The sequence below is a fragment of the Malania oleifera genome, chromosome 3 (genome assembly GCF_029873635.1).
Source record: "Malania oleifera isolate guangnan ecotype guangnan chromosome 3, ASM2987363v1, whole genome shotgun sequence".
Taxonomy (NCBI): Eukaryota; Viridiplantae; Streptophyta; class Magnoliopsida; order Santalales; family Ximeniaceae; genus Malania; species Malania oleifera.
In genome coordinates this window covers 110,971,415-111,043,503 of record NC_080419.1, presented here as the reverse complement: position 1 = coordinate 111,043,503, position 72,089 = coordinate 110,971,415, and the positions used below count along the sequence as shown (strand labels likewise).

General features: G+C 36.1%; 2 protein-coding genes across 4 annotated transcripts; one reads left to right on the top strand and one right to left on the bottom strand.

Moving 5' to 3' along the window:
- The first annotated feature begins 28,722 nt into the window (after window positions 1-28,722).
- On the top strand, window positions 28,723-44,018 carry LOC131151439 (E3 ubiquitin-protein ligase MBR1-like). Of its 3 annotated transcripts, none has more exons than XR_009135718.1 (7): window positions 28,723-28,951; window positions 31,763-32,984; window positions 33,138-33,185; window positions 33,262-33,360; window positions 33,645-33,809; window positions 34,512-34,701; window positions 34,820-34,876. XR_009135718.1 is itself a non-coding variant. In XM_058102684.1 (6 exons), exons 2-6 carry the CDS (start codon window positions 31,788-31,790, stop codon window positions 34,644-34,646), a joined length of 1,644 nt encoding a protein of 547 aa, XP_057958667.1. In that variant the 5' UTR covers window positions 28,723-28,951; window positions 31,763-31,787; the 3' UTR covers window positions 34,647-34,876. The 3 variants fall into 3 exon arrangements, 1 of the variants encoding a protein (XP_057958667.1); XR_009135719.1 differs by lacking the exon at window positions 34,820-34,876 and adding an exon at window positions 43,795-44,018 and having other exon boundaries at window positions 28,726-28,951; XM_058102684.1 differs by having other exon boundaries at window positions 34,512-34,876.
- Window positions 36,774-45,272, bottom strand: LOC131151486 (uncharacterized mitochondrial protein AtMg00810-like). Its single transcript, XM_058102726.1, has 2 exons — window positions 45,126-45,272; window positions 36,774-37,190 (listed from the first exon to the last, which is right to left on the bottom strand). Exons 1-2 carry the CDS (start codon window positions 45,270-45,272, stop codon window positions 36,774-36,776), a joined length of 564 nt encoding a protein of 187 aa, XP_057958709.1.
- Window positions 45,273-72,089: the final 26,817 nt, after the last annotated feature.

The window sequence follows — 72,089 nt, the reverse complement described above, 5'->3', positions numbered from 1 at the left end:
AAATCTTATCTCTTTTCTGTTCTATTCTCAGGATGGATTCTGGATATGAGAATGTAGAGGCTAAAAGAAGAGAGGAGTCAGCGACCTCTAGCGAGGAAGAAATAGATATCTTTAAGGTGCTACGAGGTATCGTTCGTCAAGTTAAGGCAGAAATGAAGAAGAAACTTAAGGAACAGAACTGTCCATCTGCAGGATAGGGTTGCAGTATCAAGGAATTCATGAGGATGAACCCTCCAGCCTTTACAGGAGGACCCGATCTAAAGGTAGCAGAGAATTGGGTACAGGAGATAGAGGAAATTATAATTTTACTCTACTGTACGGACGAGTAAAAGGTCCGTTATGCCGCCTTCAAGATGACTCGCGAAGCGAAGCGTTGGTGGCTTTCTGCGCAGCTTCTAAAGGATCAAAGGGTCGTAAAGATAGCTCTTACCTGGGAGAGATTTAAGGAGCTGTTCTTTGACAGGCATTTTCCTTCGTTCGTTAGAGAGGAAAAGAATGAGGAGTTTACCAATCTGACCCAAAGGGATATGACAGTTGCAGAGTATGTGGCTAAATTTTTGGAATTGTCGCGTTTCGCTCCATTTCTGGTCCCAAATGAAGTAAGGAAGGTTAGGAAATTTGAGAAAGGCCTAAGGCGCAGGATCTACGAGCTAGTGGTCGGGTTTCAGGTTCAGAATTTTTCAGAATTGGTCGACAAGGCCTTGGTGTTGGAAAAGAGTATCCAAGGCAGCACTGAGCCTTCAGAGCAGAAGAAGAGACCTGCACCATCTAGTTATTAGTCTAAGGCCAGTTAGAGATCAACGAAGAAAAGGAAAGAAGCAATGGGCTTTGTATGCCCGAAATGTGATAAGAGGCAAAGGGGCAAATGCGGGTATGGCACTCCGAATTGCTACAGGTGCGGTAAGCTAGGGCACCACAGGAAAGATTGCCGAGAACCCTTGCCTATGGTAGCTACTCAAAATCAGGATAGGGGAAAGCAGCAGATACCACTTGGAAGAGGTGGTCTGCCTCGGCTGTATACACTTCGAGTTGAGGAGGATGCCATTAGAGAAGCAGGTATGATGATTTTATTTAATGAGAAATGATGGAATGATTTATATGATGATATGCATGTAGAGTTCTTATAGTGGTAGTTAGCAAATGAATTCATGTAATGTGAAAGCATGATTAGTTGGTAAAATTTCTAGGACAAAATTTCTTAAGGAGGGGAGAATGTAATGACCTGAAAATTAAATAATTAGGAAATATAATGAATAAAATGGATTAATGAATGATAAAGGAAAAAGGAAGAATTTTTAGAAGGAAAAGCAGGCCTCGTCGACAAATGTCTTGTATTCGTCGACGAGTGTCCTTCTAACCTCGTTACCGAAGCCAGTTCCTCATCGACGAAGAAATCCCAAGAGAGAATTTTGGAAACCCTGAATTTCATCGATGAATGTATCTTCTCATTAACGAAGTCTCTATAGTGCCTTGTCGACGAATCCATGTGTCTCATAGAAGAAGCCTTGCCTATAAATGGACTTTTTCTTCATTTTCTAGCGAAAACTCACGAATTCTCTTCTCTCTCTCTCTCTCTCTCTCTCTCTCTCTCTCTCTCTCTCTCTTTAAAATGGTTTTCCCACCTTCTCTCTTCGATTTCTAGTCGATTTTGACCCGATTTGACGATTCGGAACCACCACGAGGTTCGTAGGATTGTTCTCTGCAAGACTGTAGGAGATGATCGTTGGGTTTAGGGGTTTGGGAAACATCTCAAAATAAGGGTAAGTAAGTTATTTTGGAATTTTTTTAAGGAATCTTGTTATTTGGAGCCTAGGAAGTAGTAAATAAGCATTTTTCTTAAGATCTAAGTTAATTGGAATATATTTTAATTAAGTTATGATTTTTTATTCAAGGTCCAAGTGAATGTTGTGAGTATCGGTTTGGGGTTCCTGCCAGCGTAGTTTGAAAGTCAGGTAAGAGGGAAATTTATATATTAAATCAGGTTTTTCATGAATTAAAATGGATTATGTGTTATTTATATATATATATATATATATATATTAAATCAGGTTTTCCATGAATTAAAATGGATTATGTGTTATTTATATTTATATATATATATATATATATATGTTTTTATGTGGATTTAAAATGCCAATCATGTAAAACCACCATGTTTTCTGAGCCTAGGAATGTTTATATAGCTATGTATATGTGAAAGTAAACGAATGAAAGTGAAAGGTATTTTCTAAGGAAGTAAGTAAGGAATGAAATGTATTTTCAGCTATAAATGTTAAATGTGGGTTGACCTATTTTACAGGAATATGTATAAATTTTACTGTTAAATTGTATGGCATGAGATTCTGTGCAAGTATATGTTAAATGTATGAGATGCAAGTTAAGTAAGTAAAGTTTTATGAATAAAATATATGGACAATGTTGTTTTTGTATGTTAAATGCAACCATGTAAATGTAAGACAGCTGAAAGACAGTCATGTTAGCAGATTCTAGCGCATTTCTCTGTGGACTAACTGTAGCAGATTCTAGCGCAATTCTATGTGGACTAACAAATGATGACTAAAGACCAGATGTAGTATGAAGGAATGAAATGAATATGTTATGCAATGAAATGACAATGAAATGGCAATGAAATGAAATTACAAATGTGAATGATGTAAATGGGAAAGAGTCACTTAAAGTGAAATGAAATGCAATGTTTAAGCTTTGAACATGAACAGATGTGTATGAATGAATAATGATAGAAAGGAATAAAGTATTATGATATTAAAAGTATTTATGTATATAGAACATGTTACGATTGGGCGAGGTAAACTCTTCGCCTGAGGGCTTACTGAGAAAGGTGAGTGCATTAGTAGCTTCAGATGTGGCAATAGCTGCAAAACGTATTAGGGAAGAGGGAACTTATTTGTATGGGCGGGTAGATTTCCCTATTCTTAGGGCATTTTCGGGTAAACTATTGTTAAATGCGTGAGTACGAGATCAAGTTAACACTTGAGGGCTTACTGAGTAGGTGAGTGTCCTAGTATGCTTTAGTTGTGACCTTAGGTTACCTAAGTATCAGAGCAGAGGGGTGCTACTTGTATAGGCGGGTAATCACCCCTATCCTTGGGTAATCTTGTGGGTTAAATATTTGTATGTGATTGTTTAGGTTCAGAAAACGATTTCAATGTTATATGATGATTTGCAAATGTAATTAAAATGATATCTATTTACCTCATGTTAGCCACACGCTGTTTTAATATGTATACTTCTTCCCTTACTGAGATGTGTCTCACCCGAATATGATTATTTATTTTTCAGGACATCCTCGAGGTCGAGCTTAGGGAGCTCGAGGGTATTTAGCATTTTTTAGGAACATAAAGATAAAGGGTATATGTTTGTTAATACTTGGGGATGTATATATTTTATGTTTTATGTCGTTACGTTTTAATTTTGTTGAGAACAGAATGGTTGTGAACATACTAAAATGTTTTGGAGATCTGTGTATTTATGGAAATGCAGGTGTTTGATGGATATTGTGAAATTTAGATAGGGTTGGTAAACTCTAGTATTACGAAGTTATGGTATTATAGGATTATGTTATATGGAGATTTTGTTTATTTTTCCGCTGCGTATATGTTGACTTATGGATTATCAGGGATTTTATCAGGTATAACGCACCGGACCCGGGTTTAAGGGTTTGGGGCGTTACAGCCCCGTATGAGGCATTGTATGGATGGAGGTGTCAATCTTTGTTAAATTGGGATGAAATTGGAGAGAAGCATATATTAGGGCCAGAGATAGTATAACTAGCTTTTGAGAAAATCAAGCTTATTCAAGAGAGAATTAAGACAACTTAGAGTCGACAGAAAAGCTATGCAGATATCCGGTGACGAACACTGGAATTTGATGTGGGTGATAATGTGTTTTTAAAAATTGCGTCGATGAAAGAAGTAATGAGACTCGGGAAGAAATGAAAGCTTAGCCCTAGGTATATTGGGTCGTTTGAGATATTGGAAAGAGTCGGCCCAGTTGCCTACAGGTTAGTGTTACCCCTAGCGCTATCTAGAATTTATTATGTATTTCACGTGTCCATGTTGAAGAAATACATCCCAAACCCATCTCACATAATAAGTTATGAAGCACTAGAGATTGGTGAGACCTTATCTTATGAAGAGATACCAGTTTAGGTCTTTGATTATAAAGAGCAGGAATTACGCACCAAGAAAATCCCACTAGTGAAAGTATTCTGGAGGAATCATATAGTTAAAAAAATTTCATGGGAGTTGGAGGAGGAGATGCGTTAGAAGTAACTGCACCTTTTTAGTGGGGTCTAGCAGTAGTCAGAAAGGAAGCTAGTGGTTCAGGTAAGAAATCATGTAAATAGGTAGGTTTTTGTGCTGGTTAATCAATTGTATGTAATATTTTTCTGTTTTCGTTGGTTTTGGGAGAGTTTTGTTTGGTTATTGTAATCTCCTAGGATCATAAATGCAACCACGGTATTCCTCCACCATAAGTGAGGGTAATTAATAAAATTTCAGCGTTTTTCATTAAGGATTGGTGCAAGGGATAAATAGCATATTTCGAGGATGAAGTTTTTATAAGGAAGGGAAGATGTAGAGATCCGGAAAAATAATAACAATGAAAATGATAAATGAAAAGGAAAAAGAAAAGAATGAGAAAGAAAAAGAAGGAAAAAGGGGATGTAGGGACTTGTCGACGAGGAGATCCCGAGAGCAGAGAATTTCAGGCCATTAAGGGTTCTTCGACGAACCCATTGTCTTTGTTGACGAACGCCCTTCTAGGACTCGTCGACGAGTACACGTGTCTCATCGACGAGGACACATGGACAACTGTCTATATAAAAGCTCAAATAAGATTTTTAGTGGAATTTGCTCCCTCTTTACTCACTCTCTCTCTAACTTACGGTTCCTCCTTCTTCTCTCTTCATTTCTAGGTCGAATTTACTCCGCTTCAACAATCAGGATCCACCGCGATGATCTAAGGATGATTCTCTACAAGTTAATCAGAACGGATTGTTGATTTGGGGTCCATGGGCACCACTCCAAAATTAGGGTAAGTAAGTTATTTTAGGGTTTAAATGATTATTTGGAATATGTGGACTCTGGAAATGTGTTAAATGATAAATATAGTGGGGTTGAGTTGATTGAACTAGTGATAATGTGATTTCAAGGTTTGGAGTTCTAAATGTCGCGAGCGTGGTTAAGGGTTTTAGCAAACCTCTCAAGAAACAGGTAAGGGGATAGATTAAGTCAGGTATTTTCATAAAATTAATTATTGAATATACAATATTTGATTTAAAAATTTATATATGGTTTAGTATAGTTTTTGGGAATACCAATGTTGAACTGAGGAAACCTTGAAAACTGATTTAACATTATTTTGTCAGAAGAATATGTTTTCCCAGGCTAGATAATATATTACAGAGTAGTACTCACTTGTGTATGACATGAGTAAAAATTTTACTGTAAATAATGGTATGTCAAAATATTTTATATTTTCACAGAACAAGCATGATTTGACAATAGTTTTTGAAATACTATAAACAGTACAGAAATTATATTTTTAGTATATGGTGATATTCAGTCGACGCATATGTCATGATATTCAGCTGGCGTAGATGTCGTGATATTCATCTAGCACAAATGTCGTGATATTTAGCCGACCCAGATGCCATGATGTTCAGCCGGTGCAGATGTCGTAACTAGATATATTTATAACAGTTATATTCAGAAAATATTATCGTTATAGATTTTACATAGAATCATGAAACATTATTATTACAACCATTTGTGTAATATACTATATGATAGAAAAACCCTAATGGCTTAGTTTAGTTTCAGAGCACGGTACCGTAACTATTAGATCAGGTAGTGCTACTACACGTCTCAGATATAGTGTTGGAGATGGATAGTCGATTGATCCCAATGTAGTAGTGTGCCCCCTAGTAGTCTGGACCAGGTTGGGCAGGCCAATCGTACTTATAGACTAATCAGTTTTGGCTTAGCGTGGTAGGGCAATCATTGCTAGGTCTTGCCTATGAGCCGCACAACCCAGTCTGTGGGGGTAATACATGACATCAGCTAGCTATCCATGTAGTGTATGATTTTAGTAATATAAAAATATAACAGATGATTTGTATGTATATAGAAATTTAGTATGATACAGTAGGTTATATTGAATTATGATTTATTCAGATTTATACAAAACAGTTTTACCAGACTTGTCAAATGCAGTTAAACTATGTACATATTTTCTTTGCTTATTAGATACAGTTTATCATGTACAATATATGTACATAACACAATAATACTCATGTTGTCACACACTAATATTAGTCTGTCTCTCTTATTGAGAGGTGTCTCACCCCAACAATACAAAAATTTCAGGAAACCCAGACAGACAAGCGGAGCGAGCTCCGAGATAGAGGAGGTTGTTACTGCTATCCTGGTTGAAAGGTAAGTAGTTGGGTTAAGATCAGGATGGATTTTTAGGGTATGACCCTAGGAAATTTATGGTCCTTTTTGGGATGTATATGTGTATTTATGGACATAGTAGAACTCTGGTATTGTATATGAGGTTAAGTATATCATGGTTTCGGCTGCATAGTTGACATGTACATAAAAACAGGTTGATCCTCAGTACCCCTTTGGGTCCGAGTTGACTTTGATTATGTTTTATGGTATCAGAGCTTTACTATTATTATGTGAAAAATAAAAATATATAGCAGACTTTTTAGGGTGTTACAACATTATTGGAAAAGGCCCTTATTTTCACAACAATTGGTATCAGAGTGTGTTGTATGACCTCTGAATGGAAGGATCTCTTAGTGTAACATGGTTTGGTGAAAGATTTATATAGAAATCAACTGGATAGCATGGATGCAACGATTTGGAATGAATTGAGAGCAATCATTCATTTTTGTTTGGCTAAGGACGAGTTGTATTATGTCATAGATATGAATTCTCCGGCATTAGTTTGGTAAAAACAAGAATGTCAATATATGTCTAAGGGTTCGTCAAAATCTACAAGTGTAGTGGAGAAAGACTGAGAATGTAATGATAGATGTAGTAACCCGAAGAAAAAAAAAAGAATATTATTAATTATTTAAACTTTATTAAATTAAATTAATTAAATAAATAATATGATGGATATATAAGTATACATATACATATATATATATAATTAATATGATATAATATGTAACACCCCGACCCCCTACGTGGGCCCGGAGTGCTACTAATCCATTTATTTACTTGATAATCTACATACTAACATCATGTAAGCAGCAAAAAACATAAATATAATCTCGACAAATATAATACTAGATTTTACTATTCCTATCTATCAATCATAATAAATTAATCATCCACCTATATTCAACATATATACATATCCCCAAAAACATCTTGTATTCACAATTATTCACCTATCTAAAGACTTTAAAACGTAAAACATAAAATATACATCTCAACATTAACATAAAAATAGACCATTTTCTTTTTCTATTTCCCAAAAATGCTATAAAACCTCGAGCTCTCTAACCCGATTAACGTGGATGCGACTACAACTGATACCGATCAGGGCACTCACCTTTCACAGTAAGCCCTGGGGCGGAGAGATTTGCTTTGCCATAAATATTTATACATTTAAATTCATATACCAGTATATACACACACATTCACATCAATCATTCCACATAGTCTGCAAACATATAAACCACAGTTCATTCACACGGGATACAATACAATCCATTGAACTCAGTACATGGCCCACCTAGGACAACAGCATACCTCGCAGTATGTGGCCCACATTGGGCTACTGTGTACAACCCAGTACGAGCCCCACATAGGACAGCTGCGTACTACACTATACGTGGCCCACGTAAGGCAGCTACATATTTCACTGTACGTTTATGTACGTGACCCACATAGGACTACTACGTACCATCTCAGTATGTAGCCCACATAGGACTACTACGTACTACCCAATACGTGGCCCACATAAGACAGTTGCGTACTTCACTATACATGGCCCATGTAGGACAACTACGTATCTCACTGCACGTTTTTGTTCACAACAGACAGTATTCACAATCAACCTATATTCACTATCAAATAATGTTCACAACCAAGCAGTATTCACAACCAGACAGTATCCACAACCAATCAATATTCACAACCAAGCAATACTCACATCCATACAGCACTAATAAGTAGACGATATTCACAACCGTACAGTATTAACAACCAGTTAATTAAGAAGGATTATTTTCATGCCACATGGTTTTTTCCAATTATGATTTATAATCAAAATCATTATTTTCAGTTGCCTAAATTGTTTAGAAAATTATACTATAATTATACAGTTCCTATACTCGAAAATAACTGATTCAAATTTAATAAAAAAAACTTGGTATATTTTATTTCCCCTTACCCATTCCTCGAATTTCTACCTAAAAAGAACGAAAAACGAAACCCTGTATTCCAAAAATCTTTACTTAATCAGTTCAACCCCAGAATATTTATCATTTAACATCTACTAGACTCACACACTTCCAATAATTAATTTAATATTAAAAATATCCTACATACCCTTATTTTGGAGTGGTGCCAAATAACTCCAAATCAAGTTTCTGTTTTGGCTAACTTGGAGAGAATCATCCCAGGAACCTCATGGTGGTTTCCGATCGTCGAATCAGGATAAATCCGAGCCAGAATCAAAGAAAGTAAGCTATAGGGCCGAACCCTAGAGAGAGAGAGAGGAGAGAGAATTCGCAGAAGAAAATGATCCAGGGTCTCTTCATAATCTAGCCTTTGTCGGCGATTCAAAAAGGTTCGTCGATGAACCAAAGAAGAACATTCGTTGACAAGAACATCGGTTTCGGCGATGAATCATTTAAAAACTTGAATTTTCTCTGTTCTCGGTAATTACTCGTCGAAGAGATGCAAAAGGATGTTTGTCGACGAAGAAAACGAGTTCTTCGATTCCCTGCTCATACATATTTTTAAATTTATTTTCTCTTTATTCATTTCCCCTTTTACTTTCTTTATTTTTATTTTATTTTCTGGGTTCGGGTTATTACACTTTATGGATGGAACCGAAGGGAGAATTCATTTGCTGTATCAAGGGGGTTCTATGGAGAATCAATATGAAATTTCTACCTCTTGGTACCCAAGGACGGGTTGTGATGTCCGGGATATGTCAAAGGTCCTCCATGATTTTGTATTGGAGTGTTTAAATAGGCAATAGAGTGGATTGTCAGTTGTTAGTTTTGTCGAAGACTATGCAGAGGCTTTTGTGATATAAGGCTTGCAACAGTTTTTGTGTTTACTGTTGTGGGATGGTCTTATTGGAAGCTTAGGTTGAAGTCTTGGGGTATTAATGCATCTACAACTGTATTGGGGTTGATGGTTGAACCTGAAGCTGCCATCGACAAGTTCAAATGGTGTTGCTGGACTTGGTGCATGTCTCTAAGTGCTAGAAGGGAGACGGTCCCAACCAAGTGTTCTAAGTTCTAGGTGGAGCAGTCAGATATGTTTTTCGGATTTCTCTTAAAGGGCATATAATCGCCAAGGTAGAGATTGTTGTTTATAGTGTGGCTCTTATACTTCATGGGGGCTTATGAAAAAAAGGAGAAAAACATATGTTGGTGCAGCAGCAATGACTCGTCGATGTGTGCCCGTTGACGAGAAGATGTCGAGAGGTGAAAAATTGCAGAGTTTAAGACTCGTCGACAAGTGGGTTGACTAGTCGATGAGTGGCCTTCTCTGGCTCGTCAACGAGTGCCTTGTTCTCGTCGACGAGTGCGTCTGGACTGCGAGAAAATATTTGAATTTTGAATGTAAACGATGTGACAGTTGAGGATTTAGAGGGAATCCTTCGAGGGCTTGTTATATATGTTCTTCTAAGCATATTTTGATATGTAAGAGAGTAAGAAAGGGTGAGAGAAGGAGAGAAGATCATTGAGTGTGTATTTTTAATTTTCATAGTGAATCTCTTATTGAATGCTCTCGTAAATGTGGGCTTTACCGAACCGCATAATTTCTGGTGTCGTTACTCTTATCTTTACTCTCTTTATATTGCTAAGGTTGTGGAATAATTATGTATTTCACCATTTTGCCTACATCCACGTAATTCTTGGCTTCGTTGCTCTTATCTTTACTCTCTTTATATTGCTATGGTTATGGAATAATTCTGTATTTCACCATTTTGCCTACATCCACGTAATTCTTGGTTTCATTGCTCTTATCTTTACTCTCTTTATATTGCTATGGTTGTGGAATAATTCTGTATTTCACTATTTTAGATTGTTGCATATGGTATTGTTTGATCATTTACAATGTTTATTCTACTGTACATTATTGGAAGAGGCCCTTATTTTCACGACACCACTGATAACCAAAAAAACTTTTAAAAAAGATTTTATGTTGACCTTATAGGTCACGCCCAGTTTTGATTATGACAAATACTCATTATATCTAATGAGTGTTTGAGGTTATGTGCAGGAACTTAAATTGAAATATCTTAATGCACATGGAAAAAAGTGAAGAATGAAGACCCAATTTTTATGTTGTAATATATTTCATTCATGTAAAGGGTCTATAATAGTAATTAGGGCTTTTGGTTTATAATAATCACGCACACATCACATGCAGAGTCTAATAGGTAAGCTCATACTGAATCATAAATAAAATTGGACTTAGAAATGACCCTAGGACACTCACACACTCACATGTATGTGTTAGGCACTTGAATAGGGTGATTGTTGGATGAAACAGGAACGAAATGCACAAAATGTGCACCTTCGGTCGACCGACCTATGTAACTCATTTTGGCCCTGATCGATCGAACTCGGTCTGGGTCAACAAGTTGACCACAGCCCGATCGACCGAACCCGGTCTGGGTCAACAAGTTGACCACAGCCTGATCAACCGAACTTCATTAGTTCAATTGACCCTAGTCGACCGAACCTCAATGAAGTCAACTTTATTGACCTCTTGATCGACACTGTGATTTTTGTATTGCACCAACCTGGTTGACCGAGTTTCCACGTGGGGGAACCCAACGGTCTGGTTGACCAACCAGTCTAGTTCAAATTGACCCTGGTCGACCGAACCTCAGAAATATTGAAAAATCAACTTAGATATACATGTCTGGTCGACCGAACGAGCAATTCATTTTTGGCCCAGTCGACCGGTGCTCTCAGGTTGGACCTATTTTTTTACCATGGTTAACTCGAAAAAACAGATTTAAAATAATTAAATATCACTAAATCTTTTCTAATTATTCCAACCATGTCCTTAACGGTTATATTTCAGGGGAAGTCTATAAATACCCCCTCATTTGGAATAATTAGTATGGGATTAAAAATCTTGATTAAGAGAAATTCTTTGAAATTCACAAAACTCATAATACTCATTTCTAAGTTCCATTCACTCACACTTACCTTCTACTATTGCCAAAATCTTTCGTAAGTTTGTTTTGAGTGATTGATTGCTCTAAAGGTTTGCTCTCACTTGGTTTGTGATTGTTTGATATAATTTTTCTAGAGAGCCAAACCTAAGTATTCTTAGGAGACTTTGTTAATAAGTCTCTCCTAAGAAGACTTGTATTTGATCTTCTGATATTGCATATTCGTTGCAATATCTTAAGAAGCTCGTATATTACTTTGGTTGCAAAATATTTTTAAAATCATTTTCAAATATCTATTGTATTTTATCTTGAAAAATATTTGACGAGATATTTGTTTATGTGTTAAAAATCTTTGTGGCAATATTCATTGAGTTCTATCTTTTGCTGAATACAAAGATTAAATTTCTTTTTGCAAACCAAATATGTATACTACTTGAGCTCTATACGATTGAGAAAATCTGTTGAATAAATACATAAGGATTGATTGATATCTTTGCTTGAGCATTTATATTGAATACATTTTGTGATACAAAGCTCATATTGGTTTGCACTCTCACGCATTGATTACATCGATAGCAAATATTTATTTAAGAGTACATATTAAACCACACTGAGCGTACTTATTATATCTTATTGGTGGTACATGTGATTGCGTGTAACTGGGTACATATTTTCTTTACTTGAAAGTATAATCACTGTACCATTTCATTAATTGTGAACATACTATTGTATTTCCAGGTACGGGCCTGAAGAATGAGACTAGCCTTGTGAAATACTCCCGAATTGGCTTAGACCTAGTTAGGAAAGTTAGGTGCATCATCCTGTTAAGGTGTAGGATGAGGTTAGCCCCGCTAATTGAACTGATTCTAATCGGTGCCGCTCCACCCGTTAAGTGAGCCTTTAGTAGAATTCTCAGGCTTGCGAGTTAGAAGTAGGGACATAGGCACAGTTAGCCAAACCTCGATAACATATCGTGTGTCTTGTTTATATTTCTGCACTCTATATATACTGCACATGTATGTTATGGTGTGAATGATACGCTTCATTTAAATTTCCGTACATTATATTATTGGCACATTTGGAATTGCATAGAAATACCCTAGGTTGTATTATACGGGTATTTCATTTAACCTACAAGATAAATTTTAAAATTCCAATTCACCCCCCTTTTGGGAATATATCAATTCTAACATTTTAATTTAAATTTTAATTACTTTGAAAACTCCATAAAAAATAATCTATGATTTTTTTAGTTCTAAAAATAAGATTTTTTTTTTTTTTTTTTGTTAAAAGTGGACTTCAAAATATTTAGGATTATCTGTGACTCAACAACGAGGGAAATTTAAGGGCATGTTCACTTGTGTATGAAAAATCCAATTTTTCCAAAAATTACAAAAATATATTTTTTCCTTTTCTGAAAATTTTATTAAAAAAAAGTAAAAAATGACTTCTTATTCTTTTTCAGCTTTTTATACAAATAATAAGAAATGGAAAAGCAAGAAAAATTCTACAACTGAACATACTCAACAAAACTTTTTAATTGATACTTATTTTTAGTCCAAAATTATCTTAAGAAGGAAAAAAATTTAGGACAAAAGACACTCACCTCACTGAGATTTGACAAAAAAGATAAAGACCTCAAGTGAGGTTTAAAAAAAGTCACATAACTGCCCAAAGGTTTTGTAAAAAAAAAATAGATATCTCCTAAAAAAACCTTATCTTTTTATAAAATATAAAGGAAGATTCATATCTTTTGAGAAAAGACTTTGCGTTTTTGCGAAACTTCAAAGAATGTCGGTATCTTTTACTCAAAATTTTATAGTTTATTGAAATGGGTCAAAATTTGATTAAACTAAAAATTATGCGAATGAATATCTCTAAAGGGATATTTCAATGGTTAAAGCTTACAACTTTTTATGTTTGAATCTGTAAGGGGTGAAAAGATGTGTCATGAGTACAAATTCAGTATGGGCTTCCCATTAAAAGACCAATGTGAGTTTGAAAGCTAACATACCATAATGAATGTGTGTGCAATCAATATAACACAGGTCCATGATATATAGGACATAACAAAGTGTCTATACTACCTTAAATGTTTTTTTGGTGGAGAAATTATTATGTAGGCATACTAATCATGTCACAATATTTTATAAAACTAATTATATTCTCAAATTTTGCATGATTTTTAGGTTTTTTAGAAAAAAAATTTCTTGAATAGTTAATTATTAATTCAATTTTAAAACTATAATTAATTGTATAAAATGTGAGATAGTTGAATAGTTTACACTAATAATTTCTTTATTAAGTAAAGGGTACGGGTTTATTACGTTCAAGCACGTCAATGACACTTTGCTCGCGTTGAAGAAGCCAAGTAAGAAAATTGACGAATGAATAACCGGGACCCAGCTTGCGAAATTGGGAAATTCTGGATCTAATGCGAATTCGACTACAATTGATGTTTCTATGTGCAAGATTTATATAGCCAACGTGCCTATTCTCAAGGTATGATTTTTTCTCCATCATACAATAATAATTATTTAAAAAAAAAAGATGCCACAATTTCAACGCTTGAAGAGCTCCGCCTTAATGGCTAATAATAATTAAGAGGATGTTCAAGTTATTTAATTGATTAAACAATGACCTATGCACCAAATGCATAGTGAAGTCATGACAATTGCATTGTTAGTCAAATAAACAAAATCAAGTTTTGAAATTCCAATGGATTGGCCGAATGCACCATGGGATCAACAATAATGATCATTGCACATTCATGTGCGCTGAATAGTGCTCTGAATAAGAATTTGAAATTGCAATTGGAAATTTGAATTGAAATTGCAATACACAATGAAATTACACAATTGTAGCAACTGCAATCGGCAAAACCCCAGACAGCAAAACCGAGCTCCTTAGTGTCATTCTGTCGAGCACCTGAGCCCATTCAGCTGAATAATCCATACCATAATCAAAACAAACGATAACAAAATCACCGTCGTCAATTGTAGACATCTCGCTAATCTCAATCTCAAACTTCAATCTGCCACTGCACTCACAACCCCATGTCCAAAAAATCCAACATGCGACTCACGGATCAACTAGGATACAATCGAATAATCTGAGTTTATGGACCCCACAGATGACATAGACAACAATAAAATAGTCTGCGAAATTTATAACACTGCACGCTCACCTGCAGTTCCCTTTGCCGCAAATGATTGAACACTTGGCGCATATACGTCCAAACCCTTTGAAACAAATCCATCTCGAACCGATTTCAAATCCTAACTGATATTGAAAATACCAGAACTCACATTTTAACCCCCAATGAAATCAAAACTACAAGAACCTGTCGAATTGAACAACCATCTCGGCATCATAAATTGCAAAAATGTTATTGAAGATATAACCCAAAAAATGAGCACAGCTCATTAGGTAAGGAAGAATCGGCTCAACTGACAAGCAACACTCATGAGGCCAGAAGACTGCCCAAAAAATGAGCATAGCTCATTAGGCAAAGAAGAGGCAAAGAAGAATCGGCCCAACTAATGAGCAATGCTCGTGAGGCCAGAAGACTGCCCAAAAAATGAGTACAACTCATTAGGCAAAGAAGAATCGACCCAACTGATGAGTAATGCTCGTGAGGCCAGAAGACTGCCCAAAAAATGAGCATGACTCATTAGGCAAAGAAGAATCGGCCCATCTGATGAGCAACACTCATGAGGCCCAGAAACGACCCAAAATATAAGCACAACTTATTAGGTCAAAAACGAAAAAAGAGCTACTCGACATAATGTCTCAAGAAGAGCTACTCGACCCAAAGACTTATGAAGCCACAAGCAGCCCAAAATGTCTCAAGAAGAGCTACCCGACAAAAAAAAAAAAAAAAAGGACAACAACAATAGCAACAACTTTCAAAATTTGGAAGTCAGCTTCAAAAATTCGAAACTGAAGGGGGGGGGGGACAACTAATATACCCCAAATATATCACTTACCATAAGTCCAGAGGTCAGCATTGATGAAAGCAATTACCACCTAAGTCAACTGTTCAGGTAGAGCAATTGACGCCACCTCCATAATGGCCAGAGCAATCTACGCCAACGTTATAACAACCAGAGCGATTCACGCTTACACCATAATTCGCCAATAAATGACACATCACCCTTGGGTCAAACTCCATCACTATAAATGGGGATTCGGAGAAGAATTTATGGTATCTCATTCTAAACTCTACTTTATTGTTGCATAAAAAACCTCTCAAGTCAATCCCTGACTTAGGCATCGGAGAGATCTCCTGGAGTACCCTAGGTCCTCCAAGCCTTACTTATTTATCTCTTTTCAGGTGGTCGCGATCAGGGATCGTGAAGGTCGTTCAATTTTTGGATGCAACATGTTTGATTCGGCCTCTCTCCCTTTATTGTAAGTTATCCCTCTCATGGGAGCAAGTCCAACCGATTGCCCTCATTCATACACTTGATCATCTAACTATACCCAAACTTACGATCCATCACTCTGATACTGTAATGACCCGAATAATATTGGGATTTAAATATTAAAGAGGAAGGGGAATGGAAAACAGTAACAGAAGAAGGAGGTTGAGCATTCATCGACAACATTGCACTTTGGAAGGAATCATCAAGGGGAATCATCAGGGCTTCGTCGACGAATCCCCTGTATTTGTCAACGAGGGCTTAATAAAATTAGTCGATGAAGACTGGATTCGTCGATGAAGAAATACCGAGAGAGGATTTGAGCTGACTGAATTTCATCGACGAAGACTGAATTTCGTCGACGAGATTATTGAAGGATTCGTCGACAAATGACGTGGCTCGTCGACGAATTCCCCTATTTTATAAATATGAAAAATCTGATTTTTATCTTCCTTATTAAGCTAACTTCTCCCTCTCTCTCCTCCCTTCAGCTTTCTCTCTCTCTCTCTTCGATTTCGGGCTAAATTTAAGTCGGATCGACAGTTTGAAGCTGCCACGACGCTCCTAGGGAAGTTCTCTCCAAATCTGCCGAAGCGGATCGTTGGTGAAAACAAGTTGGAAATCATCCCTGAGTTGAGGTAAGGCTTTTTAAGCCAAATTTGGTCTCATGATAGTTATAAGAAATGATATACACGTGGAAATACTGAAATTTAATACTAGGGGTTTTCATTTTCAGGGTATTGGTCAAGAAATCCTACGGGAGTTAGACTAGATTGTTTTGGGGACTTTCTCAGTAGTCAGGTGAGGGGATAAACTAAGCTAGTATTTTATGGAAAATGTATGTATATTATTATAGAATTGATTTCAAGGAAATGAGTATATTCATATATGATTTAAATTTGGGAAATACAGTTAAAATGATGGTATGTTGAATATGTGAAAAATCTGTTAGTGTGGCATGAGTATAAAAATGTTATGAAATTTTGTTTTCTAGAATGGGATTATGATATGGATTTTTATGATGGGAAAATTGGCGTACGGGCTAAGATTTTTATATATGTTTGTTGGCGTACGGGCCATGCTACGATGTGATTTGCCAACGTATAGGCTGAGCTATGATATGTTTGCTGGCGTACGGGCCGTGCTATGATGTGATTTGCCAGCGTACGGGTTGTGCTATGATATGTTTGTCGGCGTACGAGTCGTGCTATGATGTGATTTGCCAGCGTACGGGTTGTGCTATGATTTGCCGGCGTACGGGCTGAACTATGATAAAATGTATAATATCGGCGTACGGGCCGATGATTTTCATGATATACGTCTATATGCAAATGATATGGTTGATGTGAAAATTTATGATATGAAATATCCAAGTATGACATTTTCAGTAAATGTTGTATGGTATCAGAACCTGGTTGGCTTGGTCTAGGCTAGCACTTGCACAGTATCGTTGCTATGTGTCCATGGTCTTCGTGATCATGATATCTGTGTTAACGTCGTTGTACGGAGTGGTGTGCGATTGGATGGTCGATGTGGTTTTTAAGAAGTGTGTGATCGCCCCTGGTGTACGGACCAGGTCAGGCAAACCCATCGAACTTACAGACTGTACTGTTGACTTGACAGTGGTTGGCCAACCATTGTCAGGTCTCGCCTTCGGGTCACACAACCCAATCATGTGGGGGTAATACATGAAAACAGTCAACTAAACTACCAGGAATGTTTTATGTTATTATTATTATGTAAGATGATATTTGTTCATGAAAATGCATTATTTTCTGCCATTATTTGATATATATATGTTTTCCCAGATTTGACGAAATAGTTACTGTATATATATTATGTATGGTATATGTAGAACACAGATTACTCATGTTGCCACACACTGGTATTAGTTTATTTCCCTTACTGAGAGGTGTCTCACCTTTAAATTTTATTAACTTTTCAAGAGCCCTTTATAGGAGAGCGGGTAAAGCCCTGCTGATCTAGTACGATAGATCTGCCCCTTGAGAGGGTAAGTTTTGTAAGGACAGTTAGATTTTGTGGGAAATGTTCCTAGATCTCATTTTTGGGTTGTATATATGGAAATACAGTGGTTATAGTGACACTGGTAGTTATGGTAATGTGATGGATGTTTTTGTATTTATTATATTGTGATTGTATGTTTCCTACTACTTAGGCTTCCGTTTGTGTTCTGATGTATCCATGGTACCAACGGGCTCAGGTGGATTATGATCTGTTGAGCTGGGATATGAGATATGTGATAATATATTTTATTAAAAATATATATATAGTGGAAAGAGGCAGGTCGTCACAGATACCACTTGTTAAAATCAAGAGGTGTTTATATAAGCAAGATATACATAGGTGAGAACCATCTTGACTCAAAAGCTTACATGGATGGGTCTCAGATCCAGCCACGCACTCAATATTTTTTAATTCAATCCCCCTCAAATGATCATTAGTTTACAAGTTAATTTCCGATTAAACTATTTAAAAAATGTACATACAAACAATATAATAATTTAATATATTATAAATTATTTTGAAAAGTGTACGATCCTTTAAATTCCAATACCAAATTTCCATCATTGGAAGACAACCTAACTCCACCATGGAAGTAGGTAGCTGCCCACGTGTAGTGTTAATAAAGAGAGGCTGAAAGGAGTTCTTGAAATTTTGTACAATCCAAACAAGGCCTAGGAATTACACTTGGGAATGAAAGGCATTTATGAAGGTGGTAAGGAGCAAAGGGGTGAGAAAATGTGAAACACGACGCATGCATGCATTAATCTTATTCTAGACATTTCAAAGACGTGCAAGTCTTATATGCCATCAAAACCCATTTGAAACTCCAAAATCAGTTGACTCCTGACATGCTTAATATATAATATACATACAATTGTTTAGGGATTCCCTCTCTTCCACATTCACTTTGTATTTCTAAAATACTTATCAAATTTTAATTTAATTAAGTTATCAAAATATAAAAATGCATACCTAGTTTCAGTTCAACTTTGTTGATATATTGTCGCTGTTTGATGTGAGTCTCACAATTTTATTTTATTTTTTCATAAAAGGCAATTCAAACGATTGAATCATTTTTCATCTTTGTCTAACAAATAATTTTCTAATGCAGATTGCGTGACGTTGTCACATATAATTTTTGTCTTTTTCATTATGCTATCCTATGCTTCTTTGGTTTGTGCAACGTACAATACTAGTACCAAATCTAATAATTTCAACCCAATTTTGACAAAGTATTGTTTGTTTTAACTTTTTGGGTTTCCATTTTTTGTTTATATAATTTTTGAGGGATTAAACCTAAAAGTAAAAAAGACACAAGCTAATAATAAATAGTACAAGAAAAAGGAACTTTAGAAATGTCGTAAACCAAAATCCCAAGAGCTTCGCTTGGAGGGGACTCAAAATTGATCTTTTCAACCATACCCAATCTCGTGCCATAATTCACCTTGAAATCTTCCAATCTATTGCTTCCCTAATATGTCGATCAAAAACATTGCATGAATAGGGTCTTCAACATGTTTGATACAGAATAGAGAAATTTCTAAATTAGCATCAACAATAATGTATTTGAAACCTACATTTTAGGCCTTTAGAAGTCCCTCAACAATTGTCCAAAACTCCGCTACATGTACTTATTTTTTTCATCTTAACTATAAAGCTTACACACTCTGTGAGATTGTGACACGTGTATGTATACCATTGACAAGCTATTTTCCAAACCCAAGCTTGGAATTGGAATAATGGAATAAGTAGTGAGCCTCATCTATCTTCTTTGGCACCTACAAACCGAATGTAGAGTTGTTTTATCTGGGAAATTATTAGATACACCGAGTGTATATATGGATCTTAGGTGCGTTCACTATGAATATGTATTTTAACTAAAAAAGGTAAATTTTTGTACATGTGACAATTATATTAGATCTGGCATAGAAACTCGTGGTACCTAATATTTTCTTGTCATTTCTTCTTTCTTTCGTTACTTTTCTTTTCCAATAATGAATAGTTTTTCACGAATTAAAAATACTTTTATGCCCTAAAATTAATTTGAACTATCAAAAGTCGTCTTCTTGGATTTTTAAAACAAACCCTAGCCCAAACAAACCCGAATTCTAATGTCATGTCTTACATCCATAATAAGGAACTAGATATATATAGTGGTTCTAACACACTTTCTACGTATTTATAAGTTATAAGTTTCATGTCTCCTTAAAAAGATCCAAACTTTTGTCACTAAAAGTAAGGTCTATAATTCTAACAAAGTGCCTTTGGGCCATTATTATAAGATAATTTCCACAACTATAGAGAGCTTGATTGAAGGGCTTTCTTGTTTTAAATATGTTTAAACCTAATTCTAGGTATATATGTTTAAATGGGCAGCAACATGCTATAGAATTAATATTAAAAATTATATTATAATCACACTTTAGTTATTGTATAGTGTTTGATTAAAATTGATAGGTGATCTTCCTTATAGAATTATAAATAGTTATAAGTTGGATCCCCATTCAAAATAGAGTGGGTAGGGAACTAAGATTAATATTGTTAAGTGCAATCCCACTATCTCTATTTTATATTTTTGTATCATGATAATTGTTTTGAGTAAATTGTTTACACCAAAATTAAAATTGGTTGAATGATGAAAAGTAATATTATTGTGATTTGTTATTTTAAGAAACTTGATTGCATGAAGAGTGAAATCATAAGTCAGTCCATATACGATTAAACAAAATTTATTTTAATTTCTGTTAATGTCAAATAAAGAACCATTACTCCAAAGACTCTATGAATGATTGATCGATTTTGTGATCACCTTTGGTGTCTGCAAAGTAAAAGAGAACTTTGAGAATTAAGAAAAAAAAATAGTTTTAAAGATCCTTCCATTTTCAAGGGCCTTCTTTAACACTCAATTAGTCAGTATAAGGATGTATGCAATAATAACTATAGTCCCTTTAAAGAAAGAGTATTATATATCTTATCCCGATTTCACAAACTTCCTTAAGATTAATGTCCTACTCCTTTAATCCTAGGGAAGTTACATTTTTTTGTGAGGGGATTACACACACCTTCACTTTTCCCCATTAGTATCCATCCCCTTAATGCAAGGAGAGCTTGGATGTACCTACTACCCCACTCTTTACACTTGACTGGGTCATTGGTACACCTTCTTTTTACTCCTTATCACCATTCATCAATTGTTTCTCCAAATTGGCTCTTGTTATTAATATCACTGGTTCTTCTTGCAAGCCAATTGACAGTGTTAGAGATGGAGCCAGAAGACAGTCAGGAGGGCTGAGTTGGAAAACGCGGTGAATTCAATTTCACGCGGTGCAATTTATAGTACAATTTATCTCTCTATTTATCTCTTTGTTGTAACTTCCAATTTGATTGGTTTTATCTTAAATATGATTTAAATTCCAAGTCTATAAAAGGAGGGCTATGGAAGATGTATAGTACTAAACACAACACAGAGAGAGTGCAGAAGTGTGAGAAGCTCAGAGAGAGCCGAGAGGAAGAAGGGAGGAAGAGAGAGAGAGAGAGAGAGAGAGAGAGAGAGAGAGAAAGAGAAAGAGAGAGAGAGAGAGAGAGAGAGAGAGAGAGAGAGAGAATTGTAATATTTTCAAGCGAGATAGTGAATACTTGGTGTGTGCTCTGTGGACGTAGGTCGTTATTGACCAAACCACGTTAAATCTTTGGTGTCACTTTGATCTGGATGCTCACAGGTTCCTAACAGACAGTTGTTCAAGAGTTCTAAAAATTTTTAAAATGGTTTGCTGGCGAAGAGCTTGATAATGGTGAGAGACTGCATCATGTTAACACTCTTAATTGTCCTACCAATGTTCATTGGAATTCTCACTTAAGTTTTATTCGCAAAATATGTTCACAGGAATCACAACCACTTATTTTGTTTAGAAAAATATTATTTTTGTAGGGATTATCTTTTCTCAAAGAGGTTATCTAGAAACATCTTATGATTCGTTAACTTCTTTTAAGTTTGTGTTTGACAAAGAATAAGTAGATGAGTATGATCTCTATTAAACATTTCAACACAAATAACAAAATATAATGAACGTGATGTGTTTATAGCAATAATATAAAACAATTTTACTCAGAAGTTTAGAAAGAATAGGGTTTATTGTTTGCAATGATTAAAACACACTACAAAAAGAAGATTTTTAGTGATGGTTTTAAATCATCACAAATAATAGAAAACTGTCACTATTAATTATTAGTGACAACTTAATGGCACCTATGAATTGGTAACTATAACGGCAGTCTCAACTGACTATTAGTGACGGTTGACAACCGTCACTAATAATAGAGTGGTGACGAAAAATTTCGTCACTAATATTCGATAAATCATTACTAATATTTTCGCATGATAGTTTGAGGGGGAAAACCTGCTTTTAGTAACAAAAGTATCAATGATAAAGAGAAAATCGTCACTAATAATGTATTATTAGTGACAGATACGAGTTTCGTCACTAATGCTTTAACAATTAGTGACGAATTTATTTTTCGTCACTAATAACGCATTATTAGTGACGATTTTTGCTTCGTCACTAATACTTTCATTACTAAATAGGCCATTTTTTGTAGTAGCATATTGAGAAAAGCATGAGATAGACATTCTGACATGAGTTGATCGTATATGATATGAGACATTCATTTTCAAGTTGTTGTGTTCCTTGTTGTCATCGACTCCTAATTACAAGAATAAAATACAAGATTTAGGAAGGATGTAGTGGTGTTGCTCATTCTTAGCTTAATATTAAATTTAAGAGATTGTTACAAATTCTAGGGGGTGAGCATTCGGCCGGTTTGATCAATTTGTTAGGAATTAGTTAGGAATTTGTCATAACCAAATTGACTAAATTAACCTTAATACCTAACCCTTACTCAGTTGAACAGAAATTTTTATTTATTAGATTAACCGAATTTAACTGAACAAAAACTGCATCATAATCGATCTCAAGTCAAAAACTCAAAAAATGGCATAAATCTCAAAACTACATCATAACCTCAAATGACTTAGTAACAACTTGAGAGGCGATGACCATGGCAAGAGCTAGGGCAATGGCACGGCGAGGGCTAAGGGCCTAGGGTGATAACACAGCAAGGGCGAATCGACTCAAGCAACTAGGTGAGGGCTTAGGTGACTCGAACTCTCGAAGTCTCAACTCTCGATCTCAAAGCTGATTAGTTGACTGGTGGGATGGAAGTTTGGATTTGGAGTAGGGGTGAGCTCAGTGGAGTGCACGCTGTGAAGTGCAAAACCTGGTTCTGGAAGTCCGGAGGCTGGCTGGTTGGCGTGGTCGCTGACTCAGTGGAAGGCGAAGGCTGGCTAATCGTCGTGGTCAGTAACTCGCTAAAGGGCGAAGGCTGGTTGGTCAGTGTGGTCACTAACTAGCTAGAGGGCACTAGCTAGAGGGCGGAGCCACGAACTAGTAAGTGGAAAGGAATGGAAATGGGAATTTGGAACCCTAAAATCCCAAAGATACTGGTTAACATAGGACAAGTTAGGACGAGAATAGAAATGGGTAGATCAGGACATTGTTAGGACTTTTGAGTTTTTGTTTTGTAAGTTTGGGGACAGAAATTCCTTGATGGTCTTCTGTGTTTTTCTGAAGTAGTTAGCTTTAAAAAACCACGACAAATCCATCGACGGTGATGTTTCTAAGCACTAACTCTAGTTTTCAACGTTTATTTATATTTTTTTTTTCAGTTTTAAATTTATATCCCGACTGGTGCAGACATTGCATGTGGTATAGGAGCAGGTAATAAATTTATATTATGAGATAAGCAATAGTTATTTTTTGTTTTAGATTAATGTAGTTATTTGTAGTTATAAAGTATATTGGAATATGTGCTATGGGGTGGTGTGTTAATAATAGAATCTAAATAGAATTATCGGTTCACAAATTTCGAGGATGAAATTTTTTTGAGGGAAGAATGTAGTAACCTGGAAAAAAAAAAGTTAAAATTAAAATTAAAATGAATGAATGAATTAATTGTTAATTATTAATTATTAAATAATATAATATAATATAATAATATATTAATATAATAATAATATAATATTATTTTATATATATTAAGTAATAGAAGGATCCTTCAGATTCAAGTGAATTGAAAAAAAAAAAAAAATAGAAGCAGAGAACCTGTGCTCTCTCTCGGCCGATTGGAAAACAGAAAATATCATTGAGTTCCACTCTCCGCCGCCGACATTCCAATTAGAGTGGATTTTTCGTAGGAGCGTTGTAGGCACCACTCCTAGAGTAATATAAACTCACTTTCTCTCCTCAATTTCTTTCAAATCTTCAGCCTAACTAACGATTTGAAACCATCACGTGGTTTTAGGAGGGCTTCTCTACAAGTCTAACAGAGCGGATTTTTGAATTGAGTTTTCTAGGCACCACTCCAATGTTATGGTAAGATTTAGGGAATTAAACAAATTTGTAGTTTTTTGGAAATTAATTATTTATTTGAAGTTTATGAGTTTAGGAAATATTAAAATAGTATTTTATTTGGGGTGAAATTGATAAATTAGGATTTATGAATTCAGAGTTCGGGTGAGCATCGCGAGTTTAATTTTGGGATCCCTACGAGCGTAGTTTTTAGAAACCAGGTAAGGGAAATAGATTAAGCCAGTAATTTTATGAATTTTCCGGTTAAAATGGAAAAATAATATGTGTAAGCATATGTTTATTATGTGAATTTTAAAAAAAACCAACCGCTTAAACTATGATTTTGAGCCTAGGATTGTGTTATTAGTTATTAGTTGCGAAAATGGAATTATGAAAATATGAATTTTTTAGATAATTGTGGAGATAATTAAATGTGTGTTTTTAGTAATGTGAATGATGAATGTGAGTTGGTATATTTTTAGTAAATGTAAAAATATGTGTATTACTCTAAATCGTATGACATGAGTAAAAAGAATATATTGCGATGAATTATGATATATATATATATATATATATATATTTATGAGATGTTGGAAATACTAAAATGCGTTGAGAATATTTATTGTATGTGATTGTTGAATCAGAGTTAAATGTGAATGTTAAATTGCAAGTTATGGTTTGAGAACTCCGGTAGATTGTGGTTTGGTGTTTATGTACAATATTGTTGCCCGTGATTTTTGAAGAGTTAGTGCACCCACACATCTCATGGAGTGTAGAGATGGGATGGTTGATTTTGCTGTGTAGGGTAGAGTTCCCCCTAGAGTCCGGACTAGTCTGGGAAAGTCAATCTGACTTACAAACTGAAGAGGTTGTTTTTTAATTTAACTCTAGTGAGTCGACTAGGGTTAAGTTCAGCCTTTAGACCGCACATGGGAGGAATCATGACAACGTGTTATCCATCTAGTAGTGAGTTCTAAATGCATAATTGTTAGTTTAACCAATGAATAAGATGAGAACATAATATATGAATACATACGGGAATACAGAGAAAATGAAATGTGAATATGAAATGTGGAAGTGAGATTTATGTGATGTGAAATACTAAGAAGTGTGAAAACTAAAAACTTGTAAAGATGAATAATATAGAGATAACAGACACAAAGTAAAGTAATAAATGTATTATATATTGTTGTATTATATGTATTTGGGGTGAAGTATACTCTTTGTCCGAGGGATTGCTGAGAAAAACCAGTGCCCTGATTAATATCAGATGTAACCATACTGGGCTACTTAACGTATTAAGGTAAAGGAAAGCTACTTGTATGGGCGGGTAATTTTTCCTATTCTCGGGAACTTCTGTCTATAAACATTTATGTGAATGTGTGTGAATAAGAGATAAACTATCCACCCAAGAGCTTACTGAGTAAGATAAGTACCCTAATGAGCATCAGTTGTAGTCATATCCAGTTGCATAAGGTATCAGAGCAGAGGGATGTTACGTATGAGCGGGTAATCACCCCAATCCTCGGGAAACTCTTGTTAATAAAATACGCTACATGTGTGTGAGTAGGGACAAAAAATGATTTCATAATTGTGGATTAATTTGTAAATGATGATTATATTTTGTACCCAAACCTCATGATAGTCACACACTGGTATTAATCTATTCCGTCTTACTGAGATGTGTCTCACCCGATATGAATTTCATCTTTTTCAGAACCTCTACGTGATTGAGCTTAGTGAGGTCAGGGTTGGATTTGTTGGCATAACATTTTTGTAAGAGGGTACAGATTTTGGTTGTATTTATGTTTTTAGTTGTCTGAGATGAATATATATGGATACTGGATGTTGGGAAATTTTTGGGATGTTTATATAGTACTCTGATATATTATTAAGGCTGTTTATTTATTTTTCCGTTGCGTGATTGAGATTATAGTATCAGACACAGGTGATTGGATAGCATCACACCCCGGGCCATTTAGTAGGTTCGGGGCGTGAAAAATTGCTCACAATTCGATACTAATTCAATAATCGATTACTTTTATATTATGAATAAGCAACAAATACACTTAAATGATCATTACTCATGTTACATTAGTTGTCTATAATTAGATATTTTACAATGTTTTCTTTTTTTGGTTGAGGTTGTCCTATTAGTATTTTTTTACTCTTTCTTTAGTTACTGTTATCGTGATATTTTTACTCACATTTCTAGTTAATGAAGCTTTTTTTTCTTAATTATTGCATGTCAATAGAGTAAATAATTCAGTTAAAACTTAATGAAAGCTATAATGATTATAAACATATTAAAACATTCTCAATAAATTTTTTTATGCATAAAATTTGAATGCAACGTCATTTTTTTTTTTTTAATATTTATTGTAAGTGATCGCCATCGAATTATGTACATGCAAGATCGGTGGGTTAATTTTTGGCATCAATAACATTAAAATTATCATTTTTCAAATTAAATTTTTGATTCATATTATTTCAACTGAATTCATTTCAATTATATTTAATTTACGAGCGCCTTCTGTTATTACTCTTAATTTATTCGTAGTTCAATCATAATACTTGTTTGAATAATAAGAAATTCCTTCAAAAATAATATTTAAAAACATAAACATCTCATATTAAGGTCAATTAAATCTCCTACTTACACACATCGAAAAATGTGAATCCAAATAATTTGTCAAGTACTTTTTATGTAATGTGAGCAATTAAAATCTCATTTCAAAGATGACCTTTATAAAATTCGTAAGTATTTTTGAAGACGTTACTTCCAAAATTTATGATATCATTTCTTAAATTATGCTCCCACCATTAATTTTTTGTAAGTATACAAATGATAAAATTCACAAAAGCCACAAAGGATTTCGATCGTATATGACTTTATAATAATAACAATAATAATAATAATAATAATAATAAGAGAATTTGATTATAACAGTTTACGTTTATTTATTCCCCCGATAAAGAGTTTGAAATTTGACAAATAAACTGTAGTTAAGTAGTCGACAAAAATCTCTACAAAAATACATAATTGGAGTATAAGCTATCTTTCTATCATTACGATAAAAAGTACACATTTAAAGGAGACAAATGTAACTAAATTTTATTTTAAATTATCTTAAAAGAAAAGTTAGCGGTGGCCTAAACTTTTTCACAAACACTTTACATTGAATCAAGCACTTCTTTGTCAAATTAATTAATTTAATACTTAATTATTTATTTATTTATATATTTATATATAAATCATGCCCCAAAAATGAGTGTCTTTCTAGCTTCTTTTTTGATTTAATAATCATCATTCTCTTAATTATACTGGAAAAAAAAAAAAAAAAGCTAGAAAAGAAAAAGGCAAAATCATAAATATGAATCTGTTCTTGGTTTTGCAATGATGATGATGATGACACCTTGAGGAATAAATGAATAATTGAATGCGTTCATAATAATTAAATTATAAATATATTTTGATGCCTGGTTTCCCGGAATCCAATCACTCCTCTCCACCTCATCATAATTAATACAAATTTTATATGTCATAAATACCTTATGAACATTTATGAGTAAATTTTAGGATTATTAAATTCCTAATTCAGTGAAGATTTGTAATAAAAATTTACAAAAATAAATTGATACTCTCTAAACATAATAGGCAAAAAATATAGATTAAAAGTTTCGTTTTTATCATCTTTCTCTTTAATTAATAATATAGATAGATCATAATTAAGCCGTTTTAAATTCCATTGATCGTGTAATTAACTTAGTTCAAGATTTTTTTTAAAAAAATTAATATTAAGATGTGAGATACTGTAATAGTGCAAAAATTCGGCTAAAATGATTTTCTAAAAACTTGTTGAACAATTAAAATAATTTAAACTTTTTAAAAAAATAATAAAAATATCATTCATAAAATTGAGTAAATTTCTCATTAACTTGTTTTCTATAAGTTTTGTTTAGATATAAATTTTTAAGAGCAAAATATAAAGAGAATTATTTTTATCGATGTGAATAAAATTTAACTATTATTAACTTGTTATCTATTTATTAATTTTTAATAAAAATAAAAATAGATTTTTTTAAATATTTTTATGTATTTTTATTTATATAAATTTAAAATGAGTCATGAGGGTTTGGATAAACTGAAAAGATTAGTGCTGATAAAATCTAAATTTGGAAAATTAAATATTTTTTGTGTAATTTTTTTTTTTTTAAATAGTAATAATAAGGAAGGCAGGCGAGGAGTTAGGCGGCTGAGTGGGTTCGGTTCGGCCACGAGTACACAGCATATGGTACTTACCCATTGAGATTTGAGAGTTATTGACCGTGACGTGATGGTCAACTACAGCCGTCCATCTTTGACCGTTGGGTCACCGCATCCGACGGCTGGGATTGCCTCACCGCTCATTGCTTCGACGGCAAAAGCATCGAGGCTTTTAACCACCAAAACTCAACTTGAGGCTTCTGGAGCTGGGAATTGATATTTTGGAATTGAAATTGGACTCTCTCCCGTCAGCTTCGGATCTTTCCATATACTCCACCACACGCGGCTTTCCATCTCCTTCTCCTTCAATTTCTTCAAATTCTCCCTCTCTCTCGCTCTGTCGAACACCTTCCTTGCAATCAACCTCTCGGTCTCTTCACAGGAAAGAAGAAGAAGAAGAAGAAGAAGAGGAAAAGGTAGAGCAAATATTCTGTCCTTTTTTTCAACTGCTTTTGAGCCGGCCTGTCACGCTCCCGTTCTTCTAAATTTGGGATTTTATTGGATTTCTTGAATTGGATTTTATTCGTTCTTTGTTTTTCCTTTGAAGTTATGTTCGATTGTTCATTAGAAAATCCGTTTTCGTAATATTTTACAAGAATAATCTCTTCTTTTTTTTTCCCTTTTTGATTCAATTCTGGTGTTACACAAGAGACGGATTCTTCTTTTTCTTCAAAAACCCAAGTTTTATCTTGTTTTTTTGGTCTGTAGGATTTTAATCTCTCTCTCTCTCTCTCTCTCTCTCTCTCTCTCTCTCTCTCTCTCTCTCTCTCTCTATTTTTTGGGCGGGGAAGAGGGTGGTGATTTCAGCTTTTTGAGCCCTTAATTAACGGAGAAAGCGTTTTATTATAATTGGGCAATGAAAAGATTGAGAGAATTATTCAAACAAAGCTTTGTCCTGAATGAAGGACGAGACCCGACTTTGTGGGGTTGAGTTAAGGGCGTTTGGCCATCTGGGTCCTCTTTTTACTCTTTGCTTTGTTCCCTCTTTATGTCTTGAGGACTTCAGAGTATTGGCTTTCCTTTATGACTGATTGATAAATTTCTAAGAAAGATCATCCATACCTGATTCTTTGTTCGTTCTTCCTTGATTGTTTCTCGGTACCCTTTTTGGGAATTCTATTGTGCTTATTGTTTTTGTTTTGTTTTTTTGTTTTTGACATAGATACGTTTAATCTGTTCATATAATCGAGTTTGTTGAAGTTTCTTGTTCTTTCGTGTTTCCTTTTATTACTATAGCTGTGATGTGATGAAAAAAGATTCGTGTTTCCAAGAGCATCTATTTAATCCGTTTTTTATTGAGTTTGTATCAGTAACAAAGGGGAAACTATGGAAGTTTAATTACATATGGTAATTTTTTTTTCAATAAATAAGCTATGGAATGAAGATATGTAAATAATATATGTAATGAATCCATATGTTGAAGACTGCATGCTTTTGAGCCCCCTCCTAGGACTTCCTTCGGAGAATAGGTGCTCACATGTTCTCCAATTGGAGGTAGAGGTATTTTTCTTTAATGATTTGCATTAAATCTGCTGTCTTATTTTTTGAGTGAGCTTCAAAATATGGTAAGAGCTTATTAACAATGCCAAGTTTTGTGGATTGATAAAGGATCGCATTAACATGCACACCGTGCTTAGAGATTCTAGCTTGTTAATCCGTATCCATCAAATTAATGATTGCAGTTGGTATAGGATCATGAGATAGATTAATACTATGTTAAGGGCTTTTCAGGTTGAAGATAAGATGGAAAAAAAATTAATTCTGATGAAAAAAAAAATTGTAAAAGCTGTGTACTTGAGTTACAGTTCTTTATTTGTAGTTGTATATTGCATATACAAGGTTAATAATTGGGGATTTGGATATTTTGATGGTTGAATGAGTTAAACTACATCAAGCCCTTGTCCAGTCAGTAGTACTAGTATTTATATTAGATGTTCTTATAGTTTTATTCTTGGTTTAAGTTTTGACTCTATAAAATTTCATTAGTTTCTTCATTTTTTAGCTCTTTAATTGCCCATGACTGGCATCACACATACTTCACAACAATTTTGCTTTTTTCATGTTTGATGGCTAAAACCCTATATGTGAATTTTCTTTACCATTTTGTAAATGCTTTCTGCAATTTTTTTTATTTTATTTTATTTTATTTTTTATGCTTGAAGGCTAAAATGCCTGCTTACAATTATTTTTTCATATCATTTTGTTATGCTTTCTTGTAATCCTATTCTTGAATCAAATAGGAACAAAATTCTGCAGGGGTAGCTAAGAAAAGTTCTTCCCCTGGGTTTGTTGGCTGTGTAGCACATGCTGGCAGTTCCAGTACACTTATTTATTCCTTCTTAACTTTTCTTCTCCTTCATGAACTTTTTCTTTTATTTGCTTTCTTCTTTCCTCTTGAGAGTCCATGCATTTGTAGTTTATGCTTTCTTCAGTTTTAGAAGTCATAAACTTTACATCCTGATGTAGGTAATTCACAGCCTCCTTGGAAGCTGCTTCTGTAATATCATATGTTGAAATTTTATAGGATGTTTCTGTAGCAAAATACTTATCCGTGTCCAGACTCCTGGATTGTTGACTGACATTTTTATTCACATGGAGGGAAATTTTTAAGGTTATGTTTTAGAGTGAATTTTAGGCCTTGGATTTGTGTCTATGGATTTAGACAAAACTAAACACAATTTTCTTTCGTGTTTTAGAGTAGTGTTTAAAATTTAAGATTCATTGCATACTGAGATTCCATAGCATCTGCAATAGGATTTGAGGTACACAAATTTATGAGAATTGGAAGCCTTTTATGTTTGCATATTTATCTTCTCATCGTTCGTTTAACTTGAAGGGGAGCTTTGGTGCAACAATAGAGTTGTTGGCATGTGGCTTAGAGGTCATAGGTTCATATTGTGGAAACAGTTTCTTGCAAAAATGCAAGGTAAGGCTGCATAGTATAGAGCTATTGTGGTCCATCTCTTCCTTGAACCCTGCATCAGCAGGAGGTTTGTGCACCAGGCTGCCCTTTAATATTTATTTTACTGATTCCTATACATTATGATAACCTAATATACACTATAAAAAAAAAAGTGTTTTTTTCATTCAAATCACGCTAAGTGTGTAATTTTTCATGGCAGTCATGAAAAGAAACTACAGCATTTTAATTCTCATAAAATTGAGTCTTTCGAGTTTGAAGTTTAGATCATCTATCTTAAACTGTACTATTCATATACTTGGTGCAGGAAAGGGGGTTACACACCAGTGTACATGGATGAAATTTCTCGGAAAAGGTCTGTGGGTGGGCTTCCAGTCTCTAGAAAGGGATCAAGTCTTGTTTTGAGAGATACAGCGGACAATAGGGACCAAAATGCTCAGTTTTGCAATCGCCTTGGGTGCAGTGGCAGGCTTAAATCCATGAGAAGTACACAATCTGGCTATCTGGAAAAACCCAAATCTCAGAGGCCATTATTCCGTTCATCCTCAAATGGCAAGGAAATAATTGGAAGTTCATCTAGGACTTGCTCCATGGTTAGCAACTCAAGAAAATATTTCCTGGCATCTCGGAAGAAAACACCTTCTCAAATGGAAACTGACTCATCTGAATCTAGCAGTGTTCAGGATGAGTCAGATGCTTTGGAACTATCACCCTCTGGAAAGATTGAAACAGGCCTTCCCCCTCAACTGCTAGATGCTGATTCTGGTGATGTTACACTGATGGAAGTAGGGAGTTCTAGTGTTACGTCGAACACAAGACCTCGGAAGAATATTCATCAAAAATCTAGATTGGGCAACCAGGAAACTACAATTGGTTCCTCTGTTTCACTGGCATCTAGAAGCACACCCCAAGGAGGAAGATATGGTGCTAATGCAAGTAGGTATAATCTAAGAAATCTGAGGTGCAATTCAATATCTGATGTTATCCCACCAGGTTTTTCATCATCAGAAACAAGCCTCAGCAGGGGGAAGGACACTCTAAAAAAGATTAATCCTGAAGGAGGAAGTAGCTCCTCCGCTAAGGGGAAAAAGATAAGTGGACTGTCATCATTGGAGGAGAAACGGATTTCCAGTTCTAGTCATGGCATCTCAATTTCTGATTCAAGAAGACCCAGAAATTGGCTTCCTAGCAACAGGGATAATAATATTGGATCAGTTAGAACTCGCAGATCAATTAATGATAACGCCAGGGTGAGGCTCTCTAACCCAAGAAATTTGAATAATTTATCATCAACCGTGTCTCCTGTTGTGATTCCACATGGAATAGCTGGCAGTGCCAATGCTCCTAGTTTATCACACCAATTCTCTGCAGAAAGTTCTGCAACTCAGCCTAATTCTTGCAGCCAACCGAGTAGTAGGAGTGAGAATGTACGTAATATAATGTCATTTGGTCCTGCAGAGGTTGGCTTCACCCGCACTTCAATGAATCGGGATGCCATGCATCATTATAGCATGGATGGGATTGCAGAGGTATTTTTTTTTTCCTCTGTTATATCTTCAAATTGAATGTCTTTTCGTATGGGCTTATAAAATACACATGTATGTTGGCATTGGAGAAGAGAAATGGAGTGGTTTGAGACTATTTTAAATTTGTTTTTAAGTAAACTCTATTGTAATGTGTAGGTATTGTTGGCACTCGAGAGGATTGAACAAGATGAAATAACATATGAGGTAACTGATACATCAAGTTTTTGACTTCTCCAGACTTGTATTTGTGTTGTTAACATTTTCCCCTTTTTCCTTGCAGCAATTACTTATTCTTCAGACAAATTTGTTCCTCAATGGATTAGCCTTCCATGATCAGCATAGGGACTTGAGACTAGATATCGAGAACATGTCATATGAGGTTTGCTATTGTTTTGTGCTATAATCATACCATAAAAATAAGTTTTTCCCCCTTTTTTTTACTTGGTCCTTCTTCCTGTAGCTTGTGTTTTTCTGGAAACACTTACTTTTGGCAAATTCTTTGGGATATATAACCATTTACCCAATTGATATTTTTGGGGGGAAGGGGGAGGAAATTGATGATGTAGATGGGAATTTTTGTCATGGGTTTGAAAGCAGCATATTTTCTGTGTCAACCTGCGGTATTTTTGTCGGTGTCTGACAGGGTTATTGCTGCTGTAATAGGAATTATTAGATCTTGAAGAGAGGATGGGCACAGTCAGCACAGCTCTTTCAGAAGAAGCATTGTCTAAATGCCTCAGAAGAAGCATATATCAGTGTGCATCTCCCGAGACAGAAGTCATTGGCTGTAGTGGGGATTATGACGACATTAAATGCAGCATCTGTCAGGTCCTCTTTCTGTCACTACTCAATGTTTGAATATATTGATTGGTTTGTTTTGATTTGCTGGTGTTCATTAAAAGCATGATCACATTTGCTGAAATTGAACATGAAGGCAATCCAACTTGATGATGTGCGTGCATTAATTGTCCTGAAAGTTATACTTAAGTGGAGTTTGTTACCTGTCCGAGGAAAACAAAGGACTTAGGTTTGTGCACCTGAAGCCCTTCACAACAAACATGACTTTTAAGTCCATGCCTTGTCTGATTACTTGGTGAGGAATTCTGTTTGGTATGGACGCTGTTGGTTTTTAACTGTTCCCCCAACACCCCCCCCCCCCCCCCTCCCCCCCAAAAAAAAAAAATCCAACCTCCTTAACTGATGTAATTTGTTTCAGTGTATGTTTTTCTTTGATCCATCTAAATATAAATCCATTTGAGAGACCCCGTTGGGCTACAGCATAGTAGCTCATCGCCCTTCCCTAACTCCTTTCCACATTGACTGATTGGATTTAGATTAATTTTGTGTGAACCAACCGCATAGAAACCAGACAGACCAAACTAAGTTCAACATAGTCTGACAATTTCCCTCAACCTAGGACTCGCCCAACTCATATACCAAACCAGACATGAGTTGGTATTACTACTGCCCCATTGCATTACTGCCCTTCGGTACAATGGGATCAATTCATTCTATGGGTTTATTGTGCAGGAAGAGTATTCAGATGGAGATGAAGTGGGGAGACTGCAATGCGAGCATAGGTTTCATGTGGTCTGCATACAACAATGGCTGCAGCTGAAGAACTGGTGCCCTATCTGCAAAGCTTCGGCCGCAACCTCAGCTTAAAAATTCAAACCCGGCTCTTCTGGGAAGACTGACCTCTTTGTACAAGTCTCTGCAGGTCTCTTTCATCATTTTTATTTTGTTCTTTCTTCACTTGATTATGTACATAAATCATTATCAAATCTCTTTTCATTTCAGTCTGTCAATAAACCCCATTAATTCTCTTGGCTTTACAGTTGAAACTCAATATAGCCTCAAAGAAAGAGCTTGAAAGTGAAATTACCCCCAACAAATTGCCTGCACTTCTTTTTTCCTTTATCGGTTTTTCTGGCTGTTTTGGTTGGTGATTGTTGAGGAAGCTGTCTTACACCAACAGTGCTGGGGAAAAAAAACACGGCTTAAAAGATTGTGGAAATTTAGAATTATAAGAGCCTTTTCTGTTGGGTTACCATATTTAGTTTTTTTTTTCTCCGGCTAAGAGGGTTACCGATATTCTCTTTGTTCATCTCCTCGGTGCCGATTCTCTCCTGAAGATAATAATAGATAAAATAGCAAATGAAAAAACTATTTGGGCATATTTAGGCACCTTTTTCCTTTTTATCAACTATTTGTAGAAGTCGATGACAAGAACTTCATAATTATCATTTGATGCAATTTACTTCGTTGTTCATCTCCTTGGCTCCTACTTTTCTCTTGAAGATAATACTACATAAAATAGAAAATGAAAAATAATTATTGAATATATATTTTCAATAGATGTGTGTTTTTCTTTATGTTTTATTATTCATGTCCAGCAGGTATGTGACTTATAAGGTACTGGCATCCTTATTTCAAAATTGTTGATATTTTTTGCTAGTAATTTGCATACTTCTTAAAATGTATGAGAAAATTTAATTTTCAAATATTACTTGATTCAAATATTAATGTATATATATAACTAATCATATTAATATGCATAAATTAATTCAGAAATACCAAAAATCCTGCTTCATGTGTACATTTAGTAGTTGTTTTAAATGCAACTTGAATTTATAAATAAGCAAAACCTGTTGGATTATTTTTATAAAAAATTAAATATTTGAAATTGTCATTTAATAGATAAAGTCATTTCTAAATTAATTCATTAATTTTATAAACTAATTTAATTATTATTATTTTAATAAAAATTACTAATGCATTTAGTATTAACAGTCATAAATATTAAATTTCAAATTTATTCAATAGTTTCAAAAGCATTAAATTTATCTATCATTTAATTTAAATATGCATAACCCCCTAAAGCTTGATGCTTACATGTATATATATATATATATATCTTCAGTTCTTTAATATGTTAAGCCATCAAAACCTATATGGAGGGACATTTTAAGTCAATTTTGAGTTTTAAGACAATGATTTGTCTTACTCCGAGTCTTGCCTCATGTTTATTTAAATTTATATTTTTATGTCTACATATAAATTATTATTGTGATTTTATAATTATTATTGTTCGACACCATAAATCAAAATCAATTTTTTTTTAGAAAAAAAAAATTAAAAACAATATTTATAATGCATATGTAATAATACTGGGAGTACACCTGTCAACAATCAATTAAATAGCATTATAAATATTGTTTGATTATAAGTTTTGTTTTTATTATTAGAACGAAATGTATTTGTAAATTGATTACACCAATTAAGTATCCGTGTTTGGTGGTTTAACCAATTTCAAGAGAGAATATCGGTCTTTATTGCCACACGGTGAATCTTGGGTTGCGTTGTGTGTATGATCTTCATATGGAAATCTTGTTATTTCCTCAACACTCTCCCTCAAGTTGAGTAGATATTGATCATACTCAACTTGCTCAGTAAATGGTTGAATTGTGTGGACCCAAGTGCTTTTGTGAATAAATCCGCAAGCTATTGACTTATGGGCATGTGAATAATTTGAATAACTTGATTTTGGATCTTCTCCCGTAAAAGATGGCAATCAATCTCTATATGTTTTGTTCGCTCGTGGAAAACTGGATTAGATGCGATGTGAATAGCTGCCTTGTTATCACAATACAACTTGATTGGTTGTGGGTAAACTATCTGAAGATCTGTCAAAAGTTGCTTTAACTAAGTAATTGTACAACAGGTTGATGTCATAGAGCGGTATTTTGCTTCAATTGAGGATCATGAAATTGTTGTTTACTTCTTGGTTTTTTAAGAGATTTGTGATTTTCCAAGTAAAATGCAGTACCTAGTAACAGATCGTCGAGTGTCTCTGCATCGAGCCCAATTGACATCACAGAATGCATGTAATTGAATACCACTGGAAGCTGACAAAAGAATTCCTTGCCCAGATGACTGTTTGAGATAGCGCAAAACCCAATGTGCTGCATCCAAGTGGGAAGTTCGAGGCTTATCCATGAATTGGCTCAATGTGTGCACCACATATGCCAAATCTGGTCTAGTGATAGTCAAATAAATTAGTTTCCCAACCAGTATTCGATATGAAGATGGATCCGAGATAAGTTCTCCATCCATCTCATTAGGTTCCAGGTTTGGTTCCATTGGTATATTACATGGTTTTGCCCCAAGGAAACTAGTCTCCTCAAGTATCTCCAAGGCATATTTCCTCTGTGATAAATTCCAATTTTGGAGCGAGTTACCTCTATCCCTAGAAAGTATTTCAAGAGACCAAGATTCTTCAGTTTGAAGCATTCTCCCAAGTATTTCTTAAGCCCATTGATTTGTTCCAAGTTGTTTCCTGCCAAAATAATATCGTCTACGTAGACCAAGATGATGGTAAAACTTGTTTCGTGGGATTAGACGAACATAGAGTAATCTGCTTCAGATTGCTTATAACCGACATTGATAAGTATGAAAGATAATTTAGCATACCACTGATTTTTAAATTCTCTACCCCTATCACTTCGAATTTTAGTGATAGTATATCCCTTTTCATTTTGAATTTTCTTGCACAGTTTAATAAATTATTCACACGCTTCATCTTTGTGACCTAAAAATATTACCCATGTAAATCTAGAATAATCATGAACGATAACAAATGTGTATGATTTTCCTCCTAAGTTTTGAATTGGATTTGGACCAAATAAGTCTAAGTGTAGCATTTGGAGTGGCTTAGTAGTAGAGATTACTTTCTTCCTCTTAAAACTAGATCTTACTTGTTTTCCTAGTTGACATGCATCACAAATTTTATCTTTCACGAATTTTGTCTTAGGCAATCCCTTAACTAAGTCTCCCTTAACTAGTTTAGATATTAAGTCCATATTTGCGTGTCCTAGTCTCCTATGCCAAATCCAACTAATTTCATTCATAACAGTGAAACATGTCACACGTTGAGAAGTTAAGTTATCAAAGCTGGTGGTGTATACATTTTCATGATGCTCAACAGTGAATAGAATTTTGTTATTAGTTTTATATTCAACAATGCACTTGTCATGTTCAAAAGATACTTTATAACCTTTATCATACGGTTGACTTATACTTAATAAGTTATGTTTTAAACCCTCAACCAGTAAAATATCATCTATAATAAGTGATGGATCATTACCAACTTTACCTACTCCTATGATCTTTCCTTTTGCATTGTCTCCAAAAGTGACAAATTCTTCGTCCTTTGGTGTGATGGATGCGAATTTAGCTTTATCCCTAGTCATATGATGTGAACATTCGTTGTCCATATACCATTTATCTTGTGAGGAGGATGATCTCAAGCACACCTGTAATAAACATTTAAGTGACTTTTTTTGGTACCCATTTTTTCTTAGGTCCATGGGGGTTAGTACTTGAATCTCCTTTAACTCTTCATACCTTTTTCATTTTAACATCTTTGTTCTTAAAAGGACAATCAAATTTTATGTGACCCATCCTTTTACATTTAAAGCATATTGTATATTTATAAGAATCTTTTGATGGAGCATAAGCTTTTGATTCTCTTACAAAATAACTCATGTAAAGATGTTTTTGTTTCAAATTTTCCTTTCCATTAAAACCAAATCCTTCTTTATCTAAGAAATTTCTTTGTGCCCTAAGAAGTCTTTCAAAGTTACTCTGACCCTCTATGAATTTATGAATAATTTTAGAATTGTCTTTCAAATTTATTTCCAATTTCTCAATTTCTAAATCATTTTCTTTTATCACAGATGCATGGGACTCATTCTGTTTTTCAATCAACTTTGAGAGTTCCTTAACTTTACATTTCAAATCAGAAATTTTCTTAATTTTCTTCTCAAGCATTTTAAGCGTGTACAAATATTCTTGTTCCAATTCATTATAAGAAAGCATGTTATTTTCATTTTTAAAATTACTGGAATAATAAGAAGATGCTGAGAAATATGATTATACCTCAAAGTCATCATGCGCCATTAGACACAGATTGGCTACTAGATCATCATTGGACTCGGAGTCTGAACTATTTGTGTTATGCGTGTCCCAAACGACTTTTAAAGCTTTCTTATTTTTCTTGGAGGCTTTCATTAGTTTAGAACATTCAGGCTTGATGTGTCCAACCTCTCTGCAATTGTAGCAAGTTGGCAGATCTTCCTTCTGTTTCCTCTTACTAGATTCTCCTTTTTCTGATTTCGAGTTCCAGAATTTTCTGTTAAACTTCTTATTCTTTTTCAGGAACTTTTTGAACTTCTTTGTTAGCAAGGTCATGTCATCTTTTGATTCTAAGTCACTTCCTTCACTAAAACTGTTAGACGATGTCTTAAGAGCTGTAACTTTGTTTTCTTTATTCAGCTCATTCTTCCTCTCATTTATTGCTAACTCATACGTGATGAGTGAACCAATTAGTTCAACAACCGACATCTCTTTCAAATTCCTTCCTTCGGCTATAGCAGTAGTTTTAGCTTCCCAAACTAGTTGTAGTCCCCTAAGGATTTTCCTAATCAATTCATAAGTAGGGTAAAATTTTCCAAGAGCATTTAATGAATTCGTGATGCGTGTGAATCTACTGTACATGGATTGAATAGAATTATCAACAGTCATTTTAAATGTCTCATATTCACTAGTGAGCATATCTATCCTACTATCTTTTACTTCCTTAGTGTCTTCATATATTACTTCTAATTTTTTCCATATTTCTTTTGCAGTTTTACAGGCCATTACCCTATTAAACTCATTAACGTCTAATGCATAATATAGAAGATTTATAGCAGTAGCATTTATTTGAACAAATTTTCAATCATCATCAGTATACTCATCTTCAGTCTTAAGTGCATTTACTTTATCAACTACTTTCATAGGAACATGGTTTCCTTTAGAAACTATTCTCCGCACTTTCGAATCAACATTTAAAAGATATATACTCATCCTTTGTTTCCAGTAGGTGTAATTTACACCACAAAAAATTAGTGGTCTAGTGGACGAGTGTCCCTCACCTAATGGGGTTGCACCAATGTGTGTCATTGTGATCTTTTACAAAAATAATGGTTAAGTCTATGTAAACTTGGCTCTGATACCAAATGTGAATTTTGGTGTTATCCCAAGAGGGGGGTTAATTGGGTATTTTAAAAATTGAGTCTTTCTAATTTTTGAAAACAATTAATTACAAACTTGCAAGCTACTTACTACTACCTCAATGTTTTTTAATTAATCAACCTAATAAGTAATTTTATCAATCGGCCTAATTTACCCAATTACTTTGATGACTGTCGCGATATCCCGGACCCGCCAGAGAGCACTCGGGCAAAATGAGTGCAGCTGCGAATTAGGAAAAATGGATGTGTGATTTTGAAAAAGATATTTTCGTGGAAAAATAATGTGTGATGGAGTCGCCACTAACCTTTTGAAGTGCGGTTAGAACACTTGATTGCTACCCCGTTAGGGGTAGAATCGATCTGTGTCACCTGAGCGGACTCGAGAGTACGGTTACACAAGGGGAAGGTATTAACACCCCCTACATGCCCGTTGTTACGAACGGTACCAAATTAATTAAAAATTATCCCAAAATAAATCTAATAAGCCTTTGAAAATTACTCTCTTTCAAAAATCAAAGAAAATTTACAAAATAGATACTATATAGGTATTCCCTCAGAATCGGGGCAATCCAATACTTCGAAGAGTCCATACCCTTTGTTGCAATGATCGAGATAGAAAATCAAGAAAATAAGATACAAAATACTCTCCCGGATTTAAAAAGCTCATAGGACTTTTCTAAGTAAGAAAAATAATATTTCGGAAGGTTTTTGAAATTTGTTCGGGATGGAAATGATTTTTTAGGCTTAATAAAATATTTTTGGGATTTTTTCTAAGTGTGAACATTTTTTGTGATTTTGGTGATTTTTTAAATATTTTTCCTAAACTTCAAAATAGTACAAATAAAAGTAAGACAAAAACCATGAAGGTAAGTCAAAAAACATTTTTTAGAAATTTTCTGAGCTTTTTGAATTTTTATGGATTTTCTGTGAAATTTTTAGATATTTAAATGATGATAAACAAGTGAAATGGAGAAAAACCGGCATGAACCGGTTTGGGGAATGATGAACCGGTCAAACATTGACCTATTCTAGGAAAAAAACCAGTTTAAGGTCTTAGTCGAGACCATTAGTCAACACGCGTTGCCTTACGCGTGGATTATGTGTTCAGGTGCATGTTAGAGTACATGAATGATGCATAATGCATGTATAAGCACGAATGCATGACCATGTGTATGCATGGATGTGTATGTGCGTGAATGTGTGTGCATACATGAATGAGCACGTGCATGAATGTGTGTGCATGCATGATTGGGAACGTGCATGAATGCGTGTGCATGCATGGATGTGTACGTGTATGAATGTGTGTGCATGCATGGATGAGAAGTGCGCGCATGATTACGCATGGATGTGAATGTGTGTGTATGCGTGACTGCAGGCATGCATGCATGGGTATATGAATGGGTGCATATTAGTCAAATCGCATGCATGTATAGGCATGAATATGAATGTGTGGGTATGTGCATGATTGCATGCATGTGGATGCATGAATGGGAATGTGTGTGTATGTGTGAAATTCCGTGCATGTACATACATGTGCATGTGAGTGTATATGAATGCATGCATGTGTATGTATATGCAGGTATGTGGATGTGGGTGTGGGTGTATGTATATGCATGTGTATGTGTGAATTTGTATGCATGTATATGCATGTGTATGTAAATGCATGCTGCACGCATGTACATGCATGAGTATTGTGAGTGTGTGTATTGCATGTATGCATGAGGATGTGAATGGATGTGAACATGTACGTATGCATGAGGTGAGCTATATGTGTGTACATGCATGAATATGTGAGTGTGTGCATTGCATGTATGTGTTAGGATGTGAATGGATGTGAACATGTATGTATGGGTGAGGTCACGGGTGATGATGTACCGCATGAGTGTACGTGTGTATGGACAAGAAGGAGCACACATGCGTGGTGTGTGTAAGTACGCGCATAAATACGCATGGATGGGCGTGCATGGATGGATGATGATGTGTGTGTGTGTACATGGATGTATGTAAACAACATGTGTAAAGTGTGTGTGCATAAATGTGTGTAAATAGCATGTGCAAAATGTAGTGACCCGAAGAATAATAGTATTTTAAAAATAAGAGGGAGGAAAATGGAAATAGGAACAGAAGGAGGCAGTAGCACGTTCGTCGTCAACATTGTATTTTAAAGGTTTTAGCAATTTCAAAGAATTTCCAGGATTCGTCGATTCGTCGACGAATGTCTTCAAGATCTAGTTAACAAGGTCCCATTTCGCCGATAAGAAAATACTGAGTGAGGATTTTGGGCTACTCTGAATTTCGTCGACGAAGGGTAAGGTTCGTCGACGAATTTCCTTAAGGACTCGTCAACGAGATGATGCGGCTCGCCGATGAATTTCGTAGTATAAATAGCCTTAAACTGATTTTTAATCACAGAATTTCAGCCAAACCCTCTCTCTCTCTCTCTCTCTCTCTCTCTCTCCTCTACGGCTCCTCCTCCTTCTTCCGTCGATTTTGGCCCCGTTAGTCACCGGATCAACGATCTGAGGCCACCACGACGTTTCTGGCGAAATTCCCTTCCAGTCTACCGGAATGGATCATTTGTGAAACGAAGTTGAAATTCATCCCAAATTTAGGATAAAGTCTTTTATTCAGTTTTTGACTTCCTAACAGTTGTAGGAAATGATGTAGGTCAAGAAATATTGATGTTTTATTTCGGGAGTTATGATTTTCAGAATGTTGAGTGGAGAACCCTGCGGGTGGTGGACCCGTTATAGTAGGGGATTTTTAGCAGGAAACAGGTAAGGGAAATATGCTATGCTAGGTTATTTAAGAATATTTTCAGTATGAAATTATAAATGTTTCACCAGAGTATTGTTTACAGTAGAGATTTATACAATTTATCAAATATGATTAATATATTTTAAAATTACTGTGTGGCTTGAGAATATGTACATAGTATAGAAACATGTTTTACAGTATTTTCAGAGACGTGTTTTACAGAATATATAGATAGTGAATGTATTTTATAGCAATTACAGAAATACCATGATTATACAGTTTTAAAGTACCATAACATACATATTTACAGTTAATTATAGAGACACGGTTGATATAGATACAGTTTTCTATAACGTCATGGTTTATACAGTTATTACAGAATCATGGTAAAATAGATAGTAGTATATAGAGATGTATTATATAGTATCAGACCTAGTTGGACCATACAGTTACAGAGCACGGTACCATAACTACATACAGTTTATAGAGTGCAACCACCTATTTAGATAATACGTGGTATAAAAGTCTATCGCATAAAGCCCACGAGTGGACAGACTCCCCATCAGATATGGGTTGAGGAGGGCTGATCAGACTATGAAGTATAGTGATTTATTCCTAGTTGGCCAGTCAAGGTAAATTCCTCCTATGAGTCGCACAACCTTGTCTTGAGGGGTTAAATCATGATACACAGTTATCCACAGGGAAGTTTACAGTTATTATTATGTTTATACAACTTTACAGAAACAGAAAATATATACATATATTAGCAGTATTCTGAATAGAAACCTAAAGTACAAGAATGTTAAGCAACAGGTAAAAGATGAAGATTATATTTCTAGTATTGTGCTTTACAGATTCAGTGATACATGACTATATAGTAATTGTTTTTCTCAGTATTGTAGCTCAATTGTCACACACTAGTAATAGCATATTTCGTCTTACTGAACTTTGGCTCATCCCAGTGTTGAATTATTTTTCAGGTGATTCAGGTAAGCGAGCATACCAGACTCGCAGATAGAGGGGTTTCAGTACTGCCCTGTCAGAGAGAGAGAGTGAGTATATTTTTGGGAATATTTTTGTATACCCCTCACCGGTTGAGGAAATTGGGGAAACAGTGATATGTATATATTTTGGGGAAACATGTTAGCACTCTGGTATTGTATTGTATTTATTCACATATGGTTATGTTTATATGATTTCTGCTTCTCGCTACTTAGGTTAATGATTGGGTTCAATCCAGTATGGTATCAGAGCATGTAGAATATCATAGTATAAAAAAAAAAAAAAAACTCAGTTAAATAGCGGGTCGTTACAATTTGGTATCAGAAACTAGGTTGCTAGGTTCTATAGACTATAGACTGCAGCAAAAGCAACACCAGAGTATAGGAAAAAGAATTTGGGGTTTGTTCTGTGTCTGGGTACAAGATTTTCGTGGTGATTTCTGTGTTTTTCCTGAGGTGACGATTTCAAGAAAACCATAGTAAACTATTGTCGGGTCGTGTGTCTAGGTGATAGAACTAGATATTGGTTAAGGTCAAAGAGGGTAGTTAATTTTAGAGTTGATACAGGATATGTCCGTATAGGAGACAAAGTACTTAAGTGTGTTTCTTGTTTTCAGGATGGACCTAAAAAGCAACGGCACGAATGCTGGGCAAGATAAGCCAGACCCTTCCAGGAGATACTGATGTTGTGCTGCGCAGTGTCACTCAGCAGGTGATGGCTGAGATGGCCAGGAATTCTAGGGAGCGTGACTGTTCGATTGAACAGTTTACATAGATGAAGTCCCCATCTTTCACCAGAGGAAATGACCTGATTGTGGCTGAGAATTGGGTCCAAAACATTGAAGAGACATTGGTGGTGCTTTCATACACGGATGAACAGAAAGTAGCATTTGCAACATTTAAGTTGACAATGGAGGCGAAGCGCTGGTGGAGAGCAACGCATCTAATAGAGACGCAGAGGTTGATTCCAGTTCCAGTGACGTGGGACCGATTCAAGGATCTGTTCTTCGAGCGATATTTCCCTGCTATCATTCGGAGTGCGAAAACAGAAGAGTTTCTGCATTTGGTATAGGGGCAGATGACTGTATCCTAGTGTGCGGCTCAGTTTGTCGAGTTGTCGCGTTTTACTTTACATCTAGCACCTGATGAAGAGAAGAAAGCGAGAAAGTTTGAAGAGGGACTGTGGCAGAATTTATTTAAGTAGGTAATTGGTTTCAGTGCTCAGAAATTTACAGAGGTTGTAGACAGAACTGTGATTATTGAGAGTGGCATTTAGAGAGGTATAGCGGCTCAGAGTCAGTAGAAGATACCTGTGCCTCAAGGTGTTCAGGCTGACTCCAATAGGGGCCCATGGAGAGGAAGTCGCGATAGAGGAGACCAGAAGCAGATGGCAGGACCCTCGGTAAAATCAGGGTGCGCCGATCATCCCGGTATGTAAGATATGCGGGAGACGTCATCCGGGGGAGTGCCGTGTAGGGAGCAATGTATGTTATCGATGTGGAAGGCCCGACAACATGGCATGTCCATGTCCAGGTCCGTCAAACCAGGTCCCAACTCCTAAGCCCTATCAGGGAGGGTATCAGGCAGCTCAGAGAGGATATCAGGCACCTCATGGTGGTCAACAGAGGAATGTGGCCCTAGCGCGAGTATACGCTCTGACGCCGGGTAATGCTGAGGCTGCTACAGATGTGGTGACAGGTACATTTACTATTTTATCATATCTGATTATTATTCTTTTTGACTCGGGTGCTACTCATTCTTTCCTTTCTGCATCTTATGTTAAATTATCTGAGTGAGATCCAGTCAATAGATATAGCACTGTCGGTAGCTACGCCATCAAGATCAGTGATCAGATGTTAGAAGGTACTTAGAGGCTATCCGATAGAAATTCAGAGTAGCCCAAAATCCTCACTCGGTATTTTCTCGTTAACGAAACGGGACCTCGTCAAAGAGATCCTGAAGACATTCGTCGACGAATCCCTGTATTCGTCGACGAATCCTGGAAATTCTTTGAAATTGCTATTACCTCTAAAATACAATGTCGTCAACGAACGCTTCGCGTCCGTCGATGAAGCTTACTGCCTCCTTCTATTCCTGTTTCCATTTTCCTCCCTCTTATTTTTAAAATACTTTTATTCTTCGGGTCACTGCATTCTCCCCTCCTTATAAAATTTCGTCCTCGAAATTTACTATTTGCATCTCTATCTATACTCTCTATCATCTAGTAGAAGAAAAGGGTCTACTTATTTTATTACCTGCCATCACTTATGGCGGAGGAATACCATGGTTACATGGGTAGTTCTGGGAGATTACAACTATAAAATAAAATTTTTTCCAAAACCAAAATACTACATATCCTATACACTACATTACAATTACATTTGACTCAACAAAATAAAATTACTATTACTTTAATTATATACCATTGCTATGACCCACTAAATAAGTGGGGATATTTCTGTCTAATCTCACTTTCAAGCTCCCACGAAGCTTCTTCTATTGCGTGGTTTCTCCATTGAACTTTTACCAACTGTATCTTCTTATTGCGCAATTTATGTTCTTTCCTATCTAGGATATGTACTGGAGCTTCCTCAAATGCTAGATCATCCCTGAGTTCCAAGTCCTGATAGCTGATGATATGGGAAGGATCGAGGATGTATTTCCTTAACATAAAAATAATAAACTAATAATTATAGGTTTGTTTTTGTATTTTTCTTTCTTTTTGTATATTTTTTGTATTTTTATCATCAAACCCTATCCTTGGAAAAGAGAGACCCGGCCGAAAATTGAAACTTAATTTCCCAAAAATCGAAAGGACCCGAACTCCATTTTTCTAAGATGCCCGGAATTCTGTGAAAACGTACCGGGACTCGATAAAAACAAACTGGAATTGGGTAGAAACAATGGGACTCACTGAAAACGAATCGGAACTCGGTATAGACGCTGGGACTCGGTAAAAACAAGCTGGGACTCAGTAAAAATACTGTGACTCGGTAAAAACACTGGGATTCAATTAAAACCCCGAGACTCGTTGAAGACAAAACGGGACTCGGTAAACATACCAGGACTCAACTGAAACTCCGAGACTCATTGAAGACAACGGGACTCGGTAAACATATCAGGACTCAACTAAAACTCTGAGACTCATTGAAGACAAAACGGGACTCAGTAAACATATCGAGGCTCGGTTGGGTTTCTCAAAAGGGTCCTCCAATTTTCAGAACACGAAGTCAACTTTTATTATGTCGAGTCTTCTTGGGGTAGTTTGGTTAAAATTGGGGTGTCGACAATGACTTACTATATATTAAAATATTCATAATATTCACAAAATTAAGATTACGAGGAAATTAAATAGAGGTCAAGGTAAGAGAGATGCAAATTCGATTTTTACAAGGTTCGGCCTACCCCAGCCTACGTCCTCGCATTGAGCAACCCACTCAATGATTCCACTAAAAATTCGCTCATTTAATTGGGATGGAGCTTCCCTTACAATCGGCTACTTACAAAAGGCGTAGCTTTCTCCTCAACCGCGGTTGACAGCCCGAACCGTGAATACAAAATAATGAATACAATTTCTGCAACAACTCAAATTTTTTCTAAACAAACTAGTGAGTACAAGATAAATCCTAGTACATAATCATATGATAAAAACTTGAAGCTCAATATGTATGTAACGATATGATCTTTAAATAAAGAGTGAAATGCTACACAAATCTTGTAATAACCCCAAAAAGGGTTATAGAAGATTAGTGAAGTGATTTCAAAAAAAATATTAAAAATTAAAAAAAAAATAATGAATTAATTAACTAATTAATTAATCAGATTTAAAAGAAAAAGAAAAAAATTAAATTAATTAAAATTTATTTTTATTTTTATTAATAAAATATATTATTATTAATATTAATTAAATATATTATTATTATTATTATTATTATTATTATTATTATTATTATTATTATTATTATTATTATTATTATCCTCCTCCTGAAGCTTGCTAGAAGCTTCAAGAGATTCAATTTTAATTGATTCTTCTTCTTCTTCTTCTTCTTCTTCTTCTTCTTCTTTCTTTCTTTTCTTTTCTTCTCCTACTGCAGCGCAGCTCTGAACACTCTCTCTCTCTCCTCACGTTCTCTCTCCCTCTCTCCTCGATTGCATGGCGGATTTTCACTCGATCGAAAATCCGAAGATACCACTGGACTCCATTCGCTGCTACCGTCATTTCTATTAGAGCGGATCGGTGGTAGGAGCGGCGTAAGCGTATTCCCTGGGGTAAGCCATTTTCTCCTTTTTCTTTAATTTCTTACAAAATATAATCTCAATTGAGGAACGGACACCACCACGAGAATTTAGGGATGATTCTCTACAAGTCTAATGGGACGAAATTCTCGTGGGGGTGTCGAGCCAAAACCCTAAATTTAAGGTGCGGCGATTATTAAGGGGCTTATTTTTAATTAGTTAGCATTAATTTAGAAATGCTAAAATATTAAGCATTTGGAACTGAAGTAGGATTTCTGAAATTTAGGGTCCGGGTGAGCGCCGCGGGTGTAATTTTGGGACCCGCAGGTAAAATTCAGAAAATTAAGTGGGGATATTAAATAATAGTTTGAATATTAATTTGAGGTATATGGGGTCTAAGGAAGGCTAGATGGGTATTATTTTAGAGAAATAGATTAATTAATCTAGGAAAAATGTAAATTGCAGGAGTTAAATTTCGGGCGCCAAGGGCGTGAAATTTTGGATTCTAGTGAGACTCTCAGTAAGCCAGGTAAGGGGAATAAATTATAACAGTGTTTTTAGAATTATTATTTGAATGAATATTTGAGCATATGATATTTTTTCTGAAAATTATTATGATATAAATATCAGATAAATTGTGTGGCATTTGAGTAATTGTAAATTGTGATATTTTGGAGTGTAAATTATAATAATGCATAAATTCTGATAAAATATTGAAATGAGAATTACTGATCTGATTAGTGAAAAATAATGTAATATTGTATTATTATATGAGTAGAAATGTTTTTCCTAAAAAATGGGATTTTGTGAATTATTGATATTGGAAAATAATGAAATGCGGATTTATTTGTGAGTGTAAATTATTTGCATGAGAAATGAGTATTTTGAGAAAATGTGAAAAATATATGAAATGTGATATATGATATTACGAGATGATGAAATGTGCACAGAAAATGATGAGAATATTTATATTGAACTGAATTGTGATATACTGGAATATAATTGATGAAATGCCAATACCGCATAATGATTGCGGGTATGTGGTGGTAAACCCTGTTGGATGGTTATGATATTTAGCACGGTACCGTTATGAGTGGTGTTAGTGCAACCACACGGACTCTTAGAGCGTGTGGCGTGACAGTCAACTGTGCCATTGTGTAGGGTTGTTGGGCCCCCTGAGTCCGGATCAGGGTATTAGGCCGGCCAGTCGTACTACAGACGCGATATGTGATATGATATTTGATCTAATTGGGTCGGCCAACCGCGGTTAGATCCAGCCTTCGGGCCGCACAACCTTGACCATGGGGGGAAGCATGGCGTGTATAGAAAGATCCTTAAGGCGGCCATGAGTTACAGACGCGATGTTGGTATTTGATACCGAGAATACTCATGAGCTGAAAAGTAAAGTGGAAATGAAAAGTGAAAGAATGATAAAATTGGCTAAAATGAGAAATGAAAGAAAGAATGGAAATTGAGAAATACAGAATGATGAAATTGAGAAATGGAACAGTGTGAGTTAATAATATAAATAATTAAGGCGAAGTGAAACTCTCCGCCTGAGGGCTTACTAAGTAAGGTGAGTGCCCTGATGGGTATCAAATGTGGCTATACCCGGCTGCATAACGTGTTACGGCAGAGGAAAGCTACCTGTATGGGCGGGTAATCTTCCCTATTCTCAGGAATTTCGCGTGTAAATATGTGTTGGAAATCATTGAATTTGATAAATGATTTTTAAGCTTATAAAAGCTTGTGTTGTATATCTATATGATTATGTGTATGTGAATATCAGTGTATTTTCTAAAATGAAATGGTGATTTGCAAAGTAAAGTGTATTATAATTGTACTCATTTGGCCACACACTGTAAATAATTTATTCCTTCTTACTGAGATATGTCTCACCCAATTTATCTAAATTTTTCAGGGAACAGAGACCAGTCGGGTGATAGAGCTCCGTGATAGTAGGGAGCTGAGACCCTGATACACAGGGTGAGTTTTTGGACTAGGGGAGATGTAATTCCCCTAGAGTTGAATAGTAATTTTTAGTATGGGAAGGTAGTGTGAATATTTGTATGTATGTTGATACTTTGGATATTGTATTCTGACTGATATGTGTATATTGTCTTCCGCTGTTAGGTTGAATATAATAAAATACTTTTTACCCGGTACCCAATGCAGGTCGGGTTGTATGAATGGTACTAAGATTGTTGACGTGGCCGATTTGTGGATGTTGTGGATTTATGACGTGATTATTTATTTATTAAAAAAAAATTGTACGAAAATCGGGGCGTCACAAATCTATCCTTTAATCAATATCTCCCAAAAATATAATTTTTTATAAATAAATGCTTTGGAGAACTTAGGGTTTGATTTTAGATAACTTTATGCAAGAATTTAAAATAAGATCCCTTGAAAAAATATAGTCTTGTATAACACGTACATCTATGTTCTTGCTATCAAATAATTTACAAAATTAAATCTTTGAATAAAAATAAGACTATGAATATTGCAAAGATTTAAACAATATTTTTCAAGTACCTTTTGCCCAATAATGTAAATCCTTTTGAATAAAAATATAACTTTAAGTATCATAAGGATTCAAACTTTAGGATACTATTCCCAAAAGATTTTTCAAATAAATAACTATAGGAAAATAGGTTTCTTGCTCCCAATAAGATTTTTAGATAAACAAATAATGGAGAAGACGACCGTTTAATGAAAGATTGAATATTCAATAAAATATTTTTTCGAACCTTAAGATCAAACCAAATTTAACAAAAGTTGTGCGTGTATTTGCTTGGATCTTGAAGATGCGAATGCCCAGACAAATATGAATTTTTTGGAGTGCAGGCAAGAGTTCTTAGCCAAGAATCAAAGCTCTCAAAAGTATGCCAAAGATTGATGCAATATGTTCAAAGCTCTCAAAAGATAGGCAAAAAATGTGCTTCTAGGGTTTAGGGTTAGTGTATATAAGCAATCTCGCCATCTAAACAATTTTCTAGCCGTTAGATCATTTAAAATATCATATTTACATCTGTGTCCGCACTGGAACTTCATTCTGCGCCGCGACCTTCATCGACGAATGGGTATGTTCGTCAACGAGTGTACAACACTCGTTTGTCGACGAGGCTATGAGTTTTTCGACGAGAGCCCTATCTGAACTTTTTGGGCTCTCGGTATATTTTCGTTGACGAGACAACACTGTTCATCGTCGAGTGGCCTTCATGCATTCGTCGATGAGGCTATGGGATTCATCGACGAGGCTTCTAAAATTTGCCTCTAAAAATTCTTTCAACCTAGAACTAATGTAAATGAATCTTTCATGAAATGCATGAGTCCTAAGGTCAGTCTAGTGAATGTTTGAGCTTCAAATTATATCATATGACATATGTAAATACATTCAATTCTAAATACCTATTCCCATTGAAGATCTTGAACTTGAAGCTTGCTTCTTCATCCTTTTATTCCTCTAGTTCCATGGATTGAGTCAAGTGATATGTACTTTAGGTTCCTCGTAGCTTCCATATCAAGCTTACTGTTCGTGCATTCTAAATCATGATCCTCTTCACAAACTTAATTGCATAGGTCAAATATTAAGTGATTTGTCATTATCAAAACATGATTGAACTCATAGAGTCAACATATTGCATTTAGATGGATTTCAATATCAAGAATTCTTGATAAATAATTGTTGCCTTTGATGTTAAGGGGAACAAATTCAATTTTACTTATGTTCGACATGTAAATAAATTAACAATAATAAGACAATTTAGAAAATAAAATGTAAAAACTAAAATAAAATTAAAATAATAATATAATATTATTTCCACCCTTGTAGGTTACTTAAACATGTTTCTTCAGGAACATTATATTATTTTTCTCAATTTGTACTCTTCAGGAGTATGATTCCAATTTACAATATTAAATTGGATAATAATTTACCACCTCTTCCGGAGATTAAATGTACTTACTCATCTGGAGGAAAATGTTTCACCTCTTCAGGAGGTCAAATTTAATATCTCTTTGAGAGGTTAAAAATATACCCCCTTCATGAGGTCTATCTCTTCGAGAAATTAAATATATAGGCGAGAGATTTAAATATACAGCCTCTTTAGGAAAACTATCTTACCATCTCTGCTGGAGATTGGTATTCTTTAAACTTTAAAAGACATATTCTCTTCTGGAGAATATTATACTCATGTGGAATAAAAGTTACAAGGAATAAATTAAATAGGATTTAAAGAAATATCTCAGATAGTTAGTCTCGTGATGATAACATGTTATAAAATATGTAGGAAAATAAATAGAAATGAGACAAAAATTTATGTGGTTCGACTATGCCTACTCCATAGGTGGATGAGATCAAAAACTTCACTATCTCGGGAGGAATTATAAGATGATTTGGAACCGGCCTTGTACAAAATATCTCCTTTTTCTTTATTTATCCTCTTCTTTCTATATACCTACTTACTTCAAGCATGCAAATGTGTATACAAGCATGCAATGTGTGTGTTACAAATGAGAGGGCGATGGTGCTTTTTTATAGGGTAATAAGGATAGTAAAGCATTTATTGAGGTGGAAAAACAAAGGGGTGACAGTCATTAAACCATTATGGTTTTCGTAACAGAGTTAACACTAGTATTTTTAAAGCGGTAATTTTTTTAAAAAAAATTTAATATGTTGCATGCTCTTATGTCCTTGTGTGTGTTTTTCTTTTTTTTTCCTAAGAAAAAGAAAACCACTACACAACTAGCTCACCCCAACTCAACTCACCCAAATAGCAAACAATCCAAACCAAACCAAACCAAAATCGTATCACTATTGATATGACTCAAAATCAAATTTTCATCAAAAGGATTGAAATTTTGAGCTTAATTCGACCCAACTTAACACATAAACAGCCCCAATCACATCCCTTACATGCACCTCCAACTTTGCTTGAAAGAGGGGGTCTTTCTTTGTGTGAAATCTCTTGACTTACTTTTGGATTGCCAATAACAAAACATCTCTCTAACCCACCAGAACTCTTTCACCAGCCATCTTTCACATTTAGCTTCCTAGGAATTGCCTAATTCACCACTCTTATGTCCTCCTTAAAGCATTCAAATTATGTTTTGTTGGTAGAATGTCCATTCCTAAATATAGATTAGTTATAATAAGTTAGTTATAATTGATTATATTAAAATAAAAGTTATGTTATTACTATGAACTAAATAATAATGCATTACGTCCCGAACCCGCCAAGTGGGACCCAAGATGTGATGTGATCCAATCACTTGTGTCTGATATCATAACCTCAATCACGCAGTGGAAAAATAAATAAACATCCTCAATAATGTACCAGAGTTTTATATAAACATCCCAAAAATTTCCCAACATCCAGTATCCATATATATTCATCTCAAAAAACTAAAAACATAAAACCAAAAAAATACAACCAAAATATGTACCCTCTCACAAAAATGCTAAGCCAACAAATCCACCCCTAAGCTCGCTAAGCTCGATCACACGGAGGTCCTGAAAAGATGAATTATATAACAGGTGAGACACATCTCAGTAAGACGGAATAAATTAATACCAGTGTGTGGCTATCATGAGATTTGTGTACAAAATATAATCATCATTTACAAATTAATCCACAATTATGAAATCATTCTCTATTCCTACTCACACACATGCAATGTATTTTATTAATGAGAGTTTCCTAAGGATTGGGTTGATTATCCGCTCATACAAGTAGCACTCTTCTGCTCTGATACCTTATGCAACTAGGTATGACTACAACTGATGCCCATCGGGGCACTTACCTTACTCAGTAAGCCCTTGGGTGGATAGTTTGTCTCATATCACACACATTCACACAATTATTTATCAGTGAAGGTTTTCGAAGATAGGGAAGATTACCTGCTCATACAAGTAGCTTTCCTTTGCCTTAATACGTTATGCAGCCCGGTATGGCTACATCTGATACCTATCATGGCACTCGTCTTTCTCAGCAAGCCTTCAAGTGGAGAGTTTACCTCGCCCCAAATTCATATAATACTACAATATGTAATAAACTTATTACTTTGTTACATTAGTCTGCGCCTTGTTATCTCTGTAATACTTATCTTTTCATAATCTCAGTTTTCATATTTCTCAATATTTCACATCACATAATATTTCTCATCACATAATATGTCGCATTGCATAATATCTCGCATCGCATAATCTATTCCCACATTTCACATCATGTAATTTGTATTCACATTCCCTGTTCTCATATTATACGTTGGTTAAATTTACAATTATGTATTTAAAACTCACTGCCTGATGGATAAACACTGTCATGCTTCCCCCTATGATGGGTTGTGCAGCCCGTATACTGGACTTAACCCTGGTCGGCCTACCAAAGTTAAATCAATAGCAACCTCTTCAGTCTGTAAGTCAAATTGGTTGTTCCCATACTACTCTAGACTGTAGGGAGACTCTACTCTTCTCAGCACAATCGACCATTTTGTCTCCACACTCTCTCTAAGACGTATGGGTGCACTAACTTTTCAGAAATCACGTGCAACAGTATTGTGCCTACTATGGTCCACCGGAGTTCCTGAACCATAATGTAAGAACCCGAACCGTGATATATGAGTTTAAATAAATAAGAGAGGGGCAAATTGGAATTTAGCAGGATTTGTCGATGAAGCTAGAGTTCGTCGACGAAGTTCATGTAAGTCTCATTGACGAAGTTCAGAGACTCATCGATGAAGAGAAGCTGAGAGATTTTGGGAAACCGATAATATCAGGATTCGTCGACGAATCCACCATATCGTCGACGAGCTATCTATATGACCTCGTCGATGAGTACACCATCTCGTCGACGAAAATGCCTGAGTCAAAGGGCTATAAATAGAAGTTTTCTTTACTTCCAAGCTAAGAAATCTAAAAATCTTCTCTCTCTCTCTCTCTCTCTCTCTCTCTCTCTCTCTAGAACTCTCCCTACTCTCTATCTCTCTAGATTTCTTCGTCGTTCATCGCAAGAATCGTTAATCTGAAGCTACCACGAGGATCATAGAAGGTTTCTCTAGAAGTTCTACGAATCAGATTTTTGGTTCGGTCGGTTTCAGGTTTTGGCGTAAAATCGAGGTAAGGCTCGGTTTTCAATTCTAATCTGGTAGTTTTGTAGGGAACAGTCTTATGAGTAAATTATGTACTGTTAATTGTAGGTTTTGGAACTCGATTCGCTGTTTAGGGGCCTTAGAGTTTGAGATCTGCTATTTGGGGGAACGGTAAAGGGAATTGTGTTTATATCGGTTATTTTTGAAATTGAACTCGGTAGAACTGTCGTTCACGGTCCTGTGTGTGTTTTGACTACTCATTTGGGGGGTTTTAACAGGAAAAACTATTGGTTTTTCATGATTACAGTTTTGGAAAAAAGGGGGGTAACGGGCTGTATCCCTGGTTTTGTTGAAAACCAAATGTATATATTAACTTATACTGTGTTATAGGGATGGTCATGCCTTGACTTGTTTTAAACTGTATGTTTTTTTAAAAACCATGATTTTAGATTACCAAATAGGTATGGTTTGTTTGGTAATATGAGCGTGCATGTGTGTGTGATTGGTTAAAATGCTAGTAGGAACGCAGTTCCAAATTGTTCCAGGCACCGAGAGTGTCCGGCTCTATATCCAAGGGCGTATGAAATTGACTCACTCGAAAAATGAGCAGCTCGAAAGCTATCCCAAGTATAGGAGTTACATCGTGTAATATTAAGCCCAAGGGCTAGATCGTCTCCTCAGGGAATGCGTTTTAATCTCAATTTCACGTTCGTCCAATCGAAAACAAAAACGCACTGAACTCGGTTCAGATTCGGGTTTTCAAGATTGTGGAAACTTAAATGAAAACACAAATTAAAGTCCTAAAACTAGCACGCACGGAATTAAATAACCATAATAAAAACCCTAATCTACTTAAGGAAACACTAGAGCATACTAACTAAAAATGGAAACCTTAAACATGGAATTAAAAATACGCAATCACAATTTAAACACGAAACAAACAAAACTCTAAACCTAGCATGCAATGAAATTGAGAGCAAAACGGAAACTCTAATCTACTCAAGGAAACATTGGGACACGCGTTAATTAAAAATGGCAACCTAGAACATGGAATTAAAAACACACAATGCAATTTTTTCACTTTTTTCATTCTCTGTTCATCGCAAATCTGACTCTTTTGGAGCCCGTATCTCACAAAACTCAAAACACTAAAGTTGTAGATAATCCTTTCCTCTTTCTCTAGAAATTTGAATCGTCTCGATCAGAGCTCGGACGGAAAAGTTATGCATAAAATACAAACAGGTATCGGTTTTGATTCCCAGGAATTTTCCTGCGACAAAAAATTACCAAAACTTCATAAATAGTGCAATAAAGTTCAAGAATGATGATTTTGACATTTTATTAAAATATTGGACAATTTTAGATTTTTAATTAAAAATATAAACCGTAAAGTTCGGGTTAAACGACCAATTACGCAGTTTCGGTGCGTAATCAGAAATCATTGGCCATAGATTGGCAGAGTCTCCGGGTTTATATCCGAGGGCGTGAACCTATTCCAGAAGATCAGGCCGAAGGGTGTGGATCCACCAGTTAGCGTCTGTACAATGCCATGGGAGTCGATGACTAGCCATGTGCCGGTGGCACCGTGTTACGCGGGTTGGCTACAGCCAACGTCGTATGTTGCGGGCCAGCTTCGGGCTGATGGGTGTGACGACACCGAGATTGCTGATCATGTGTGTTTGTGCATGTATGCACTGTTGTGAACTAGTACTGAAACTGCATTTAAGTGCGTTTATGTTGCATCATGATAACACTCAAATGTCACACACTGATATAAGTTGTATTCTTCCTTACTGAGAGGTGTCTCACCCCTACTGTATGTACATTTTACAGATCCTTCGAGTAACCAGAACTAGCGTCCTAGTGTAGGGAGTGTAGTGGCCGGTGTACTGCGGTTAGCGCTTGGGTAAGTGCTAGGACTGTGTTTTGGTGGGTTGCCCTTTTGAGATGTATTTGGGGCACCCGTTTGTACGTTATTAATAGAGCCTTGTTTCTACTTTTATATAGACTCTGGTATGGTACTGTATGTGTATAGAATGACTGTATATTCTGCTATGTTTGGATGTATATAGGGTGCCTAGGAACCCCATGGGGTTGGACCCTCATCCTTGCTCTGTATCTTGGATGTTTTGTATGATACAGGAACTGGTTGGTTTACATTTTCACCCCTGGGTCCCATTTCCAGGTTCAGTGCGTGACAGCTTGGTATCAGAGCTAACCATGTTATTAGGTATTATAGACTTGGTTAGGCATAGCTATGAATACATACCAGAGTATAGGATGTTGGATTTAATACCCCAACCCCAAAGGGTCTGGGATATTTACTTTTTACCATTGATTTACAGTGGAAGCAAATAAACTTAATTATTATTAAACCAGAACGTTAATTATCCATATTACAATCATTTATTTCAAAGAAGAAAAATTACATAAGCCTAAGTATCTGGCATCATACTAATATCTATAATTAAGTTTCATTTTTTTTTCTATTCTATTCCCAACCGCATGCTTACTATACCTGATTTCCGATATCTTTCAGAGTTATCTGAAATGTAAAAATATGATTGGGGTAAGGCGACACTCAGTAAGTAAATAAGATTATTATTAGTGTATGGCCAAAATGAGCTTTTAAAAATTTCGTAAAACAATATTTAATACTATAACTTCAAAACTACTTTTAAAATAAATGTAAATCTAAAAATTTCTGTATAAAACTTTTACCATCAACTATATCAATAAAATTTAATAACCATATACTATGACCATTAAATTAAACTTTTAACTTTAAAATTATAAAAAAAAAATATTTAATTATATACATACATATACTTTTTCTTATATGTTTCCTTTAAATCGTCATTTAGGCACAAAAATGGTCATTTTCATATAAACTTATACTTTTCCTTCAAATCATTAATAACTATGTACACGTAATTAAATATATATAAACATATATTATAAAAATCATCCTTAGGCCTGTTTGTCATAAGTCATGTTTACCCTCATGACTGGGTTGTGCGGTCCGAAGACTGGACTTAACTGATTGGCCGACCAAACTAAATCAACGTACGTAAACATTAAGTGAAATTTTCCTTATTAAGTCCTGGTCCGGAACCAGGTGTGCACTCAGGAGAAATCTACTAATATAAATAGCCACTCTGTAAACAATGTTGGTGCACTCTGATCCGTTTAAATTTTAAGCTGCGGTACTGAGCATCTGTAACTTTGAACTTTCGTTACCATAAGGGGTTTTAAAATCATCTTATTATAATTTATGCAATTTAAAATAATATCATGAAAATCTCATCTTTATTCATATTTTCATAAAAAATGCAACGTTAAAATAAACTCATGCCACACAATTTTTGTGTTTTATATATATTTATATATATTAATAGAAAGAAATACTGAAAATTTACTCGAGGGGATTAGAACATTTCTTAACCCAAAATTAAATGCAAGTATATTAAAAATAGTACTGGTATAATTAAATATACGTAAAAATAAACTCATGGAAATTTTATGGAACTAACTAACATAATTGAAATTTACTTACAAAATAAACTCAGGTATGAATTTTAAATAAAAAAAACTAACATAATCAAATTTATTTACTTTCTTCTTTTACCTTGTGCTACAACACAATAATTATCTCTAAGAAATGAGATCGGAAAAAGTGGGTGAGTGAGAACTTACACAAAAATTCTCTCTCCACCACAAATTCTTCACTCACTAATTTTTCTCTTCCTTGGAAAAATTGTTATGAAAAATGAAAGTTGAGAGCTTCCTATTTATAGGAAAATTTTGGGGAAGAAATGAAATTTATAAAAGTGCGGAGAGATGGGTGAAATTATAATTTTTTTTAAATTAAAAAATTGGTAAGGTATGGGTTGAGTATGGGATGGGGATGGAGGCCATGTGGGAGCGCTTATCACCATTCCCATTAAATAAATTTTTAATTAATTAATCAATTAGTTAATTTATTATTTTATTATTTTATTATTTTATTATATTTCTTAATCATTATTATCATTATTATTATCATTGTTATTACTTTTAAACTATTTTTAGTATTTATTTATTTTATTATTTATTTTTGAACAAGAATTAAATTTGAATTTTGAAAACTCATGTGGGCCCCACATGGTCTTGTGGACCCCACACAACTTCGAGACTCAAATGGATCCTACGTAACTCCAATAATCCTTATACAATTTTATGAGCCCTACACAACTTCGAGACTCGTGTAAACCTCCACACGGCTTCGGGACTCATGTGGGCCCCACACAGTCTTGTGGGCCCCGCATAGGATACTTATATTATTATTATTTTATCATATATTTTTACAAATTATGTCAGTCAAAATATTATTTTATATACTTATTTACGTATATAAACAGTGTCTACCCTGTTTATCCTATGAAATTCCATTTTGACTAGGCCGACCTCCAGGGAGCGACTGAGCCACAATGGTCTCTGAGCACTCGCTAAGACAAGGTTTTTCTTAGGCATCAAACATTGAATCAAGGATCCTATAGAAAAACACTTCTGTATTGATATTAACTTAATGACCATTTTTATTATTTTATTATTATTGTGCTTTAATCGTATATATATTTTTGGGTCATCACATTGGATATGGGTAGAGTTGGTTGAGAGTTGTTCGATTGCTAGACCGGGATTTGTCGACGGTATTCCTTGTTTTTCCTGGGATGACGATTCTAGTAAAATCGGGGTAGATCATTGATGTCTTTCGTGTTGGTGCGATAGGACAGACCTGAACCTAGTAGGGAATAGTTAACACAATTAGTTGTTGATCATTGTGTTAATGGTACGTGTTGTAGGGGTACTAATAGATTTCTATTGTGATGCAGAATGGAGTCCAAGGATAATGACCTGGGAAGTGGCTCCGAGGAGAGTGCGAGTGATGAGTCTCCTTCTATGCCTCGAGGTTTGACGAGGCAGATGTTACAGAAAATTGGGCAGAGTGTGAGGAGACGCGAGCGCTCTCCTATTGCTGCGGGGTGCACCATTGAGAGGTTCACACGCATGCATCCTCCGACGTTCTCTGGAGGACCTGACCCAACGATAGTAGAGGATTGGGTGGAGAAGATTGAGAGGATCTTGGAGGTCCTGCACTGCACGGATAGGCATCGAGTCCTCTATGCTACCTTCCAGCTATCTGGGGAGGCGGGTCGATGGTGGACTGCAGTGAATCTGCTGGAGATAGCAGAGGGGCGGTCCTGAGGAGATGTCATTGAGCCATTTTAAGGAGGTGTTCTTCGACAGATACTTCCCAACTTCTGTACGTGATGTGAAGGCAGATGAGTTTTCTGCTTTGACTCAGGGGAGTATGACGGTGTAGGGGTATGCGGCTCGGTATATAAAGATGTCTCGATTTACGCCATATTTGATCTCGAGCAAGTACGAGAATATTCGGAGGTTCAAGAAGGGCCTGAGGAAGGATATCCGCAGATCAGTTGGTATGCTTCAGATCCACAAGTTCTCGGTGTTGGTAGATAAAGCCACAGTGATTGAGACCAGTATCCGAGAGGACGAGGTGGATCAGGAATCGAGAAAGAGGACAGTACCTTCTGGTTCTCAGACAAGATCTCATCAGGGATCGTAGAAGAAGAGGAACAAGGGCTCGGGCTACCATCAGAATACCGAGCGCCAGGGTTCTCAGGGGAGACAGACTAGTGGTCGTTGTACCAAATGCCACAGATGGCACGAGGGTGAGTGCCGGTCATTTGGGGGTAACTGTTACAACTGTGGTCAGCTAGGTCACATGTTTCGTGATTGTCGTGCACCGAAACGAGATGTACCTGCATTTAATGGGAACCGAGGGAGCAATCAGATACCTCGAGGAACTATTCAGACGAATACAGCTCCGACCAGGGTATACTCTCTTACTCTAGCGGATACTGAGCATGCAGGGAACGTAGTGACAAGTACCTTATTATTGCTTTCAAATAAGGCTTCTGTTTTGTTTGATTTGGGTGCAACCCATTCTTTTGTATCTATGAATTTTGTGGGACGGTGTGGGGTTGAGACCCGAAACATGAACGAGGGGTTATCTATTACTACGCCATCTGGGAGTGTATCTTTCTGTAGGAAGATGTTGGTAGACTACCCATTGGTAATTCAGGGGAAGCTGCTACCGGTGAATCTTGTGGTATACGACATGTCGGGGTTTGATGTTATACTAGGGATGGATTGGTTGTTCTCCAGTTATGCTGTGATCGATTGTCGTAGGAAGGTGGTGGTTTTCGGACCTCCTAGGGAGCAGGGGTATGAATTCGTGGGATCGTGTGTGCGTCCAGCACCACAGATTATGTCGGCACTACAGGCGAGGAGGTTACTCTTGGACGGGTGTCAGGGGTACCTAGCTTGTGTAGAGGAACCACCACAGGATGAGTTGAGACTCGAGGATATTCGGGTAGTCAGCCAGTTCCCGGATGTGTTTCCGGATGATTTACCCGATTTACCTCCGGATCGTGAGGTGGAGTTTGCGATAGAGTTGCTACCTATCAAGGCACCGATCTCTAAAGCTCCGTACTAGATGGCTCCAGCAGAACTTTGGGAATTGAAGGAGCAGTTGCAAGAATTACTGCACAGTGGTTTCATTCGATCTAGTGTTCCCCCCTATTGAGCTCCAGTATTGTTTGTGAAGAAGAAGGACGGGTCGATGCGGATGTGCATTGATTACTGTGAGATTAACAAGGTGATTGTGAAGAATCGCTATCCTTTACCTCGTATAGATTATCTCTTTAACCAGTTGCAGGGGACGCGGGTCTTTTCAAAGATCGACTTATGGTCAAGGTATCATCAGGTAAGGGTCAGATCGGAGGATGTGGCGAAGACTACTTTTCGAACCAGATACGGCCACTACGAGTTCTTGGTCATATCATTTGGGTTGACGAATGCTCCGGAGATGTTCATGGATCTGATGAACAGGGTGTTCCATGAGTACCTGGATCGATTTGTGGTGGTATTCACTAACAGTATTCTGGTATACTCGAGGAGTTCGAAAGAGCATGAGAATCATCTGAGGTTAGTATTACAAATTCTCCGGGAGAAAAAGATGTATGCTAAACTGAAGAAATGTGAATTCTGGTTGAGTCAAATTGCATTCTTAGGCCATGTGGTGACTAGTGATGGTATATCAGTTGATTCTAGCAAGATTGAAGCTTTATTCGACTAGGTGAGGTCGAAGAATGTGCAGGAGGTTCGAAGTTTTCTAGGACTAGCGGGTTATTATCATCGGTTCGTGGAGGGGTTCTCTAAACTGTCTGGGCCTCTAACTCGATTGACCTAGAAGGGGGTGCAGTTTGAGTGGACCAGTGATTGCAAGCAGTGCTTTCAGAAGTTGAAGCATCGGCTGGTTACCGCTCTAGGTTTGAACATTCTTTTGGGGGATGGTGGGTTTGTGATTTATAGCAACGCGTCTCTGAAGGGTTTAGGATGTGTGCTTATGCAACAGGGTAAGGTGGTAGCGTATGCTTCTCAGCAATTGAAAGAATATGAGAAGAATTAACCTACGCACGATTTGGAATTGGATGCTGTTGTATATGCATTGAAGATCTGGCGACGCTATCTATACAGGGTGCAGTGTGAGATCTTCACCGACCATAAGAGCCTCAAGTACTTTTTTCACGCAGAAGGAGCTGAAAATAAGGCAGAGGCGATGGCTAGAGTTGATTAAGGACTACAATTGCACGATCAGTTACCACCCGGGGAAGGCTAATGTACTAGCTGATGCGTTGAGTCGGAAGTCGGGGCCTGCGGCTGTATCTGCGGTTGTAACTCAGTGTCACATCAGACGAGATTTGGGGAGCTTAGGTATAGAGTTGGTATCTGAGGATCATCAGCCTTTCTTTGCTAGTTTGGTGGTCTAGCCGACTTTGTTTGAGCGTATAAAAGCCGCGCAGGCTAGTGATGCAGAGTTGGCAGAGGTTATGGAAAAGGTACAGCAGGGACTGGCTACAGAGTTTAACATCTCTGAGGGAGGTATGCTGAGGTTTGGGACGAGGTTATGTGTTCCAAACGACGATGAGATCAAAAAGACGATTTTGGAGGAAGCGCATCACTCGTTATATACGGTACATCCTAATAGTACAAAGATGTATCGGGACTTGCGTGAGACCTTCTAGTGGTCTGGTATAAAGAGGCAGATTACTCAGTTCATGGAGCAATGTCTGACGTGTCAACTGGTGAAAGCTAAACATCAGAGGCCAGTAGGGTCGTTGCAGCCTTTGCCTATTCTAGTGTGGAAATGGGAGCATATTTCCATGGATTTTGTGACCAGATTGCCGCCAGCACTTCACGGGCAAAATGCTATTTGGGTGATCATGAATAGATTGACGAAATCTACTCATTTCATACCGATGAAGGTTGGCTATTCTCTAAGTAGGTTAGCAGATATGTACGTGCATGAGATTGTGAGAATGCACAGGGTACCGGTGTCCATTGTATCAGATCGAGACCCGAGGTTTACTTCTCGACTCTGGACAAGCTTGCAAGAGGCACTGGGGACAAAGCTTACTTTCAGTACAGCGTTCCACCCCCAGACTGATGGACAATCGGAGAGGACGATACAAATCTTGGAAGATATGTTGCGAGCTTGTGTGTTAGACTTTGGTGGTAGCTGGATATAGTTTATGCCACTAGTAGAGTTCTCTTATAATAACAGCTTCCAGACTAGTATCGGGATGGCACCGTTCAAGGCTTTGTATGGTCGGAGGTGTCGATCTCCTTTGTGTTGGGATAAGGTTGGTGAACGTCGGGTGTCAGGACCTGAACTTGTGCAGCAGGCATCTAAGAAGGTGGGTTTGATCCGAGAAAGGATTAGATCAGCTCAGAGTCGGTAGAAGAGTTACGCAGATGTTCGCTGTCGTGACTTAGAGTTCGAGGTAGGGGGTAAGGTATTTCTGCGTATCGCTTCGATGAAAGGGGTGATAAGATTTGGGAGGCAGGGCAAGTTGAGCCCAAGGTATATTGGACCATTCGAGGTACTTGAGCGAGTGGGTCCGGTAGCCTATAGGATTGCACTACCTCCAGCACTCTCGAGGGTCCACGATGTGTTTCACGTATCCATGTTAAGAAGGTACGTGCTGGACCCATCACATGTTATTAGCTATAATGAGTTGGAAATTGAGGATACTTTAGCATATGAGGAGATACCTGTTCAGGTTCTGGACCGTAAAGTTCAGAAGCTTCGTACCAAAGAGATAACGTTAGTGAAGGTATTGTGGAGAAACCACGAGGTTAAGGAAGCTTCTTGGGAACTGGAAACGGAAATACGCCGGAAGTATCCACAGTTGTTTTGAGCTCTTGTATGTTATCCTACTTTGGGTTGGGATAGGTGGTTAGTCGTTGGGAGTATGTGTATTGTGAACTCCTGAGACAGTTGTATATGTAACCACAATATTCCTCCGCCATAAGTGAGGGTATGTATATATCTATATGATGGGGCTACGTTGTAGTAGTCGTCAGTTTTTTTCTAGAGTCGTGTATATGTGTTTGTTTGTGTGAACGAGTTTGCGAACGAGAGATGGCAAATTTTAAGGACGAAATTTTTGTAAGGAGGGGAGATTGTAAGAACCCGAACCGTGATATATGGGTTTAAGTAAATAAGAGAGGGGCAAATTGGGATTTAGCAGGATTCGTAGACGAAGCTAGAGTTCGTCGACGAAGTTCATGTAAGTCTCGTCGACAAAGTTTCAGAGGCTCGTCAACGAGGGGAAGCTGAGAGATTTCAAGAAACCGATAATATCAGGATTCATCGACGAATCCTCCATCTCGTCGACGAGCTATCTATATGACCTCGTCGACGAGTACACCATCTCGTCAACGAAGACGCCCAAGTCAAAGGGTTATGAATAGAAGTTCTCTTTACTTCCAAGCTAAGAAATCTAAAAATCCTCTCTCTCTCTCTCTCTCTGTCTCTAGAACTCTCCCTACTCTCTATCTCTCTAGATTTCTTCACCGTTCTTCGCGAGAATCGTTATCTGAAGTTACCACGAGAATCATGGAAGGTTTCTCTACAAGTTCTATGGATCAGATTTTTGGTTTGGCCGATTTCGGGTTTTGGTGTAAAATTGAGGTAAGGCTCGGTTTTCAATTCTAATTTGGTAGTTTTGTAGGGAACAGTCTTGTGAGTATATTATGTACTGTTGATTGTAAGTTTTGGAACTTGGTTCGCTGTTTAGGGGCCTTAGAGTTTAGAATTTGCTATTTGGGGGAAAGGTAAGGGGAATTGTGTTTATATCGATTATTTTTTAAATCGGACTCAGTAGAACTGTGGTTCACGATCCTGTGTGTGTTTTAACTACTCATTTGGAGGGATCTAATAGGAAAAACTATGGGTTTTCATGATTACAGTTTTGGGAAATAGAGGGCGACGAGCTGTATCCCTAGTTTGTTGAAAACCAAATGTATATGTTAACTTATACTGTGTTATAGGGATGGTTGTGCCTTGACTTGTTTTAAACTGTATGTGTTTGAAAAACCATGATTTTAGATTACCAAATGGGTGTGGTTTGTTTGGTTATATGAGCATGCATGTGTGTGTGATTGGTTTAAATGCTTGTAGGAACACGGTTCCGAATTGTTCCAAGTATTGAGAGTGTCCAGCTCTATATCTAAGGGCGTATGAAATTACTGGCCATAGATTGGCAGAGTGTCCGGCTCTATATCCGAGAGAGTGAGCTTATTCCGGCAGAACAAGCTGAAGGGTGTGGATCCACCAGTTAGCGGTGGTACGATACCATGGGAGTCGGGGACTAGCTATGTGTCGATGGCGCCGTGTTATGCGGGTTGGCTATGGGCCAACGCCGTATGTCACTGGACGGCTTCGGGCCAATGGGTGTGACGACACCGGGATTGCTGATCATGTGTGTTTGTACGTGTATGCACTGTTGTGAACTAGTACTGAAACTACATTTAACTGCGTGTATGTTGCATCATGATAACACTCAAATGCCACACACCGATATAAGTTGTATTTTTCCTTACTGAGAGGTGTCTCACCCCTACTGTACGTACATTTTTATAGATCCTTCGAGTAACCGAAACTAGCGTCCTGGTATAGGGAGTGTAGTGGCCAGTGTACTACGTTAGCGCTTGGGTAAGTGTTAGGACTGTGTTTTGGTAGGTTGCCATTTTGAGATGTATTTGGGGCACCCGTTTGTACATTATTGATAGAGTCTTGTTTCTGCTTTTGTATAGACTCTGGTATGATACTGTATGTGTATAGAATGACCATATATTCTGCTGTGTTTGGATGTATATAGGGTGCCTGGGAACCCCATGAGGTCGAACCCTCATCCTTGCTCTGTATCTTGGGTGTTTTGTATGATACAGGAACTGGTTGGTTTACATTTTCACCCCTGGGTCCCATTTCCGAGTTCGGGGTGTGACACATAACTTGCAATTTAGCATTCACATTTAACTCTATTTTAAACAATCACACACAATATATATTCTCAACGCATTTTAGTATTTCCAACATCTCATAAATATATCATAATTCAATACAGTATATTCACTTTACTCATGTCACACGATTTGAATAATACGCATAATTATACCATCTGAAATAATAAGTCAACATATGTTCATCATCTTTTTCACTGAAAATACATGTTAAATTATCTCCACAGTTTATACAGAAAATCCATTACTTTAATCATTCTATTTTCACAAATAATAACTAATAACACAATCCTAGGCTCAAAATCACAGTTCAAACAGTTGACTTTTCAAAACCCACATATATATATATACATACAGACACATATAATTTCCATTTTAGCCGATTGAATTACAAAATTACTGACTTAATCTATTCCCCTTACTTTATTCACGGAGACTGTGCCTATAAGATTTCTAAACCGACGCCTACGGCGTTTAGAGCATAAACCTTGTGACCACATATTTCAGTATAATCAGTTAAGTCTTGGAATAATAATTATTTTAATATCCCCTAGGCTCACACACTCCCGTTAATCAGTTAAATTTAAAAAAAAAAAAAAACAGGAGTATGATCCACTTCCCATATTTAAATTTCATCTCTAAGATATTAAAAAAATACCAATATGATCAAATCCTCACAGTTTAATCTAATTCCTAAATATTCCCAAAATTCTAATTTAATACAATCCCTACAATTTAACTTAATTCCAACATGTTCTGCAAAAATTATATTTAATCAAATTCCTGCAGTTTAAGTTAATATCAAGAATATCTCCAAAAGATCCAATATAATCCAATCCTGCGGCTTGATTTAATCTTACGAATATTTCCAAAAATCTAATTTAATCAATTCCCAACAATTTAACTTATTCCCAAAACAGTCCCAAAAATCAAATATAATTTAATACTACAATTTAATAATTAAATACTACAATTTAATCAGTTAAATTTTTAAAACAATCCACATAATTTATACTCCTCACCTTAGCCTTGGAGTGGTACCTGGAAAGTCCAGCTCAAAATTCCGCTCCTGTCAAATTGCCAAGGATCGATGTTAGGCCCTAAAAATGGTATCTGATCGTCAATTAAGCTGAAGATTTGAGAAAAATTGAAGAGAGAGTGTGGATTTACGTTATTCCAAGAATGGTGCCTACAACACTCCTACGAAAAATCCCCTCCGGTTAAATTGACAATGACGGAGAATGGAACCCAACGATATTTTCTATTTTTCGATCGGCCAAGTATTTGCCAAAAAAATGAAAAGAGAGAGAGGGAAGGCGAAGGAGAGAGACAAGAGCAAGAGAGAGAGATGTCTCTGGCTTTGTGTGTGTGTGTGTGTGTGTGAAATCAAAGATCAAATTAAATTGAAAATTCATCTTATTATTATCCTTATATATATTACATTATATTATTTTAATTAATTAATTAATCAATTTATTTTATTTTTTATTTTTTTTTTTACGATCACCACATAATGTGAATCTTTTTGTGACAAAAAATAACTATTCTCAGATTTATATGCAGAGCAGGTTCTCTTCCCCTTTCCAAAAACCGCTACAACCTCCAAACATCTCTGAAACAAGTCATCTAAATAAGTGAAAGGTAAACAAAATAAAAGGTTTGGGGACTTACACAGTTGGAGAATAGACCCAGGAGGATCGAGAAAGATTCATCTTTTCTACTTAAAAGATTGAGAAGATATGAAAATAAATGCTTCTCATTCCTACTCAACCAAAGCTTTGTAGTCCCAATTCCTAAATGCAAGGCATGACAAACCAGAAAAGAAAAGGCAACTCTAGACCCAAAATTCGAATCCACCTAATCTTAAATTGAACTCGAAGAGTAATTAGCAGACGCCATATCCGTCTTGGCAGTAAGAAATCAGAAAATAAATTAAATGACAAGGGGCTTTGCTGACTGATACATCAAGTCAATAAAAAATGTACGCGTCAAATGTGAACGCGCTATTAAGAAGCTTAATGCCAAACCATACGAGTTCCCTTCACGGGTGCACTCTCCTGTACACATAAAAATCAGAATATACATCCGACTTATTACAAATCTGACTTGATTACGTGCATCATAGTTGGTCAAACAATGCAAGAGCAAATGCAGGAAAGGTAGATATAGAAAAATCAAAGGTGTACGTACATGTATTTTGTGTCAAACTAATGGGAATATGTGCCTAACCCAACAGATAAAAACACAATTACATAAAAGAAAATATTTTCGCATAGCAAAAGTGGGGAATATTTACACATGACAAAGCCTGAGAGGTTCCAATTTACATTAAAACTTCTATCTCTGTTTACACCAAAACAATAAACTCATAGGCAACCAAAAGTTTTCGGAGGTTTGCAATGACAGGAGGTTCTATCCTGACAGAAGAAGTTCTGTCATGACAGGAGACAGATTCTTTCATCATTGAAGTATTTTGAGGTCTTGCAGAAGTTCTCTGTGGGAAGCATTGTATTTGGTTTCCAAGAAAAACTGTCATGAGTTCATGACCAACAAAAAAATGAACCATAAAGGAACTTGGGAAGAACATGAGTCAATGTGAAACTGAATAAAGCAAAGAATGCAGTCTAAAAATAAGAACTATTTATAAAACAGGTTCACCAAGGCAGATATATATCAGCAATGGCGACCACCCAACTATCATATCAGAGGACGCCGCCAGTAAAGCCGGGATTGATTATCGCTCAAAATTGTGTCATTTTATAGTTTTCCCTGCAGCAGAAATGGGGACATTTCAGATATGGAATAAGACATTCATGGGTCGAGTCAGAAGAGAGTGCTTGAACATAGAAAATATGCAAAAATAAGTTCAAAGGTTGTAAGAGATGACTTCGAGTAACACAACCTTTTCCACAAACGCATGATAGTACAACAAAATGGAAATGAATGGATGCAAACAGATGCGCGCAACATATAATTCCTTTTTCCTAACCAGTCTATCTCCGTTATCAATCTGTGTGCGAGCACGCGCGCGCATTGATTCCATGAAATTTAGCAGAGGTAGGAAATGCCTTTTTAGGGTTGTATAATTGAAAATTGAAATAGCCTCTGTAAATTTTAAGAAAATTTTACCAAAAGTCTACAAAGTTCACCATGCTTTGTAGTATTAAACTCCGCATCCACAAGCACAATGCCAGTAACATTTGTCCAGCCAGAATGAATATGTTTTAAACAGATAAATCTTTTTTCCCAAAAAAAAAGACCCTTAAAATTACCATTGAATAGATTAGCTAGATATCAGAGTCCAGAGATAATTCAGCTGTGTGCAATGGAAACCATTTACCAGCAAGAAGTTACATAATTCAATTTAAAATACACCATTTGGAGTACAAAAAATGTCAACCAAGCTTTTGCAAGCAACATGATTCCTCAACTTAACAAAAGGATATGACCCTCAATAGAGCAAAACGGCAAAAAAAGAGTTCACAATACCAACTCTCTGCTTGGAAATTCTAAAAGACACAAATACACATCACTAAAATCACATGAAATCTGATAACATCAATAAGAAAGTTATCAGATATAGAAATTATATTCAGAAACAATCAGTTTTTCAAGTGAAGTTCTTAATGATAGCTTCTTTCCATTTTCTAGAGCTTTATGATAGCAATTTCCACATGGGGTCCTTTCTTGTTCACCTATTATAATATCAATTCAACTTCACAATGGACGTGTTCACATCCTCGAGAATTCTCCAATTCCTCTCATTCCAATTAGAAAGAGGAAGGGGCAGAGGGAATGAGCATAAAGCATGCACCTACAAAATTTGTTAACAGTACAAACCAGCCAAAGCATAGGCTTGTGAAATTAAAGGGCTTGTTAGCTCCTTTTTCATTATTCATCTGGAGGAGGGGTAGTGTGGGATGTGCCTTTCTTGAGAAGAGCACGAGATTAGGAGTTGGAAAGTTGTGCTAAGTTTTTTGACATCCTGTGCGCGAGAAGTGATGCAAAGAGGGAAGGATGACGTGAGACGGAAGGGCACAGAGAGAGAATGCTTCGAGGATAAATCCTTGGAAAGGCATTTGGAAGACATGGTCCTACCAAACTAGTTCATTTCACCTGGGAAGCAGCATGGGAAAGAATTTAGACTCTTGACAACCTGCAAAAGAGGTATTCCAGTGGTTTATAGATTCTTCTGTATAAAAAGCAGGCTGAGACTGCTGCGTAACTCATTCAAATCAGTTGCAGCTGGCCCAGAAAGACTTCGGAAAGTGCAGTAGCTATGTGACGGGTATTCACTGGGTGGCAGCAGACTCTATTAAGGAAGAACTGTGGGCTTGGAGCATTTGAAGGCATAGGATCTTCTACTAGCAATGGAAAAGACACGTTGATTCTAGTATCACTTCCAAGTTGTAAGATAAAGGAGCCAATCTGAGTCATAGTTTTAAGCTCATTGACATTCAGAGCCAGCCAAATTTCATCTCAATAAGCACCTGAGCATTTGTGTATTATAAATATGTAATTATAAATATCAATCTTCTCAAACTCAATTCAAGATTAGCTTGGAAGACAAATGAGCTGCAGTCAATCTACTTTTGAAGCTCATTAATTTTTTTAAACAAAGCTTAAACAGCTTGCTGTTCACCTCCACACAGCTTGTTTACAGCCTGCAAGGAAACTGCTACTGTTTGAAAACTTATAGTAAGATGCAGAAGATTGTAGTCCGAGAGCCAGAAGATTCCAAGTACAGAAGAAATTTATTGCTAAACAACTAGATTTCGTTTTCTTCATTTATACACATTTAATTGAAGTTTTTCTATTGGCTATGGACAGTTTTACACTAACTTGATATTTTAAATCAATCATGCAAACCATAAAGCTCATTAAGACCGTAGTCACCTATGTATGTGTGCCAGCACAATTCAGATCCTAGTGTTTATGCTGCCGAATCTAACACTCCGTACCCATACCAAATCCAACATTTAGCATCCATGTCAGGTTTTGATGGTAGTATGGTACCCACATCACCATAAGATGGTATACACTAATGCTATGCAACACAGGCCCGTGATTGTCAAAGGCCCACATGGCAGCAGAGGACTGGTTGGGGCACAGGCTCTACTGTCCACCACTCACCTGCTGCCACGGAGGCCCGTGATTACGGTCCCACTACAGAAAAAATTTTCCATACGTTAAAATGTCAAAAGGATTACGATTGTATATGGATCACACTTCGAAAGACCCCAGGTCGGGGGACCACTGCCAAGTAATGGACTGTTACATTTATATACATGAAATCCTAGTGTGGATGAACTTAATGTCACAAAACATGTACCAATTTTAATAACTATTTCTATCTTTGGCCAATCAAATTTTCCATACCATGATTACTTCCTGTTCTTTTGTCTTCTATATAAATACCTATTAACTATCTTACAATTTCCAGAAAGAAAGCTAGGGAAAGAAAAGGAAGCCAACTGCCACTCATAGTAACTTATAATAATAGCATTATT

What these genes read in the sequence shown, in the direction of transcription:
- LOC131151439 (XM_058102684.1), top strand. Translation starts at nt 31,788, where the DNA reads ATGGATGAAATTTCTCGGAAAAGGTCTGTGGGTGGGCTTCCAGTCTCT. An exon ending in AAGATGAAATAACATATGAG is followed by an intron (nt 33,186 to 33,261) that starts GTAACTGATACA and finishes TTTTCCTTGCAG; the next exon opens with CAATTACTTATTCTTCAGAC. An exon ending in TCGAGAACATGTCATATGAG is followed by an intron (nt 33,361 to 33,644) that starts GTTTGCTATTGT and finishes CTGCTGTAATAG; the next exon opens with GAATTATTAGATCTTGAAGA.
- LOC131151486 (XM_058102726.1), bottom strand. Translation starts at nt 45,272, where the DNA reads ATGACGTCTCCCGCATATCTTACATACCGGGATGATCGGCGCACCCTG. An exon ending in CTGAACACCTTGAGGCACAG is followed by an intron (nt 37,191 to 45,125) that starts GTATCTTCTACT and finishes AATTTATCACAG; the next exon opens with AGGAAATATGCCTTGGAGAT.